General features: G+C 42.2%; 1 protein-coding gene and 1 long non-coding RNA gene across 2 annotated transcripts; both read right to left on the bottom strand.

Annotated features, from left to right (window-relative positions):
- Positions 1-19,601: 19,601 nt before the first annotated feature.
- Positions 19,602-21,702, bottom strand: LOC139070811 (uncharacterized). The gene is made up of 4 exons (XR_011521262.1): positions 21,495-21,702; positions 20,985-21,155; positions 20,641-20,679; positions 19,602-20,069 (listed from the first exon to the last, which is right to left on the bottom strand). It is a non-coding gene; the product is annotated as an uncharacterized lncRNA (long non-coding RNA).
- A 25,629-nt stretch (positions 21,703-47,331) lies between these two features.
- Positions 47,332-52,813, bottom strand: phlda1 (pleckstrin homology-like domain, family A, member 1). The gene is made up of 2 exons (XM_015955466.3): positions 52,120-52,813; positions 47,332-47,488 (listed from the first exon to the last, which is right to left on the bottom strand). The coding sequence occupies exon 1, from the start codon at positions 52,621-52,623 to the stop codon at positions 52,159-52,161; it is 465 nt and encodes a 154-aa protein (XP_015810952.1). The 5' UTR covers positions 52,624-52,813; the 3' UTR covers positions 47,332-47,488; positions 52,120-52,158.
- Positions 52,814-55,512: the final 2,699 nt, after the last annotated feature.

Here is a 55,512-nt window from a genome sequence, read left to right as displayed (position 1 = left end):
ACTAACAAAATCTTAGAAAAAATAGATCTAATGTTCAATAACCCACATTTAAGTTTCCTAATTTTCTGCTCAGTTGAATTTGTTCTAATATTTATGAGATTTCCATGATTTGCTTTATAAAGCCTGATATTTAATCTGTGTGATTTTGGCCGTGGGCAGGACACTGTCTCTATGGGGTAGTGGGTGGGTAACAGTACAGAAGCTGCAGAGGGGTGTGTTAAGCTACGACTCTGCTTCCTGGTCTGAACCCTGGGTTGTCATGGAGGACTAATAAAACTGGCCATGTTTCTAGAAAGAAGAGCTGCTCCATCCAAAGAGGGATGAATGCCATCTCTTCGCATCAGACCAGGTTTTCCCCAAAAAGTTTTCCAATTATCAATGTAGCCCACATTGTTTTCAGGACACCACCTAGACAACCAGCAGTTGAAGGACAGCATGCGGCTAAACATGCCGTCACTGGTCCGATCAGGCAGGGGGCCAGAGAAAATTATGGAGTCCGACATTGTTTTGGCAAACTTACACACCGAAGCAACATTAATTTTAGTGACCTCCGATTGGCATAACCGGGTGTCGTTACCGCCAGCGTGAATAACAATCTTACTTTATTTACGCTTACCCTTAGCCAGCAGTTTCAGGTAAGATTTAATGCCGCCCGCTCTGGCCCCAGGTACACATTTAACTATGGTTGTTGGAGTCTCTAATGCCACATTTCTGACTATGGAGCTGCCAATGATCAGAGTCGGCTTGTCAGTGGGTGCGTCACTGAGCGGCATAGGCGTCATTTTAACCGGGGACGCCGGGGACATGTCCCTGGCAAAATTTGTGATTGGCAGCTGTGTCCCCCCCCACACTTTCAAAAACGCCTGCTGATGAGGATTTTTGTTTTACCAGCTCAGATCTTATCCAGGGGTCGGCAACCTATTCCCATCAAAGAGCCATTATTACCCATTTCCCACAGTAATTCTGGACGGACCTTAATAAGCAGTGACTTAAGTGAAGCAGGCAGGTCGCGCTAGAAAATTTTGTTTAAAAAGACATCATAAATGTTTTCCCCCGTCATTTTTATTTATAAAATATGAAGTAAAAACTCACAATTTAATTTTCATTCATTTGTCATTAATATGTAGTCTACACCCGTGCGTTAAGTGGACCATCTTCCAGTAAACGCACAGCATCCAGCCCACTTCTCCAAATGCGTAAAATGTGCATCAGCCGCTAGTTAGGCGCATCAGCTGATCAGCCCAGACAAGAGCAGAGCAAATAGAGACAGAATAGAGGATGATTCTGTCTGGATGTGGATTGAGATTACATTTTACAGCAGCCTGATCATCATTTAAATATGTAAACCATCACCTGTCTTCTAGTCCATGCTATCAGCATATATTTTAATTGGTGTGTATGTGTGTGTGTGTTTTCCACTTCAAACACTGGTCTAACCAACCAGACCAGCGTGTCCAGTAAAGTATTAATGTTACAATTAAACAGTTTCCCTTCATGTAGGCTAGGAACATTTCACCTGCCGTAGCCCGACCGCTTCTGCTCCACACGAACTTTGTGCGTGATCAAATGTCTCTACGCATCATGCGTCTCCATATTAGAGACGGGAACAAGCGCTGTTCAGCCAGTTTCATAATTTCATAAAAAGAACATTTTTCCAAGTGACACATCCCTCAGAGAGACCGGGTTTCCAGACCGCTTCAGTGGGAGGAAATCAATGCATGCACCATGGTTCTGCGCTGCGCTGCGAACCCCTCAGATCTTCAGCTCACTGTCCACCGTGGGCGCTCCGAGCCACGCTGAACACAGTGTCCAGTATAAAGCTCTGATGTTCTGATGGGAATCTTTTACCTCCGCGATGTGCGTTAACAATTAAAATGTCAGCTCATCCATGTGCATCAGTGTGCGTGGGGGTAATTCTTTCAAACCAAGCAACATCCTTGAGTTCATCTGTCAAAATAAACAGTCAAATGGAAATATCTGTAACCTGCCGTGTAACTGTTTTGCCTTCTTGTGAAGATTGTTGCAAAGAGAAACAATTAAACTTGATTAACCCCAGAGCCACCCAGAGCGCATGTGGGAAGGTTCCTCCCACTGAAGCGAGTGTTTTCCAAACCCGGTCTCTCAGAGAGACTTGTCACTTAGAAAATGTTCCCTGATGATGAAACTTTGGCTGAATAGCGCTTGTTCCCGTCTCCAATGTGGCGACACATCCAGGAGCCTGTCTGAGGAGAATCCCAGAATCTCACATCCTCTTCAGCTCATAAAGCGCCTATGATTACGCACAAGCGTGACGCGTCAACCCGGTCTCACAGTAAGACCGGGTTGGACCTGTTCAGGTTTACGCAGACAATCTTTACATTTAGAATTGGCATACAGATGTAAAATTAATGCAGTAAAATATAAAGCATTTTATTTAAATATCCATTCATTATTTTACAAACACAGAGCCGCATCAGATGGATGGAAGAGCCGCATGCGGCTCCAGAGCCGCCGACCCCTGTGCTAGCCTACTTTATTGTCCCCAGCAATTTTTAAACCCCACTCAAGTGTATGGTTATTGTCCCCAGAAATTCTGGAAACAAACTGACGCCCTTGCTGAGCGGGGAAAATCTGTTAGAAACGTGGACGGGTTGGTGGTGGCCCACAGGCTGGGTTCTATGCTTCCTGCGTACCGTCACCCAGCCGGCCTGAGTCCCCGGCTGCTCGGGTTCTGCTGGAGGGTCGCTACGGGGTGGTTCTAAGCTAGTTAGCCCCGCGCTAGCTAAGTAGCTACGGCTGTTTATGGGCTTTTCAACAGCGCGGAGCCGGGCTTCCAATTCCGACACCCTTGCCTCCAAAGTTACAAAAATGCTACATTTATTACACGTACCATTATCACTAAAGGAGGCAGAGGAGTAACTAAACATCTGACACAGAGAGCAAGAGATAGGGGACGGAGAAGCAAAGACAGAAGTAGCCATAGCCGTGCTGAGGCTAAGCTTACTGGAGAGCAAACTATTCAACACCAAATAAACTGAGTGCAAACTCAAATGGTTCCCTAAAAGCTAGGTGGAACAACAGAAAATGGGTGTTTTAGCATGCTTATGTGCTACAATAACTCAGAGATATCCTAGTACAGAGAAATTAAATCTGTTTTCGCGAGCCCCAAACACCAAACAGCTACACGTAGTGCAACACTGAAAACAGGAAATTCCTTACCGCCAGGAAGGAGCAATCTGGCCAGCCTCCGATGTATATTGGCAAGTATCTGGTGATATATACGATATAATATGTTGTGATACTAAATGCCAGACAATGTCTACAATTTTAAGACTGAATTTAATTAAAGGAAAACTAACAACAATAGTCCAAAGTGGTACATGCTTAACATGAGCTCTCTCACCTAAAACAAGTGTCAACATTTTAATACAGGAAATGAAAATTCCCTTGTGTTGTTCTGTCAGAATGAAGGCAGTAAATACTGATGCCAACAAGTGGTTGGCGTTTGAACTGCACCACATAAAAGAAATTTTTTACTCGTAAATTATAATTTTAAACTTATGGAAGCCCAAAAAAACGCCTCAAACATATAAGCACGAACATCAACAGTTCACAACATGAGACACGAGAGGAAGGCGGGGGGGGGGCTGGGATCCTGTTTCCCCAGAGAGAGCAGCCCTGTATGGCGCTCAGCCACTGTAGCCACAGGTGGGAGGGAGATCTTGGGAGGAGCGCAGAGCACATTGACACCTGCAGGTTGATGACCTCGCCAGGCTGAAGTCCACCAATCCGAAGGCGGGGTGGTGGTGGTGGTGGTGTGTGTGTGGGGGGGGGGGGGGGGGGGGGTTGTCGTTGGCATTCACAAGGCTGCCATGGCGTCAGATTCAGATAACAAGACTTTGCTTGGGTCAGGCAGAGATAATTTTCCTCTCTGCCTTGAAGTCTGTAACTGATCATTCAAGTCCTCCAGTGAAGCCAATTCAGGTTTTTAAACATCTCCACACTGTCCAGTAACCCTCTCCGAGATGACATCCATTTTGCGTACTGATACCGGTAACGCAGCTAGGACATTGTCCAGCTTACGATTCACCTCGAGTAACGTCCCAGTCTCTAAGGTCCCCACATGAACTGTGCTTTCCGTGGGTGTGGGTCGCCCTCCAATCGCACCCGTCTTCCCAAATTTCCAGAAAACCAGATATCCTCCCACTCCATTCAGAAGAAATCCAGTGATCATCAGGCCAAATTTCCACACATCTTCGACATCCTCAATGGACAACTGAGAGAGGCATACGATCTTCCACTCCCTCCAGGAATCGAGCATATATCCCGCTGCGTGTGTCCCTTGCAGGCAAGTGGGAGCCCCCTCCTCCTGTTCTCATCGTAGAAAAAATTTTATCAATCGCATTGAATGACCAATTAATTAAATCCATTCTAAAAAATAGGGTTTCTCAGAAGAAATGCAGAGAAGCGCTCTGTGGGCAGACAGGACGAAGAGCCTTGGGAAAAAAAGATAAGGGAGCAAAAGCAGAAGCGTCTGTACTCTGCGAGTGCCGGAATTATGAGACATTATCTCACAATTATGACTTAGTATCTCATAATTAGGACTTAGTTATCTCATAATAACTAAGTAATAATTATGAGGTAGATAACTCATTACTATGTCTTAGTATCTCATAATTAGGATTTAGTTATCTCATAACAACTAAGTAATAATTATGAGATAGCTAAGTCATAATTATGTCTTAGTATCTCATAATTAGGACTTCGTTATCTCATAATAACTAAGTCAAAATTATGAGGTAGATAACTCATTACTATGTCTTAGTATCCATAATTAGGATTTAGTTATCTCATAACAACTAAGTCATAATTATGAGACAGCTAAGTCGTAATTATGCCTTAGTATCTCATTTGTAAGTGATACTATTTCATAGTTATGACTTTGATATCTCATAATTATGACTTAGTTATCTCAAAATTATGATTTAGTATTTTATAATTATGAGATAGCTAATTATGAGACATTATATCATAATTATGATTTAGTTATCTCATAATTAGGAATTAGTATTTCATAATTAGGATTTAGTTATCTCATAACAACTAAGTCATAATTATGAGATGGCTAAGTCGTGATTATGTCTCAGTATCTCATTTTAAGAGATACTATCTCATAGTTATGACTTTGATTTCTAATAATTATGACTTAGTTATCTCACAATTATGACTTAGTTATCTCATAAATATGACTTACTATCTCATAATTATGACTTAGTATCTCATAATTATGATTTAGTATCTTATAAATATGAGATAGCTAATTATGAGACATTATCTCATAATTATGACTTAGTTATCTCATAATAATGATTTAATATCTTATGATTATGAGATAGCTAATTATGAGACATTATCTCATAATTATGACTTAGTTTCTCATAATTAGGACTCTCTCATAATTAGGACTCAGTTATCTCATAATATTTAAGAAATAATTATGAGGTAGCTAAGTCATAATTATGTCTTAGTATCTTGTTTTAAGAGATACTATCTCATAATTATGACTTAGTTATCTGATAATTATGAGATAGCTAAAAATGAGACATTATCTCATAATTATGAGATATTTTTTATCTGAGTGGCAGGAATGGGCTTCCATAAAAACTCCATAAACAGCTTTTAAATATTGAATCAGCATTATAACAGGAAATATGGTGAAATTTCAGTTTGTCATTATATTCTTACATCACTATAAATAAATAGACAGATGGATAATTTTGTACACATGTATAAGTATATTAATTTATCCACTTTAGATTTTTGAATTTCTAGCTGTCGTTTTGTTAATATCTAGTGAGGGGGTGTATGGAGTTCGTTCCAAATTTGGAGAGGTCTCCGTGGATCATTTTGGCCTTGAGCACCTGCAGCTGATACTAGGAAAATGTTAATTATCTCTCCAGCCACATTCAACATTCACAGTCCTGTCACATTCACACTTTCAGTTATGTCTCTGCGCTTCCTTCTTTCTGCTCCAATTGGGAATTTTGGACTCAAAGATACACAATCTCCACACAGAATCGCCCATGCCTTTGACAGAAAGTCCTCCAGGTACTTGCACACACACTCACTGGGCCTTCTACAGTGTGGTACTAAAAATGTGTTTTGTTAACACAGAAGAATTCCTTTGAATTCCTATTGGCATATCTTCTGACGGGATTTTATTTTTTTTTTAAGATTTGGGAATCCGAGCGCTGCTTAAAACATTACATATGATCTCCAGAATGCCTTCCTTTACCTACCCTGGCCTTTAACCTGGAGTAGGATACCACAGCTCTAATAGCTCTTCAGTCTAGACCTGCAACTGGTTAGAAATCCTCACTGTTGCTCACTTCAGCTGAAATTATTAGAGACGTACCTTACTGACCACATCCTCATAACTCAGCATCCTCCCGGTAATTCTGCTCTGGATTTAGTATCACTGTGTGCGCGATAAGAAGTTAATGAGGGTGATAAAGAAACTAAAGGCCTTCATACTTCCTGAGTGATCAAGGGAGCCACTCAGATTTGTCACAAGGAGCAGGCTTCCTCACAACGCAGCACCGTCAGCCTCCTGCACCTCTGACAGCCCGGCTCTTTGTGTTTTAGAGGAATTTTCCTGTTTACAACAGGAGTCAGGAACAAAGAGTGTTTGCCCCAGTGCTTCAACTAAATTCCTGATTTGATTCAACAACTATGATTCATTTTTGCCGCATCACAAATAAAGCACACAGGATGTGGCAGCCAGTCATCAGCCTCCTGTGATGTGTGGCTGAGAGTGTATGAACACCTGCTGTCCACATGCTTTATGGCTTTGGCTCAAACTCATAAATACTTGTTGGTTTTCTAGTGGAGACAAACTGATTGACCAAAGCTTGAAGTTTCTCTTTGATGTGGTATTTTTTTGGGAAATATTTCACATTTGTTAACGTCTTTGAGACTTAAGGAATGACAGAACTGCCACCACACTGCTTCTGAGAAGATAAGCCTGTGACAATGATATGGAAAGGTTCTAATTAGGGGCAGTCTTCGTTCTCACTGAACAGTAGCACAAAGATTTCAGAGAAGTGTCTGCTAGAAAGGACACAGATTCTGACAAAGTTCCACAAACAGGGAGAGGAGATTTTAGTTTTTTATCTATCCAGGTGAACTGACGGAGAACCAACTGTCATTGACAAATAAGGCTGTAGTAGGTAAAGGAAAACAAAACAATCTAATATAGAAATGGGTGCTGCATTTGCAGAACGTTTGGGAACCTAAGTGTGAAACACAACAACATAATTTTGTATAATTTTCAAAACAGCTTTAAATGAGGATGTTAGATTTCCCAAAAGGCAACAAATTTCTATGAACCAACACAGACAGGCTGACTTTAAAGATCTAAATGTTGAATCTCAAGTCCTTTTTCTAATAAATATCAAGGATTTCTTGAATTTCGTACATCGTGAAAGCCTTAAAGAAAGAAACTTCCGATGTACTGAAAATAAATCCAACCTCTTTCTAAATGCTTTTGGGACCAATTCTGATTAGATTTCACCAAAGCAAAGACAGAAAACAACATTTAGTCTGAAACTTCAACAAAGGGATGGATTGCTCAGCAGGGTCCCAGAAGTGGGCCTTTAAAACCAAACGCTGGCATCTTCCAGCCAGAACTGAGTGCTGGCATGGCCTAAGGGAATGTTAACTCTCACCTGTGATGTATTAAGCTGTATTCCTGACTGCTAGCAAAATAGTAAAGCTCGCGTTTTTACCCTTAGGTTATATTCTCATGGAGTGTTTGAGTTGCAGCCCGTGTTTAGATCTTTTTCTTCTTCTATTTCCTGCTTCTCCCTTTCTGTCAAAGCCCCTGCACAGCCAACATACACGCCTGGTTGATATTGATGGATAGAGACAGCTGCAGTGCAAATACGAGAAATATTAACACACACACATACAGCAGAGGCTCTGTAGAGGGTGCAACCAGAGCTAGGAGCAGATTAATGACTTTACTTCCCAATTAGCCCAGGATGTAGGAGAGGAAATGACTCGGCCTGGCCTTCTGCTTCCTTTCCTTGTGTGTGTGTGTGTGTGTGTGTGTGTGTGTGTGTGTGTGTGTGTGTGTGTGTGTGTGTGTGTGTGTGTGTGTGTGTGTGTGTGTGTGTGTGTGTGTGTGTGTGTGTGATCTAATCCTGAAGTTTTTGTGGCTGTTTGCAGACAGCTGCCGGTGGCCAGTAGCTGTCACATGTTTCCTTTAATTCTTGTTCATGTGGTTTATGCAGATCTGGAGGCTCAGAAGCAGGGTGGTGTGTGTTTGGACCCTTTAACACACACACACACACACACACACACACACACACACACACACACACACACACACACACACACGTACAGCTACATTGTGTAAATCCATACAATAATTATGGGTTTATCTTTTGTTTCACTGCGAGTTTTTCAGAATGACGTTAGAGTTGTTTTTCCACTGAAATTCATGCACCCTCGCCCTTTCTGTCTCCGATAATGATGCACAATCACCAATGACCAGAATAACAGAAATATTCCAGGAAATGATTAGGCAGTGACCCAGCAACTTGGAATCATAGCCCAGATAAATGGAATGCAGATCCTCATTAGAGTCCTGAATAAAAGTGTGTGCTTGCTTTGCTATGACAACACAAAACCACTGGCATGAGCAGACGAAGCTGAGGCGTTGTGCGGGTGTCGCGGTAAATCAGACCCCCATGTACACAATGCTCGCTTGTTAGGGGATCATAAATATGCAGCACCTGTTGAGGCAGCTGGTCTGACTGATATTGGTCCTTTGGAATATGTAACAACAAAGCCTTCATCATTGTTAAGAGAAAAGCATTCTGGGAGCTCAACATATGTTCATGTTATGTTGCTGCACACAACCAGGCTTCGATACACACGTCGTGTTGTCTTTTTGGGGTTTCTGACCCAGACTGGAAATGATGTGAAGACATGTGTGGTACAGGAATGGCATGTTGCATCAATAATGTTTAATTACTTTAATTAGCAGCCAATCCAGTGACATCACAACACATTCTCACACCCAAAGCGTCAAAATATGACGCTTGTGACCAAACCTCAATATATGACGAGTCGGCATGCCCCAGCGTGTCAGGAGACGACGATCAGGGACACGCGGCCCCGCTGGTGTCATTGTTTGACGCCCGCGGTCACACGGACATTATTCGACTATTTAACCTTCCCCTCACCCCAATCCTAACCTTAAGGTCAGTAACTGTGACCTTAAGGTTAGGATTGGGGTGAGGGGAAGGTTAAGTAGTTCACAAGTCGTTCTAATGTCCATCTCACCACCGGCGTAGAATGCCGACACTCAGGGACGGCGCGTCATCAGCGTGTCCCTGATCGTTGTCTCCTGATGCGCTGGGCATCCCGAATCATCATATATTGAGGCTTGGTCGCACGTGTCATATTTTGACGTTTTGGGTGTGAGAATGTGTTGGAATTCTATAATCAGAATCGGTGCATTTCATATTTAAAAACAAAAAATAATAAAATAAAATAAAAACATGAATAATATAACAGATATACATTAACCATTTTGTGTGGGTGTTGAGCAAAGAAAGTGAAGGTTAATATCTGGCATGTTGTAGGTTAGATTGATGAGCTAACGGCTAGTCTAAGGCGTTCTGCCATTTTAAAACAACTCTAATAATTTATTAATCAATTATTAATAATACTTATTATTATTTTTATTCATTAAACATTATATTTACACCACCACAAAATATTCTTTGATCAGAATACTCTGATGTCATGTTACCCACAATGCACAATGTGAATCTTTGCCACATTATCAATAATGCAAACAATACATTTCACTCGTCTGAGAGAAGTCCTGAAAAGTCGTTATTAGGAGGCATATTTAATATATTTGACAAAAATAAAACAGTCTACTGATTGTCTGTTGTGTTTATTGTGATCTGAGAAGTTGAAAATCATTTACTTCAATAAAAAATCTAAAAGTAACTATTTATTTATTTAGTTCAAAGTTCTTTTTCTGAGTTTTAAAGAGTACTCTGGTTTGTAGATTTTAACTGTGCTTTGAAATTCAAATGCACCATGAAGATGACCTGAATCTGATTTTTGAATAACATAAAAATGTTTTTATTTTCATGTAACTCATTTACATTAAATACTTGGATGAGTGGGTTGATCAACTATGTATCTATTTACACAGAGTTTTGTGTTTATTTGCAGTAAACCTTAACTGCAGAACTAATATTTCTGACAAATCCATAATATTGGATCTCAGTAATCATCAAGGCAATGGAAACAATTGCACTGAAAATGCACTTAGGCCCATTCTAATACCATAAACTTTTGGCATTTAAGTTGTTTTAACATGTTTTGTAACTGGCCTCATTGTGACCAGATGTCACCTTGTTTGATCAAAGCTACCGTATTTTCACGACCATAGGGCGCACCGTGTTATAGGGCGCAGCTTCAGTTACGGGTGTCTTTTTGGTATTTAACACATACAAAAGGCGCACCGGGTCATAGGGCGCGGGCGCGGTAAAACGTACAGGTAAAACGGATCTGTGCGGGCTCGGGACTGGGATCATATCAGTGCAAACCAGACATTGTGAAAATTGTAAACAGCCATAAGCATGTTTCACTTTACTGGTCTAGTCCTGGTTCAGACCTGGTTTAGAGCGCACGTGCATTTCCTCATTGCGTGCGCTGACGGCTCGTGCTCTTCTTATGCGCTGATGCGCTGTGTTGAAGTTCAGAATGTGTTTACTGGTAGTTGGTGGATTTAACCACATAAACTTTCCACATGAACAAAATCATATGTGTGTTATTAATAGGCCTAAGAAAATAGTGTGTTTTGAATTGTGTTTCATAAAAAAAAGGCAGCGGGAGCAAATATGAGTTTGGTTGTGCTTTATTTGAGTGCTATTAATTAATCAGCAAATCCATCAAAGTCCTCATCTTCTGTATCTGATAAGAACAACTGGGCTAGAGTACAGTCAAACACGCCAGGTTCTCTCTCGTCACAGTCAGAGTCTGTCTCGTTGCTGTCCGCCTCCTCGTGAATGATGCCGGCTTTTGCAAAAGCCCGAACAACAGTACAAGTAGACACATTAGCCCAAGCATTTACAATCCATTCACAAATTGTGGCGTAACTCGCCCGGCGTTGCCTCCCAGTCTTCGTAAACGTGTGTTCGCCATCTGTCATCCATCGCTGCGCCACCGTAGTCCTTGCTCGGATGGAAAGATGACGGCGCTTCATAAAACGAAAGCACCAAGACGGACCTCCTTGAAAATGTTCAATGTTCATTTCTTGTGCGAGCGTCACTGCTCTCAGACGAATGGTGATGGTAGAGACGCTTCTCCCAGCTGTCCTCTGCTCGTTAACCCATTGCTCGAGGCGGTCTTCCAGCTCAGGCCACCTGGCTTTGTACCCGCGGAAACACAGCTGCGTCTTCTTTACTTGTCGGACTTTATTTTCCAACTTCCTCCACTTGCGAACCATGGACTCAATGCTGAATTCTCTCACCGCTGCTCTATTCCCGTGTAGCTCCGCATAGCTGATTGCTTGCAGTTTAAACTGTGCTTCATAGGCGTGTCTCTTAGCAGGTACCATTCTCAGGGTGGTCAGAACAATGTTCAGCGTAGTGCGCATACCTGCCCATTTGAACTATTCGGGGTCTGTCTTCGCTCACGTCCGCACGTTCACGCCACGCCCCTTGTCTTCTACTACGTTCACGTCTCACAGCAACACAATAGGCGCACCGCACCATAGGGCGCGGCGTACATTTTGGAGAACATTTAAGACTTTTAGGTGCACCTTATGGTCGTGAAAATACGGTAATCGGTTTCTTCAAACTGAGGTTGTTCAGTAACCTGTCGACGTCAATAACAGAACAATTCTTCTTAGGTTCTCAGTTATCCAGGTCATGGAAATCCAAAAGGGTTTCTACCACCTGTTTCCAACACGACTGGATTCACCGGCAGCACCATGGATGCACCATGGGCTCCCCGGTATCACCTATCATTGCCATCATTTACCTGGAGGAAGTGGAAACCAGAGCACTGAACTCCTACACTGGAACAACACAAAGCCACTGGTTTGGGTATGTGGACGACACATGGGTTCAAAATTCTCATGCAGGAAGTAGAAGACTTTACCAAGCACATTAATGCCGTGGGCAAGAACATCAAGTTCACCAGGGAGGTTGCCCACAGCATTGAAGTCTACAGGAAATCAACTCACACAGACCAGTATCACCCACTGGAGCACAGGACTTTCCACCATCAGGCTGAGAACATTCCCACAAAGACTGAAGGAAAGCAAAAGGAACAGAAACTGCAGATACCCTGACCGGGTCTTTGTGACATCGACCACAAGTCTGGAAAGAAATCCAAAATAGTAAAGAAAAGGACAACAGGCCCAAAGGCACCATCATCCCATACGTGACAGGAGTCTCAGAGAAACCAAACACAACATCCCAGTAAACTTTAGACCCAACAACACCCTCAGACAGAAACAGGTCCATCCAAAAGAAAAAACACCCAAGCAGATGCTCAACACAACGACTCCCTCTCAATAGAGGCTAACGACTCATCAGGGGATGGAGAGGCAGGGTATTCAGAGTGAGTTTCTGCTCAATAAAATAAAGACAGCTACAGCTTATAAGCTTGACTCTCCCTTATTCCATTTAGAATTGACGAAGCTCCTCGGATGAAAAGCAAAACGTCTCCAAGAAACCAAAGACGTCCAGTTACCTTCATTTGAACCCTTTTGGATCACTCTTAAAGCTCATTAAATATCATCAAACTTAGTCAATAAAACTCCATACAACAAGTTAGAAATTATTCAATAGAAAAAATATTTATTTGTTCCCTTTTTGTCAAATATTATTAGATAAAAATAAGCATTCATGCAGCTATGAAAACAAACCATGTCTGAATAAAATGAGTCTAAAAACGAATTTTAGTCTGAATCAAAACACATCAGTCAGCTGGCTGCCAGCTCTCTGGGTGTTCCTGCCTCCAGACAAACCATTCTTACAGCATATTTCATTCAATTAAAGGAATGACTAATATGAGGTTCCTGCACTCTTTTTGAATATGAAAAGTATTAATTTGGGGAAACAAATCGCTGCTTAGAGCATGGCAGTTATTTAAACCCTTGATACCTGTTGGACGCTGGAGCTTCAGTCTGCTTTGGTTTGACATTTAATCAAACAAAAGCTATATTAAAATATCAGTGTGCCAAGAAGGTTTTTTCAATGACATCTTATGAAAAAAGCTCAAAGACAAAACTAATTTATGACTATTTATCAGATAACGTAGAGTTTAGGGTGAGCCTCCGTCCTCGTGTCACTTCCTTCCCTGTGTTTTCTTTTCTCCCACCCCCCTGCAGGCCTTCTCCAAACTGCCAAGGATCCCAGTCACCCATGTGCTGTCTGCTTGACAGCGCTCTATCTTCCTTTCCTCCGGTTGCCATAGATACCGACACTAGTGGAAAAATACAAGAGAGTGGATTGTCTGGGAAAAGGACAATGCTGATAGAACTGGTGGCTTGTGTGAAAATATGTTGTTTCACTATGATGATGTTCGTTTAAAATTAACTGGAGTAAAAAATGAAACAAAGACATTCATGAATTAGCAAATTTCTAAAACCCAGATATTTGAAGGTATTTTCTGTGTCAGAGTTATAAAAAAATCACAATCTCACCTTCTCAGTGGCTTGGTGGTAGAGTGTCTGCTCTGGGAGTAGGAGATTGTGGTTCAAATCCCAGTTGGGTCATATCAAGACTTTAAAAATGCCTCCCTGCTTGACACTCAGCTTTGAGGGGTTGGACTGGGGGGTTAAACCACCAAATAGTTCCTGAGCACAGCCACTGCTGCAGCTCACTGCTCCCCACAGGGATGGGTCAAAGGCGGAGATGAATTTCACCAGTGAGTGATGGTGAGTGGGATTTTAACTGTATTATGTTCTCCAGCTAACGGCTAGTCCGAACGCAAAAAAAAAGTATGGTTGTTTGAATTTCATAAAATGTTTGTATAAACAGTGATGTTTGACGAGCAGAAACCTCCATCTTCACCCATTTTCATGTTAAAAAAAAGCTACAACTTCCAAAATTTCACCAGTTTATACAAACATAATGGTAAAAACTGTTCTGTGACCTTCATCATTTACAAGCATGCTTTCCAACGGTCATTACCATTAAATATATTGATTTTTGGCTTGTTGCTGTGGTTTGTTTGTTTTTTCATTAAATTTTTCAAATTTAATTAGATGAATGTGTAACGCATTATTTGACCGTTAACATCTGTGTGTTGCATTGATCAAGTCTTTACTATTTTGAAAGGTGAATGTCTGACTGTGTGTGCATGGGACTGATTGTGTTGTAAAGCACCTTGGGGGGTTGTAGAACCCTAGAAGGTGCCAAATAAATGAAGTCAGTTTATCATGTATTATTTTACTGTGGTTGGTCTGTCTTTCTGCCAAAGGTACTTTGATGACCTAACAGTAGAAATGATCTGGTAAATATAAAAGATTCTAGCTGCAGGTTTATCATACGTTCCTTACCCATTCATCTCAACCTCTAACTGTTTTCCTTTTTGTTTGCAGGAACATTTCTCATCATTCCAGAACTTTCCCTCCATCCTGGCTACGTCTCTGTCCCATAGAGCCTTCCTAACTGCTGCTCCTGAAATATTAGATTCTGTCACTCCCTCTTGTTTTGATTGCACGTAACATATCTTTTAGATTCAAGGGTGTGTGTGTGTGTGTGTGTGTGTGTGTGTGTGTGTGTGTGTGTGTGTGTGTGTGTGTGTGTGTGTGTGTCAGCAGATCCCTGAACCCCACATGGATGCTGACTGCTGTCAGGCAGTGTTGTCCCATTACATCGGGCAATGGCAGGTCATAACTTTCCTTTCCACTACCTTCACCGACACGAGAAATGAGCACGGGCTTTGAACTGCTGATTGTAGCATTTAATTCTGTGACAGAAACAAAATTGGTGCAGGCTAATCCCTGTGATCTCTCACCGCTGCTTTGACTGGAGGAACAGTTTGAAACAAACTTAGCATGCTGCTAGAAACACATAATCATGTTGTGTTGACTTTCGCTGCTAAAGACCAACTAACGCATTTGCAACACAACTAAACCATCAAAGAATTCTCACGTTTATGCAGTTATCTTTTCTCTCCAGGTAGCAACGTGTTGCAGTACTATTCAGGCTAAAGCCCTGAGCAGCGAGTAAGCAACAGTAAAGCAAACATGAAACAAAAGGCAAAGGAGAAAACCTTCTTCAAGTTTATTCAGATGATATGTTTTTTAGTATTTGCTCAAAATGCTAATTTCACAGGGATTATCCCAACAATGAGTGAATCTGATTTAAATACACTGGCTCCTTTGTTGCATCTGGTCGGATTATCAGATAACAGAGTGACACTTGGTTTCAACCATGAAAGCTATTGAGTAATGGGATGCTGATTGCAAAGTGAAATACCTGCATTTTCTCACGCTTCGCTTTCTGTATTTTGAATTTTTTTAAAGGCATTATTTACCACGGGCGTTTAGGAAATTAAAACATTTCAAGCAAATGTCAAATTTCAGGTCTGAATAACTAATTTAAATCATTTCTAAATAACACGTTAAATATCAAGTCAAAATATATAAAGTTACATCAAACTGTTGAAATCTTGTAATAATTATGAAAATTTAGACTCAGAACTGAAGAAATGTCTTCTGTTGTGTGAGGTTAGAATTATGTATCAGTGTTCCAGTCTGAGTTCCTGCAGAATATTTATGAAGGCTTCCTGTTTAAAGGTGTAGTTCACTGAAAAGACATGTTTTAATGATTATTTTTATTATAATCAGTCATTCTGAGTTTTTCATGCAGAAAATTGTCTTCTACACCTATCTCCTGCATTAGCTTCTGATAGAAAATAGATGAGGAAAATCTAGGATTTGAAAAGTCTGATCACTCTATGTCACACTGTCACATAACATTTGTGGACTCACGATGAGGAAGGCTGTTGTTGTTTTAGCATTCAGGAAACAGCAGAGAATGTCTTGACTAGTAAAAGCTAACCGTTAGCATTAGCAACTCCACCACACAGCCGAACTCCCTTAGGCTTGTGTTATTTGTGGAGATAAAACATCAACTTTGCAGAGGAAATGGAGTCAGTGGTAGAGTCGTGTTGCTGTTAGCCAATGAGCAGTGAGATCTCAAACTTTTGTGTTAATTGGCTACTTCAGTGTTACTGCAGTCCTAAGTTAATTTGCAACATTTATGTTTAGATTTGGATACTGAAATGACTTTACTAATTAAAATCTCATAAAAGTAATTTTTGACATTGTTACTCATAGTAGTAAAATGTTGTTAGTTAAGCCTACCAAAATAAAAGGTTTGAGTGAAGTGACCTCTATAGCTAGGTTTCCTTTGATTAGCTTGAGTGAGTTTGTTTCACCATGGATCATTCATCAATAGAAAGCCAGAACCAGGATAGACTTTATGACAGAACTTTTTCACCAAAGGTCATCTGAGAATTTACATAGGAGATCTCTTTATTTTGCTATTAATTTGAAATATTACTTCTGTTTTCAGGCAGTCTGTCTTAGCAAAAAAAAATTTCTGAGATTGTAATATTAATATTCTTATTTCAACATTCAGATTTAACTTAATATTTTTGAATTTGATTTAAGTGTGGTGGCGCAGTGGTTAGAGCTGTTACCTTGCTGTGAGAAGGTCCTGGGTTCACATCCAAGCCTGGGATCTTTCTGCATGGAGTTTGCATGTTCTCCCTGTGCAGGCGTGGGTTCTCTACGGGTACTTAGGCTTCCTGCCACAGTCCAAAACATGACAGTTAGGTTAATTGGCCTGTCTAAATTGTCCTTAGGTGTGAGTGTGCATGGTTGTTTGTCCTGTGTGTCTCTGTGTTGCCCTGCGATGGAATAGCTCTCTGTCCAGAAGAAGAAAATATAATTTCTATAGCGCCTCTCAAGATAAAAATCACGAGGCGCTTCACAAAAACAAAAACAAAAAATATAAAAATTGTAAAAATATAAAAAAGCATTTCGAAAATGTTTAAAAATATATTTAAAATGAGCAAGAATAGGCAATTGCGATTTAAAAGAAACAATGTTAAGAAAGAGAGAGAGTGAATAGGAAAGAGGGAAATCAGTGGATCCTGAGGAAGGGTGTGCCCTGCCTAATTGCCCGTTGATTGCTGGAGATAGCAATCCCACCCCACCCCCACCCCCCCGCGACCCTACTGGACAAAGCGGCTTCAGAGGATGGATGGATGGATGGATTTAAGTGTTACAGATTTAATTTAATTTCATATTTTTTAGATTTCCATTTAAAGCTGCTTTCCAGAGTTTTCCTCCTTCGGACATAAGGTATGATTTGTCAGAAATCCGTAAAAGTGATTATCTTATCATGCACTGTGATATAATATAAGCAATTTGTTTTATTTTTATTTTTGCTAAGCACGCCCCCTGCCCGGCAGAGCTCCGTGCAATAGGAAACTGAGCGCCGACCAGAACTAACCAATAGCATTAGACTACCGCTTAGACGCTTCAAATTTAAGGAGTACCTCGGCTGATGCAGAGTTGATGAACTTTTCATGGACAAGAAACTCTTTAAAATATAAATATATGAAAACACAACATGACATGAGAATAATACTCGTAAAACTACGTGTTTTAGCTGTGTTTGTCGGCTACAGAAGCACATTTATAAACAGAAAGGTGAAGTCGCCATCTTAAAAAAACAGAGGAACAGCGTTTTTGTGTGATACGCTTGTCAACCACTAGATGGTGCCATTGGATAAGAGAAATACTCCATAAGAAAGCTTTACAGTTAAATTTATAGATTCTTCTATGTTGGTTTAACTTTGTAGATTGTATTCTAAATATTGACTTTCAACAAAGTTTCAAGCTAAATATTGTGAAATACTTATGTTCATTTTTAAAACAAATAGTTTTACAGTCAGCGCCCCATACTAAAATGTCTCATTAGCTTCTCAAGCTGCTTATTTGTGATGTAACCACATAAGTGTATTTAGGGCATCTTCTGAGGGATTTGATCATCAATAATGAATGGCTTGGCTCTGTTTGAAAGTGAGCTGGTTTAGTTTTGATGTCACTTCCAGTCAGGAAGCTCCAGTTGTACAGCTCTATTTACAATGTGTGAAACCATGATGAAACGTACTTGTCCCATTTCTGGGTCCCTGTTTTACCCCACTGTTAGAAAGCTGAACATATTACATACATACACTCCCACCAGCAATCTGAAAAAGGAAAGTAAATGATGCAACAATCTGGAATAATTTAACATCAAGCTTTGGTATCTGTCTCCTGATAGAAGCTTAATGACCTCATGCAAAAAACGGTTCTGTTTTTACTTGGTTTCATGTAGAAAATACTTCAGAGGAGAAAATAAATTATACATTCTGGGTATTTGTGCCAACTGCATTACTGGGTACATGGTGTGTTGGGTTCCCAGATGTTCCATATTAAGTGAAAAATACCATTGCCACTTAAAATGTGCACTGCATGGTGGCGCAGTTGTTAGCACTGTTGCCTCGCAGCACGAAGGTTGCAAGTTCGAAACTCAGCTGGACTTTCTGTGGCCAAGCATGCGTGGGTTTCCTCCGGGTACTCCGGTTTCCCCCACAGATCACAACATGCCCTATGGGTTTTAAATTGTAAGCCTCTTTGGATAAAAGCGTCTGCCAAGTAAATAAGCATAACATGTGTGCAGTTCATGGAGGTTACAGTAGTTGAAGGATAAAGAATAATAACATGGTTTTAGACTTATTCAATAAAGCTGAGTATCTTAGTTTAAAGCAGCGTGAAGTGAATTCATGTTGACACTTTTAGAGTGGCAATGATGCAAATGAGTGCTTTGGATGGATTTAGGACACATTTACTTCTGCACACGTTCATAAAGATTATTGATTTTTTTCAGCAGTGATTATTCCCATGAAATTCAACTATTGATTTATTTCTAGGATTGGTTAAGCATATGGCAGATTAGAGTTTATCTAATGATTTGTTTTAAAACTGGTTGTTTATTTGTTCAGATGTTGTTGTTATTGTAGTGAATAATGTATGGCCCACTTCTGTATGCTCCACTGCTCAAGTGCAAATTATATGGAGTGGTGTATTTTTCTACTGCTCTGCTAGTTTTGGATGTTAAATAGCTACAGAAGGATCTTTAAAGTTTAATCTTGTGTTTAGCCAAAGTTTGTTATTTTAAAAAGGTAGAAAAATACAGAGAAGTTTGAGCAAAGAACTCAGGTTTGTGTGGCAGCCATGGTACAGATTTTTTAAAGTGTGTGTGTGTGTGGGGGGGGGGGGGGGTGCAGGAAACAGGATTTGGAGTCTAATTTCCAGACATTTGGACCTCTCGTCTCTGATTGGCTTACAACAACATGATTCTACCACTGACTCCATCTGCCTTGCAACATTGATGATTTATCTAAAAAAATAACACAAGCTGTTACGTCCCCGACAGGAGATGTTAAAATGTGAAGGAGGGGGTAACATAAGAAATACGACAGTGGCGTTTAAAATGGGTTTAATTGGCAGCCGTGACACCCTCACACAAACAAAAGAAAAAGGATAAAAGTTAGTAAAGGACACAATAGTAACTTTTAAAACTTTTTCTTTAACAGCTAAGATCACATCAAAACAAGAGAGACCCCTGACAAAATAAACAGGCTATCTACTCCCTACTCTTCATGCACTTCGCAGGCGGGCAGATTAAGCACATGTGCTGTTGCACATTCCAACTAGCAAAGGGAGGGGGTTAGCCACTGCCCTTCCTGGGGTGCTCCCGAGATGGTGGAGTAAACAACCAACGCTAATCCGCTAGGTGAAACACCTGAGCCTGCCTGTGGGGGTCATCTCTGGATCCAACGTTTTTCCCTTCTCCACTCATGCTTGGCTGGATCAGGCTCGTGGACTCCGAGAACCCATCCAGCAGTGGATCCTCTGGCGGGAGCGGGGCCTCCAGAAGCACCCGCCAGTCATCCACAAGTCATCTGTTGCTTAAAACCTTGAAACAAATAAAACACCATTAAAATACCACCACCAGGGATTGTACATTCCTTCACGGTCTGTTGTTATTAAAGATCCCGGACGAGCCCCAATTTATGTTATGTCCCCGACAGGAGATGTTAAAATGTGAAGGAGCGGGTAACATAAGAAATACGACAGTGGCGTTTTATATAGTTGATCATTTGTCTTTTAACTGTTAACCTTATAGTGAATTTTTTCATTTTACATTATTTTAATAATGCTCGCCATCTGTTTGCTCTTGTTTTTAGAACCTTTTATCACAATTAAACCCATTTTAAACGCCACTGTCGTATTTCTTATGTTACCCCCTCCTTCACATTTTAACATCTCCTGTCGGGGACGTAACATAAATGGGGGCTCGTCCGTCTGCTGTTAAAATAAAAGATTCCGGACCTGGAGGACAGCAGAACCCCTGCACTGCTGCCTCTCAGACTGCTGAAGGCACAGCCTTTTTATCCTAGGTGTGGCTCATCAGGAGGATTCAGTTAAGCTGTGCTCCTCAGCAGCCTGGAAGAGAGGAGGAGGAGGGGCGGTGTCCAGTCACTCACCAGAGCTGGGTGATCCTGGCTGCTTTTTCCCTCTTCAGGCTGGCAGCCATGACACCCCCACACATAAACAAAAGAAAAAGGATAAAAGTTAGTAAAGGACACAATAGTAACTTTTAAAACTTTTTCTTTAAAAGCGAGGATCACATCAAAACAAGAGAGACCCCTGACAAAATAAACAGGCTATCTACTCCCTACTCTTCATGCACTTCGCAGGCGGGCAGATTAAGCACATGTGCTGTTGCACATTCTGACCAGCAAAGGGAGGGGATTTAGCCCCTGCCCTTCCTGGGGTGCTCCCGAGATGGTGGAGTAAACCACCAACGCTAACCCGCTAGGTGCAACACCTGAGCCTGCCTGTGGGGGTCATCTCTGGATCCACGTCTTTTATCCTCCTCTCCTTGGGCTGCATCAGGCTCGAAGCTTCTGAGAGCCCATCCAGCAGTGGATCCTCCAGTGGGAGCTGGGCCTCCAGAAGCACCCGCCAGTCATCCACGAAGCCATCTGTTGCTTAAAACCTTGAAACAAATAAAACACCATTAAAATTACCACCACCAGGGGATTTGTACATTCCTTCATGGTCTGCTGTTAAAATAAAAGATCCCGGACAAGCCCCCATTTATGTTACGTACCCGACAGGAGATGTTAAAATGTGAAGGAGGGGGTAACATAAGAAATACGACAGTGGCGTTTAAAATGGGTTTAATTGTGATAAAAGGTTCTAAAAACAAGAGCAAACAGATGGCAAGCATTATTAAAATAATGTAAAATGAAAAAATTCACTATAAGGTTAACAGTTAAAAGACAAATTATCAACTATATAAGACACCTGGTTAAAACTTTATTAAAAGTTTTACCTAAACTGAAGGTGTTTTAAAAACACAACGACGTTGATAAAAGTCTAAAAACTAAATCCGAGTTAACCTTAAAACACAGTCAACACTAGGTGACATGCACAAAAGATCCATGTGGATCACTCAGAGTTAAAACTATAAGTTAAAACTCATCACAACGACGACGTTAAACCAAACAAGACCTGGAGGACAGCAGAACCCCTGCACTGCTGCCTCTCAGACTGCTGAAGGCACAGCCTTTTTATCCTAGGTGTGGGTCATCAGGAGGATTCAGTTCAGCTGTGCTCCTCAGCAGCCTGGAAGAGAGGAGGAGGAGGGGCGGTGTCCAGTCACTCACCAGAGCTGGGTGATCCTGGCTGCTTTTTCCCTCTTCAGGCTGGCAGCCGTGACACAAGCCAAAAGCAGTTCTGTCATGTTGTGGTGTTGCTAATGCTAATGCTTAGCTTCTACTAGGCAAGGCACACTCTGCTCTCTCCTGGATGCTAAACAGCCTTCCACATCACAAGCCAAGATGGGTGAGTTAATGAATGTTAACTTTCGGTGTAATGTTGAATTGGCTGGCTTTTCTAATCTGAGGGTTTCTCCGTCTGTTTTATATTGAGTGACCTATGCAGGAAATAAGGGTAGAATACTTTTTTATGTTAAACTCAGAGTGACAATCGTCTTTCAACAACAAGTAGACAACAATTTCTCAGTCAACAAAGGCAACATATTATGGCTTTTCGTCTCGAGTTATAACAGTTCTATGGTCAATACAAAACACGTTCATGACATTGTTTGCACTAAACCCCTCTAATTTAAAGCAATTTCAGCAGTTTTATTCTTGACAGTTTAAGTACCTTTCAAAATGAGTAATTTCAAAGCTCTGTTCCTTTAAGGAAACAAGCTGTTTTTGGCCACGCCCACCCATATCCATTCAGGTTGCTAAAGACTGAGAAGCTTTGATATCTGGGAGGAGTACAGCCGCTGCTCCTCCAGCAGTTCTTTTTCTTTCTTTTTTTTTTTTGCACGAGAGAAGTGGATCTAACTCCACCATTTGTGACATCATAAACAGGAACTTTTTGAAACAGCTTGTTTTAGAGCAGATAATTCCTAAAGTCAAACAGACAAGAAATGGAGGGACAGGCTATTTTCACAATTGCAGTGTTTATAGAGGCAGTATAGCAAATGGTGAGTTTTCCATAAGAAGTCCCCTTTAAGACTCCAGCCTTTTCTACAAGACACACCGTGCCAGCAAATTTGCATAGTATTACCGCAACGGTGTGTCATATAAACACGCCATGCCGGCATGGCAATGCGCGAATTTTGCGGCATTCATTCCGCCTTGTTTGGTAGCTGTAAACGGAGATTGCACCTTGGCGCAACAGAGGGAGGTGTCATGTTCATGTGGGAAGTTCCCGCTGAGCTCTGGCCTGCAATCACATAATCTTTTGCGCCACATTACCGCCACGATCTGACCACTTATGAATGACCTAAGGTTCCCTGAAGCCACCACAGCGTTGCAGCAAAGTGACAGCATTGTTTTGTAAAAACAGATTTTCTTCAGGGGGTGCTCAGGTTTTTTCTGCAACCAGCAAATATGAATTTCTTTTCATCAAATCCAGAAAATGACATACCTTGCATTCCTGTGCATTATTGCAAGATTTTGTGCAATCTTTCAACACTCAAAGTACAAAGAAATGTTGCATTTGCAAACTTTAATTATCTGTGATGGCTTTTCTGTATTGACTTGACTCCTAAATGGGATCAGTAGCAGACAAACATTCAGTAATGAAAATCCAAGGGGCAAAAACATGAGAACTAAAAAAGTGCTATGCAAAAACAGTAGTTTAACCTATTACTACTATTAAATCCTGTGCAGTGCGGCTTTAAATGACTCCACTCAGATTGATAGTCAGCTCTAATGTTCTGCTCAGGTGGTTTTAATTTGCTGTCATCTATCCTTTCTTTGGTGCAACCTTCTGACAATCCAGCTCTCCACCCAACCATTCACTGCAATTAGGAATGTAATGACACGCTCTGGTTTAAAACAAGCAAAATAAAACTATTCAGGGTTTACGGAGTTGACATCTCTGAGATGTAAGTCGGGCTGGAGTGGCAGCAGCCCTTGCAGTGACGATCACATTAAAATTCACTCAGTCAGGCTGTTTCTCACTCCCAAACCCAACACTGCAGACTCTGGAACATTCATAAAAGTGACAGTACCATTCCGTGGAGAAAAATGCATGTACTTGTCTGCAGGAGGGAACAAAGGAATATTAAGAGGTTTGAGGTGAGAGAGTAGAAATAGGGAAGTGCAGAGGGGAGGAGGGGGATGATGACAGAGAGGGGAAGTGATGAAGTGTGTTAGATTACACTGTGACATTGAAAGAAACCTCTCCATCTCTTTTGTCCCTTCCCTCTCTTCCACCATTTATTCTCACTGTGCTTTTCCCCTCCCACACATCATCCACATTCACCCCCTCCCACCTCAATAATCTCCTTCATCTGTGAGGGTCCCGTGGCTGTCCAGTGGCATCACTCGAGTACCCGTCAACACTCTGGGGGACTACAAACATACATGAATGAGATCTTTGTCCTTCACAACGCAGCACAGGAGGGTTCAGGTGGGAGGGAGGGGAGAGTAGAGGGAGAGAGGGAGGGAGGAAGAAGGTGGGATGAAAATGACAAAAGAGCTGGCAGACGATGAAAGGAGAGTAAAAACAAGCAAAGAAATAAGAGGACAGAATAGAGCAGAGTGGAATAGAAAACAGGTCAAATAGAAAAGAAAAGAGTTATTGGGAAGAGGGCAGGATCTAGAAACATGCAGAGGAAGAGCTGGCAATGCCAAAATGCATGATCGCTTTCATTTGTGACTGGCTAATCTAAAACTCAAAAGTCAGATTTTTATTTACTTTGTTTTTTTATTCCAGGATGAAAATCAGCTCCTCTAAATCCAAGACCATGGTCTTGAGTCGGAAAAAGGTAGTGTGACTTATCCAGGTCTCCTGCCTCAAGTGGAGAAGTTTAGGTATGTTGGGGTCTTGTTCACAAGCGAGGGAAAGCTGGAGCGTGAGATCGATAGGTGGATTGGTGCTGCGTCTGCAGGATGTTGTCCTGGTTGTCACGCTCTGGGTTGCTTCTGCCATCGGTGGCCAAGCTGCAGACTATCTGCTCATCAGCTGGCCAGGGAGTATTTAAGCAGCTGAGAGACACCTTCACTTCGCTGGATGATTACTCTACCTGGGTACCTTCTAACAGCCACTTTGCGTATTAGATTTGAGCTCTTAGACCTTTTGAGATTTTGACGTGTTTTTGAATATTGGATTTTAGCATTTTTACCTTCTTGTTCCCAGACAAACCTCCACCCTCATCTCAGACTGGCAGCATTCTGGAACTCCAACCCTGCCTGTCCCTCAGTCTCTCCCTGGCCAGAACCACCTCCAGTAGCCCACCTATGCCCTCCTGGATTTACACGTCTTCAAGCTCAGCTCCCTCCACGTCTCACTTTCTGGATCTCAGCCTCAGGATAACCCCTTCAACCCAGACCAGACCACTCCCCCTTCGAGCGATTCCCTCTCTCCAGACTGTAAGTCCTCCACATAATTCTGATTCCCTGTTCCCACCCTCGAGTTGGATCTAACTCCTATCTGTCCGCAGACCCCCGCACCGGGTTCCTGTTTGAAGATCTCAGCTACGTTTATGCTGTTCCCTTGGTTCCCCTTTTAATAAATTATTATTTAAACCTTTTACCCAAGTCTCTGTGTTGATTCTGTATGTTGTGGGTTAGATATTTACACCACAACATGGCACTGGTCTGTTGTGCTGAAGAGAGAGCTGAGAGAGCTCTTGATTTACCATTCGGTCTACATTCTTATACCCTCAACTGTGTCATGAGCTGTGGGTAGTGACCAAAAGAATGAGGGTGTGGATACAATCAGTCGAAATGAGTTTTCTCTGTCTAAGGAAAGACCCAGGACACGCTGGAGAAACTGTGTGTTTTCACCTGCCCAGAGAACACCTTGGAATTCCCCCAGAAGAGCTGGCCCAAGTGGCTGGAGAGAGGGAAGTCTGGGCCTCTCTGCTAAGGCTGCTGCCCCCACCACCAGATTCCAGATAAGCGGAGGAGAATGGATGGACGAATGCCCTGTGATTGTAGGTGAGGGTTGGGATGCAGGAGAGCTTTCCCCTTCAGCTCAGCTTCTTTAACGCAGACTGGAGCAAGGTTTGTGTTACTGCAGCCGAAGCCCTGATCTGTAAATCTATCTCTGCCTCCCTAACCAACCCAACTGCAGCCTGCTCCTGTTCCATTGCAGAGCCACCGCCTCAGACTTGGAGAAGCAAATGCTCAGCCCGCTTGTTGTTGGTCTCTAAAAGTGACCTTGTTACTGCGTTCTCTTGCAGCACCTTCACACATTGCAATCGTCAATAACAACCTTACACCACCAGGTTTTCACACACTGATACTCAAGCATCAATTATATTGTGTGTGAACTTCCTGAATTCCTCACAGCAATCATAACAACTTATTACCAACTGTACAGATGAAAGGTTCCCATGCACACGTCCACCTCCACTCACAGGACTGATAATGGAAAGCCCCTTAGAATAAAAACGTGTTGAGTTTGTTTTTGAATGTGGACGTGGTTGTGTTTGACCTCAGGTTAGCAGGAGGCTTGTTCTGAGAGCTGGACCACGGCAACTGAAAGCAACTCGATCTAATTCTTAAAAGAGATAAAAGCTTGAACCTGAAGGCCTGAGAGACAGCTTAGAGGAGAGGAGACTGTAAGAGAAGTAAGACGGGGCTGAACTACTGCTGAGAGGATTTCAGAGTTCATTCTATACTGACCCGGGAGCCACTGAAGTACTTGAGAGATGGATAAATGTTGCTTCTGCTGCAAATCTATCCAAGTATGATAACAGTGGCATGGCCGATGTCCACTAATAGTCAAGGTTGACATTTATTCATCTTAGGGACATAAAAAGAGATTTTCATGTTTGTGACAATTGTGCAGCATCACCATTGTTTCTGAGCTGAGTAATTTGCTCAGATTTATTTCATGTCTGTGGAGTCAGGCTGGATCCATTCAGGCAAACCGTCATGAGTGATCAGAGCATCTGGATGAATTCTGCTGGGTTTCCGGTGGTATGATGGCTCTAAAAGAAACTCTTTGATTTTTGAGTTTTAAAAACAAGAAGAAAAGAAATCTGAGAAATTTGTCACCAGGGCCCTCATTTATCAACCGGACTTTACAAATGGATCCGTGCGTGTTTCACGTGTAGGACCGATTTTACACATTGTGTGGAATATATCAATTAGTTTTTGTGCGTAGAAATGTTCCTAAACATGAGAACAGCTCTGACTATGTGTAAGAACTGTATCTAGTGGTTTAGTGATCTAGGGGTCTGGGGTGGTGGGTTCCTTTGCGTGGCATTGGGCGAGGGAGCCTGCTCATCAGCACCCCAGCAGAAAGGGGCAAACTCTGGGAACTGGTGATGGTTGTACCCATTTTGCAGCAGTACCGGGACCAGAGTGAATAGGGTGTGTATGGGGAGCATGAGTGGGTGTCTAGCGTTCATTTATGTAAGTCTTAGGTTGTATGTGTTTGTGTGAGCATGAGGGAGGGAGTGTGTGACTGTGTCTGTGTATGACTGTATGTGTGAGGTGGGGTCTTGGACTCCTCCCCTCTCCTCGGACTTCTTGTGCTGCTACACATCTTTGCCTCCCCTCCCCCTGCCACATTTGGTGTGGAGTGTGGTGCCTTGGTACGCCTGAGTGTTCACAGCTCCCAGGTCATGGGGTTTAAGACTTTTGGAGTCTGCCTGATCAATCCCGGTGGCTGCCTGGTGGGATCTGAGTCGCTGGGCTCTGTTGGGTCCCCGGCGGGGCTGGTCGCCCCAGGGTCCTGGGTCACTGGGTTCCAGGCTCGGCCGGCTTGGGGGTGGGAGGCTGCGTACGGGCCTGTGGGCTTGCCGCTGACATCTCCCGGGACTCTGCCGCCTGCTGGTTGTAGCCCCCCGGGACAATCCTCTGCGCCTCTCTGGCTATCAGGCTGGGGGCTTTTCTGGTTGCAGTCCCCCTGGGGTCCCTGTGCTCTGGGGCAGCTCCTGGATCTCTGAGACTTGGAGCTCCTTCCATCTCCTACACATATTTGGGGGGCAAATCTGTGGCCCTTCACACTCTCTATTGGATGCTCCTATAGAGAAATCTTACATAAACAAGCGTGTGTACACACACAGGTGTTCACATAGTGCTCTCATAAGTATGGACTTGGACATTTTCAACACATGTCTTAAGGCTATGGTCGGCACTAAATGCACTGTGATTTATTATCATGTGATTGTTCAGTAAAACATTTGATTTTATATTTCCTCATCAGGCTGACTCAGTGATTGCTTGCTCTAGTTGTATTATTGTGTCCCTTTTTTGTTTCTTTATTTTTCTCTTTCTGTAGGTCTAGAAACAGACTCTTGTTCATCATTGATAGTTTATTTTGTGGACCCTAACCAAATATGGTTATTTGAGAGTGTTTCTGTATGTAAATGACTGAGAATGGACACGAGCACCTGGGCACGCACAGGTGGGATTTATCATCAGACAATTGGGAGGAACGTGCATACGAGAGGTCACCGCATGTTTCGTAGCTCAGGATTTGGACTGTTCGTACAAACATTCAACATTTCATTTGTAAGAACGAATATAGGACCGTTTTTTTATGAACGTTTGATAACTGAGGGCCCAGGAATTCCTCGTCACCCCTGAGTGATAAATGATCCTAATGTGAGTTAGAATGAATCAATCTGTGTTGGAGGAACACAGAAAGGAAATGAGACACAGTAACTAATGTAGATTTTTATGATTTTAATGAAAGATCTTACTGTCACTGCATGACAATGCAATGAAATTAGGAAGAACTCGAATGGTGTATTTGGCATATTCACTTAATTTTATTTTATTATTGATTATGTAAAAGAATGGGGTCTTCCTAAACTCAAATAGCTGTAAATCCATAACCACACAAAACTAAATAGTTTTTAAAATGTTAAAACTATGATTCATGTTTAAACGTATAACATTGTTGTCTGCAAATAAACATGGTGAATGAACAACATAGTTGTAAAAGTACATGTGTTTTGCTATTTCACTTTACAGTCAGCACCTCATAACTTAAAAAGTCAGTTTTACTGCATTAGATTATGTTTATGACTGTTCTGAAAGGAAATCCAAAGAAAAGATCACCAAGACATGACCCCTGTGGAACTCCACATGATTATGTTACATAATAAAGTATTTTGAGCTATGTTGTTCATAAATTCTAAGTCACAAAATAATAATAAGTTCTTGGTCTAGTGATAAACATTACTGTTACATCAATTGCAGATTTATTTTATCAGCGTGCTTGAAGGTTTTAAGCAATAGACTTAGCCGGGGGCTTGCTTTTCCTCCTCACATTGGTCCTCCTTAAAACAGACGCATGCTATTGTGAAAAGAAGCCGTCTCATTTTCAGCTAACATGAAGCCTATAAGCACGCCCATATTACAGGCATAAAAGCCTTACTACTGTTACATCAGCTCAGGTCCTGACTCCCGCCGACTTTGTTAAATCACATTCCAGCAGATGGAACAATGGCCATGTGTATCCAAAAAAAAAAAACGAATTAAAATAGAGAAAAGCTCGCTGCTGGGAAAGGCAATAAAGATTAGCTGTAATTGGAGAGAATCGAGTGGAAAATGTCAGGTGTGCCTCTCAGGGATCAAAGGCTGTGCATTTATGGAGTTTGTGCAAATGTCAGGTTAGCTGCTGTTGTCATGGGGCCAGAACTGCATAAAAGCATAGATTCTTATTTTTTATAAACAACAAAGGTCTGCATGTAGTTCCGACAAGAGTCACAACGCACAACTCTTGAGTCAATCCATGTATAATGATATTTTTACATGTTAACGGGAATAGGACACGCTCTTGTGACCCTGAACAAATTCTGGTTTTCTTCTCTGGAGTTGAGTCATGGCAACAGTCTAAGCTGAGATCCCCAGACCCCCTCTCCCCTGTGCATGGCTAGCTATGAGGAATACTCTCTCCAGCGAGTCTTGGTTTTACCCTGAGATCGCTGCCATGTCATGTTTCATGTCTTAAACTTGACAGCATCTGAAGGACATCCTCACCAGATGCCCAAAACCACATCAGCTGGCTGTCGAGGGGCAGCGACTCCTCGCCCTGTCCCCAAGGGTGAATCCGCCACTTCTGCTCACTTCGTGCCTCAAAATTCAGCAATGCATCAAACATCTGTCTAGCAAACTAACATGGTGGGGGTTGTGCTGTTCAGATAGATGACTGATACAGTGACATTACAGTTATGTAGTGATCCTACTGTAACAGATACAAAGATCCGACTGAGTGGTCTGGGAATGGGGGGGACCACTGGTTTAGAGTGTATCGACCTTTCCACTGGATGCGTAAGCAGCGCGCAACGTACAAGCCCCCGTCCCAAAGGAAGAGTTTCGGATATGAAACAGCAGGAAAAGAGTTCCTCACAATAGATCCTGTGAGGTCATGAAATCACTGGAGAATTATACCACCACCAAATTATTTCAGCATTTCACAAGAAAAAAGCAAGGTGAAAGATGACAACATGTATAAAAAAATCTCTGTGGTTTATTTCCTGTTCTGCTTACCTTGGCTACGGAGGTTTCACAGGAAATGGCGAACGTTTGTAATAGTTAACAGTGAGAAAAAGAACAAGTCATTATAAACTGTCTCCCTACACTGTGATCCTCAACAGAAACTCACATGCATTGGTTTTAAGTACTTTAAAGGACTTCTGGTGTGTGATTTGCAGGTCTGTGCAGTTGGAGGGAAAAGGAAGAATAATGCACGTATTAACATAGACCATGAGCAGATACCTAACCTCAAATTTCCTGGACTGGTGTCAGGAACCAAAAAAGTTTGACCCTAAGGGCAAATTAAAACCATCACATGAATCTGACTTAGTATTTGCAGAAATGTGTACTTGTGCCAATTGTCAGTTTGTTACTATGTGTGGTGATGTTTTGGTTTTTACCTGAGCAGCTGAGTGACCACGGTACAAAGTTTAACCATAAGCCTTTCTTGTGTAAACAGTATCACAGCTGCTGCTCTCTCACCGACAGCTCCTCAAACACACACAGGAGTCGTAACGTAGTCGTGAGCTTGTAGGAACGTAACAACACAGTCTATAAGTCTGTCCTGTTGTTTGATTTACAAAGAAGTGCTGCAGTTCACCTCAGCAAACAACTTTTCCTCTGTTTACAGAAACTTAAGGTCAATGGAAGACGCATGGGACAGAGCTCCAATCGTCTCTATAAACCTAAAATAAAACATTTTAGGTTTGTGCCTTTCCTGGTAGCTACCACTGTTAGACCAACGTTAAAAACCCTCCATTGTTCAGGTACCAGGTGGGTTTTGACAGATGCTCTGATTTACAGGACAATTTGCCTGCGAAAAGGTTCAACGTCTCCATTTACATTGTTTGTAACTGTTGTTGGCTCCTGGGAGAAGATAATCTGTGTGAAACATCGGCATTATCTCATGCAAAAGAGGAACTGTGCCTTACACACAAACAAAGGAGAGGGTGATGATTGGCTGAGAGACACGTGTACCTGCTGCTGCAGCCTATCACTGGCTTTGAGGGGGGCATCAAGGAAGTTGAGTCATCCCAGACTGCTGTGTGTGTGTGTGTGTGTGTGTGTGTGTGTGTGTGTGTGTGTGTGTGTGTGTGTGTGTGTGTGTGTGTGTGTGTGTGTGTGTGTGTGTGTGTGTGTGTGTGTGTGTGTGTGTGTGCGTGCGTGCGTGTGTGTGTGTGTGTGTGTGTATGAGAGAGAGAGCAGGTGAGGATGCAGATAAGGTGTGTGTGTCTGTGTTAGAAAGACACAGACAGCCTTTCTGTATACCCAGGAGTTTCCAGCCTCCACTAGCAGCATATTGATAGCAGTACGGGAGAGGGTGTGTGTGTGTGTGTGTGTGTGTGTGTGTGTGTGTGTGTGTGTGTGTGTGTGTGTGTGTGTGTGTGTGTGTGTGTGTGTGTGTGTGTGTGTGTGTGTGTGTGTGTGTGTGTGTGTGTGTGTGTGTGTGTGTGTTAAACATATGGGACTGCATGAGACAGCGTGGTGAAAAAGTGTTCTGGTGTGTCCCACTGTCTCAGAGAAGTAGTTCAGTGTAAGAAAGTCATGAAACAAACCTGCTTCTTTGTGACAGTGTTTTTTCTTTCTTCTATTTGATATAAACTCTTTAAAATTATTACAGTTCAATATAAGTTTATTTATGTAGCTCCAAATCACAACAAGAGTCGTCTCAAGGCACTTCACATAGTAAACATTCCAATACAGGTCAGTTCATTAAGCCAACCAGTAAAAAGTTTCATAAGGGATCTAGCAGATTGCATCAAGTCACTGACTAGTGTCAGAGTCTTTACAGCAATCCTCATACTAAGCAAGCATGTAGCGACAGTGGAGAGGAAAACTCTCTTTTAACAGGAAGAAACCTCCAGAGGATCCTTGCTCAGTATAAGCAGCCATCCTCCATGACTCACTGAAGAAGAAGGGAGTGAAATTAGGGTTTAAAAAAATCACCAACATAAAATAAATATATCATTTATTTTCTTATTGTAAACAAGTTAAACCCCATGAAAAAGATTTATAAATTTAGAATTTTGACCACAGGTAGCGAAGGTGACTCTAGTCCAAAACAGTGCAGTGATTTCTCCACTTCACCTGCTGTGTCTCCACCTCATGAAGGGAGATCATTCAATATATTCTCATAAAGCAGGAGTTGTATGGCTGGCACTTCTCTGTGTGTGAGCCCTCAGTCAGGACTTTACTGAGTTTGTCACCTGCAGCGCAGACCAAGGTGACACTCCTTCTCGGCTCTGATCTCTGAGGAGCCAGCCAACCGGCACTGCCTTGGCAAGACAGTCTGACAACAAGTGCCGCCTGTGTGTTTGTGTGTGTGTGTGTTTGTTTGTTTTAAAAAAGAGAGGTGAATGAGAAAAAAAGTCTGTATCTACAGAGTAGGTCAAAGGACCGAAAATATAGGAGCGCTAAACCAACTGATGGTGCAGACTTTTTACACACACACACACACACACACACACACACACACACACACACACACACACACACACACACACACACACACACACACACACACACACACACACAAACACACACACACACACACACCAAACCTTTATTCCAGCAGCACTGCAGGAGTTTACTGATGGATGAATGACTCGTGTATTTTCTGATCTGATGTTATTTATTTGACTGCAGAATGAAAACAAGCTTTGAAAAATCATTGCTGGTCATTTGTAGCAGAAATCTATTTTTGTAAAATCTGAAGTGTTGATTGTTTAGAGGAGAAAGTCCTTCTGTACATCTGAAATGACTGTTGTTGTTTTCATAGAAAAAATGAAAATACTCATTTCTGACACACTTATCCGGTCTACCCAATAGGAAACATTCTGTTAACTTCTTTTAGGGTTTTCGGGTGAATCTTTAAAAATGTAAACCCTTTTGAATATTTCTCACCACTATTCACAAACTTTGCAAAGAGAATAAGGACAAACAGCTTCAAAATGACTCTGTGCTTATCTAGTTCTGTCTGATGAAGACATCCCAGCAGGTAAAGAGGAATAACAGAAATCTAACAAGCACAAAATCTGTTAAGTTGCTGTCTCAGAACCATGACAGTAATGCCAGGTTTTGGGATTTCCATCAAATGGAATTACAACTAGGGCTGGGCGATATGGCAAAAATAGAATATCACGATTTTTCCAATATTTTTTCACGATTTCGATTTTATCACGATTTTTTATCCATGAATAGCATAACTTCAATTGCGTATTAAAGAAGAGAAACATTGAATAAATAAACATTTATTCATATTAGGGATAATCAACACAGTGCTAACACACATATTTTAAACTCACACCAGAGATGATAAAAGCCCTGAGAGAAACAATTACAAAAATCAGTTTTTCTCGTTTTTCAAGTAACTTAACATAAATTAAAATCGTAAACATATTTAAAGTGCAAACATGTCAATTGCAAACGTATTGTGCAAACATTAACTTGTTCAAAATACTATGTAGCTCCCAGTTGCTCATGTAGTGGATAGTTAAGCTCAAATACGGCTCTGATGTGCGGCTGGACCAGAGATCGCTTATGGTAGCAAATAACTACGCATTCTGAATATTTTCTGCAACTCTCACTTTGAATTCAGCGTACATGCGTGGAATGGCGGTGTTCGAAAAATACTTGCGGCTGGAAAACTCGTAGCGCGGATACAATGATTTTATCATTTTCTTAAATCCCACTTCTACTGTTCGCACGGGACACAAATCTTTAACCAAGTGGTACGTCACTGCATCTGTCACGCTGTTCCATCGTCTGCTGTCTCTGTCGTAGGGAGTGAGTTTTGTGAGTGTTTCTTTTAGCGTTTGCTGCCTGGAAGAAGCACTAGCCGCTGCCGCTGCAGCCGCAGGCTTTTTAGCTTTAGCTGCCAGCTGGCTCTCATTGTATTGTTTGGGATGCCTTCTTTTCAAGTGATTAAACAAGTTTGTGGTGTTGCCATCACTTGCCTTGACGCTCTCCTTGCAAATGACGTTTCGCTGCTCTTTGTCATCTGGTGAAAAACCAAACCAGTTCCATATAACGGACGAGGCGTTCCTCTTCGGAACAAAAACCTCGCTGTTGCTCTCAGCCGCGGCCGAAGCCATGTTTGTTCACACACAGGTGAAATCAAGTGGGGCACTAATATTTTAGTATGACTCACTCTGATTGGTTAAGGGGTCAAACAAAGGCGTGTCATTCGCCTGGGGTAAGTTCCCTTTTCATTCAAAGGCAGAAATTCAACAGCGGAGCTGTGAATCGTGATAAAAAGGTCTCTCAAAAATGGCAGACTGTCAGATGTGTAGATCGTAAAACGGTCTAAAATCGTCATATCGCCCAGCCCTATTTACAACTAAATCAAGGAATCATGGATAGGTTGATCCTTCAGACTAACACCATCTCCTCGCACACGGAGAGGATGCTACAGCCAGCTTGTAACGCTCATCTTCATTAGCTATTGTTCGTTCTTTAACATTTGGATTGTTTACACTGAATGCATAAAACAGAGTTTATAACTGCACAGATGGGTCTTTTGTCTATGTCCACAGCAGAAGTGACAGCCTGATTGGTCATTATGGTTTAACAGTAAGGGGAATTGAGCAGATCGGAAGTGTGGACTTGTTTCTGTACAATCCTCACAGCTGCGTCTGTAGAGCAGGACTGCAGCAGACTCAAGAGGCGCTAAACGTCTAAACAAAGCATCAGAAAACAATCCAACAGTTCCTCCCACCTACGGAGCAGGGAGAAGACAAAACAGCCAGTATGTAAACCATCTGTTCCGTTTTTGGTGTTGGTGAGCGGTTTCATCGTCTGACGAAGCCTATTGAGTTGTCCCAGTGCAGGTGTCCCAGCATAATGGGCTTTTCTTTGCCTACCTGTTATCTCTTTGGATAAGGAAGTGATCTGAGGGCCGGCTGCATTCACATCTCTGAGAGATCAGTGATTGGAGACGGGAGGGAAGTGAAGCTGCTGGAAACCCTGTTGTCTCCATGGTGAACATGCTGAACATGATTATGGCTTTTAGGGAATTAACGTCTCTTGTGTTTGAACCACCTTCTCAACTTTTACTGTATGACTGAAACAAGCAGATTTCCTGAAAATCACAACGGCAGAAGAGCCAGAGTCACTAGCCTGGCCATCCTAAAGGGAACCTTGTCCTTTTGGTCACAATCCAAACCTTATGACCAAGAATGAGGACTAGAATAAAGACCAAGTGTCGCACCCTGTCCTGTCTCCCATTCTGTTCAGTCATGTGTCTCTGTTAACTGCTCCCACCTGCCTCTCGTTTTCCAATCACCCAAGCTCCCGGCCCTCATGTATTGAAACCCTCTCAGTTCTGTGTGTTTTGTCGGTTTGTTGTTTCCAGTTCCTGCGTGCGTTTATCATTAAAAACCTTTTACGTTCTCCAGTTTGTCTGCCTGCCTACTTCCTCCCCAGCATTTGGATCCTCACCTCGGCTTCACTCACCAGCACGCGTGACACCAAGGGTCTGTAACCTGTGGCTCTTTGGACCTTTCACAACGGCTCCTGATAACTTAGGCTGAAAATGACTTATTAAACGTGTGTTTTAAAATATAAACTAAAAACTGCAGGTTTGAACAGCTTTTTTGACTTTTTTTTTAACAGAAGGACTAGTGTTCATTTTAAATGTAATTTTTTTGTTTTGTTTTTTGTATTATTTTCTGCAAATGTCAACATCACAAAGAAAAAAAAATTGAGAAACTAAATTGTGTTGTCAGAGTTCTCAAGCAATTTCTCAAATCATAATTTTTCTTTTTTTCAAAAGAAGGATTGTGGCTCCAAGCAGGTTTCATTCAGGTTGACTGAGGAGGACAAAAGCTCTTTGGGTTGTAAAGGTTGCAGAGTACTGGTGTAGACAGACCAGTAAACCAAACGCTTCTCCTTACGGCTGAACTCCCTCTCTGCGCTACGGGCTGAAACTGAGTCCCAACAGGAACCGTGACCTTGGAACTGGAATAGGTGACTCTCTTCCTGGAAACGCTCAACGCCCAGCTTTAACCATCCCAGTGAGAACGCTAACAGAACCATCATCTGCAAAAACCAGAGATGAGATTGTGAGGTTCCCGATCCAGACACTAGAGCTCCTGCCTATGAACACCATAAACAGGATTGGAGGTAAGAGAATGGATGTAAAGCCTAGTTAAAGCTTCTGCATCAGCTCTACAAGGGATAGACGTACACACACTGGCAGAGACATTTTGCTCTTGGACTTCTCCGTCTCCTGGGGAGTGTTAATAATAATAATAATACATTTTATTTCAACAGCGCCTTTCTGAACACTCAAGGACACTTTACAGAGATAAAATACACAACAATAAAAGATAAAACAGCATAAAACAAACAGACAGATTGGAGCAAAGAGAGTAATTATTGGAATGCCAGACGGAACAGGTGAGTTTTGAGTCTGGTTTTAAAGAGAGTGAGGGAATCAATGTTACGGAGGTCAGGAGGAAGTGAGTTCCAGAGCTGGGGAGCAGAGCGGCTGAAGGCCCTGCTCCCCATAGTGACCAGACGGAAAGGTGGGACTGAGAGGTGGATGGAGGAGGAGGACCTGAGGGAACGGGTGGAGGTTGAAGGATGAAGGAGGTCTGAGAGGTACGGTGGAGCTAGGTTATGGATGGCTTTGAATGTATATAGCAGAATTTTGAATTGGATTCTGGAAGTGACAGGGAGCCAGTGGAGCTGCTGAAGAACAGGTGTGATGTGGTGGAAGGAGGGAGTTCTGGAAATGATGCGGGCTGCCGAGTTCTGGAGAAGTTGGAGTTTATGGAGGGATTTGTGAGGAAGACCAAAGAGAAGAGCGTTGCAGTAGTCAATACGGGAAGTGATGAGGCTGTGGACAAGAATGGCGACCGAGTGAGTAGTGAGGGAGGGGCGTAGGCGGTTAATGTTACGTAGATGGAAGTAGGCAGACCGGGTAATATTGTTTATGTGGGACTGGAAGGATAGTGAGGAGTCGAGGATGACACCCAGACTCTTGTTGCAAAGCAATTCCCCTCCAGGACAATAGAGGGCATAGCGCTGTTTTGTGGTATCCTGTCATGTATCCGGTCCAAACTAGTGCATTTACTACTGTGTTTATATTGTGTTTTTTTTTTGTATGTCAGAGACTTTTTAAACACGGACAAACTTGTCCCTCATTCTCCTCCACCTTCTCCATTCGCTCGCCACCTCTAAACCCACGTTTGTCGTCATTTCCATCCACAAATAAAACACTTGCCGTGTATCTTTTTACTCCATGAGTGAATTAAATGTTCATATTTTTAGAGTTTTTCTGCGAGGTCTTGTTCTAGCTGCTCCCCTGTCTGCCAATAGATATCTTCAGCTTGCTTTATGTTTTTGAGGGTGTAATGGCGAAAGCGGCGTCCTGACTAATCACAAGCTTGCGCTCTCCGTCTCACTTGACGAATGTTTAGAAAAGTGTGCTCGACTCCATCTGTCCTTGCGAGCCTACTGGAGAGCCCTCGCAACAACAGATAATGGCGTTGCGTGTCTCCGCACTAACGCAGACACATAAACTAGGCAAATCTCTTGTTTTGGTTGTAAACGGCCTGGTTGGCTCATGAAAATGGTGACACACACACGCTTAACACCCTTGCCTCTTCTCTTTGGAGTTCCTTTGGCAATATGGCTGTAAGTATTTACCAGGTCCTATTGCTGTTAGGCAAAAGTACAAAATACAAGATAAAGAATCTCAAAACCTCCCATGAGATGAGCTGATTTGTTTTTCTCATTGGAATTTCATGCCAGATACACAAATAAAGACTAAACAACTTTGATGAAGGTTCTAAATCTGTACATTTGCTCAGATTCCATTAATTTAAGAGATTAAAAATATATGGGATTAATTCAAGGTTAAAAGAAAATCCCAAACAACTGTTTGATGTACAAATGTTGACAGTGCAGCGTCTTAATGGAGGTCAACAAGTTTAAATGAGCTGAAGTTGTGTGATGAAGTAAGGCTGGATTTGACGCTCCTCCTATTCCCTCACAGTCACATGTTTCCCGCTGTCACATCTAACCGACTGTCCAGATCAAAGACAGCTGGATGTGGTGAGAAATTAGTTGGCGGTCATCCTGCGGGCCAAGTCGTAGCAGCGGGCTCTTAAGTCATGTTTGAAGGGCAGCTGCTGCGGCTGGTTCAAAAGGAGCTCCGCCATCAGCAGCAGGGCTGGCGGTAACCATCATCCTTCTGCTGACCCCTGCTTGGTGCTGCAATCTCAACAGAACGTCACAAAGAAAAACTAATGTCTCTATAAGTTAACTTGTTTTCTCTGTTTGATTAAATTCAAGTAACCCAATGTTGAATATGAAACATGGGCACTATAGCGACATCTGGTGTTTAGAGGTGGTAGTGCAACAACAGTACACATTTTCCAGCCATATGGGTGTTGGTCATCGACATATAAATATTGGACAATGGGTTTCTGTAGACTCCAATAACACATTTTTGAAGATAAATGGGAGGTGGCCACCACCTCCTTTTTGACCGTGTCACAGGTTCCGTCAAGCCCAGACAATTCCACAAAAGGGAAGAGAGGTGGAGCTGAGGGTGGGGCTGTAAGGCTGGGATCAACTGACGACACCCGGTCGAACTAGCTACAAGCTAACCCAAAGCTAACGCGGAGGTGGGAGCTAAGCTAACGGAGGTAGCAACCTAGCTACAACTGGAGTTAACTGTGCACAACACCAGAGCTTCTGAGTCAGAGATACGCCGGGCTGACCACTGGGTAAAACCGGGTGGAACACAGAGGTCTCCCGAAAGCTGCTGAAAGCCGGCAGCCCGCGCAGCAGACAGAAGACGCGATCAGACAGAGATGCGCCGAGCTGCGGGGAGGGGAGAACGGGTGGAAAACATTGGTCTCCCGCAAGCCGATAGTCGGAACCCAGCTCCACCAACATGTTATATTTCAACCCATTTTATAAAATGCAGCATTATGTTAAATGCACTGGGTTTTACCCTATTACATTTAGATTTCATGGTTAAACAGTACATGTTAAAATCTAAGCTCAGCACGGCAGTGGCCTAAAATACATAAATATAATTTTACTTACCGAAAAAAATGAAGTGGAGACTCCTTGGACGCTCTATTAGTGCAATTAATGCCACAGCAAGTCATTTTGTCCAACAATTGCACAAATAATATGCAAAAAAGAATACACAAACACAGAGAGACTCAAAATCCCGGAACAGTTTCCAAGCCAGACCGAGGCTCTACTGAGGCCTTTCCACGGAGCTAGCTCTGTGGTCACGTGTGTCTGATGCTCGTTAATTATACAGAATTTTAGGCTTTTAATACACTTAAACAGAAGAGTGAGAAAAAAATTCCAGGAACCAGGCTGTAAACATGTTTATTTCTGCTGTGAAATTGGTATTTTTAACATGGGAGTCAATGAGGATTTGCTCGCTCCTGACACCAGCCCCCAGCGGATGAGGGTGGAACTGTAATTTTTAGTACTTCCAGTATTGCTTTTCAATTTTTGAGCCGCATTGTGGGGGCTTGGTGTTGGTTCACAACTGACACGTGAAGTGACCGGCAGCCAGCACCATGTCCAGTGATGAATCGTGCCGCGAAAGGACTCATTTCAACTAATATGTTTATTTTACAACAGTATCTACTGTTAGAGCATCATCTGGGCTCTGAAACAGCTGCTTGACTTAACGAGTCTTTCATTTTACACGCCTTGCCAAGCGGACTTTTTATCGCAACAGTGCCCCCTACTGGCTGATAGATGTAAAACAGAAACCCAGCGTTGTGCCCAGCAAAATAAAGTTTTGACATGTTTTTTTTAATAGCTTTTATAGGAGAAACTGCACATTCATTCTGCACACCTCTAAACACCCTGTGGAGATGTTATTATTTTTATAATTTTGCTTTTTATTAAAATGTTCCATATTCCACCTTTTAGTCCACATCGTTACTAAGTGTGAATTGCAAAATAGATTTCTCCACATGGAGATGAAAATCGTGTCTGTGGTTCAGAAGGTTCCTTCCTTCTGGCAGGTGGTTGAGGAGCCTGAAAGCTTAGACAGCAAGGTTAATGAACTCTGACCCGTAATCTGCTCTTGCATTCCTCCGGAAGGATTTTAGATGGTTGTTAATGACTTTAAGTTATTTGTTTATTATAGGTTAACTTGTGACGTGCCATTTTCTTAAATGTCTGGTTTTAACGTGACCTTCTCAAGGACATTTTTGATTTCTGAGCCATGTTGTCACTGTGCTGCTAAAGCTTACAGATGTTCTCACACCCCCATTGAGTTGTAACAGATGGCTGCTCATACTGAGCCGGATCCTCTGGAGGTTTCTTCCTGTTAAAGAAGAGTTTTCATGCTTGCCTAGTATGAGGTTTGCTGTAAAGACACTGACACCAGTCAGTGACTCGATGCCACCTGCTGGGATCCTTATATAGGAAACTTTTAACTAATTGGAATAATGAACTGAACTGAATGTCTACTTCGTGCAGTGCCTTGAGACCACTCTTGTTGTGATTTGACGCTATATAAATTGAACTGAATTTCTACTATAGGACATTCCAGGTAATTTTACTGGATCTTCACAACACACGGCTGCCAACTCTCACTCACTGAGCTTGAGGCAACATGTGTATGTCTCCATTTCACCATGCTGGATTGAAAGGACCACTTTCTGTGCCAAACAAGTACCTGCCTTGGGGTGTGTACTCGGAAATGATCGGTTAGAGTCGCTGGGCGAGACTTGTGGATAACTACTATCATGTAAAAAAACAGCATTTATAAAATGAAGCAGAATAGAAGGAAACTAAAATAAAATATTTCCTTTATCAAAGCCATCTCTGTGAATAACGACACAGCAAACAGAAATGCAGCAGCCATCCCTGCTTGTATTGTTATCCTCTGCGGTGTGGGGAACCTTTTGGCACTGATCAGCGACGTCACTCACTTCTAAAATGTACGCAGTATGTTAAAGTTTTTGCTAAGTCATAGAGTTAAAACTCCTGCAGAAGCTTAGCAGAAAGAACCCTTTTGTTCTGTTCTGGACATGCCATGACCAGAATGCTCAGGTTCTGAGGGGCTTAATGGCCCCACTGTTGTGTCACCCTGATTAGCACGCTCCATTACCACAGGATCATTTCATTCATGTCATCAGATAAACGTTTTTCTGAGATGCCTCTTTTTTAAAACAGTCCATCTCTTGATTATTCTCAAATTTTACTTGAGGACAAACAAACTTTTACGTCTAACTAGTCAAACAGCAGAAGTAAACTATTAACTTACAGTGCTTTGTGATTTATATCTGTGAAAGGCGCTATATCAATAAACTTTACTTACTTACTAACTTACTTCTCAAACACTAGTTAGCTAAAAAAATTCATTGACATGTAAGCAAATTTGCTAAAAGACACGTTTTCTGAACCAAATAGGCATGGACATAGTTTTGGGGGAGCACAGGGGACACCCCTCCCTTCCAAAGCCAGTTTTTGTCCCCTCCACTTTTTACCGTCCAAAACCAACATTACGCCATATTAAACAGACACTGGTTGAGCACTAGGACCAAGCAGAAAACAACAGCTTGTGTTGAAACCAGTTTCCCATTAGAACTCTCCATAAGCTCATCTATTGTCTCTGCTGATACTTGCTAACGTGTTATTGGCCGTTCCTGCTGTCACCCCACGTTGTAAACAGGACAAGCTTACTTTAATCTAGTTTGCCAGCTGCCAGGAGGGTGTTCCAGAAAGCAAGTTTAGAACGTCGGGTATCTCCTGATAAATCCCGGCTTGACAAAGCTCTCCACTCCACTCGCCGGCTTCACGGACGATTCACAGGTGGATTCCGCAGGGATTCCCAAAGTGTGGTGCGCACACCCCCAGGGGTGCGCGAGCTGCCGCTAGGGGGTGTGCGAGGTGAAAAGTGTAATGGCTGCGGAGCTCAGAGAAGTCAGTCATATGTCACCATTAGCGTAGCCAGAAACTCATTTGTGGGTGGGCCGAAGAAAAAGTAAGTGGGCCCAATAAATGTAATTGAAAACAAGTATATTTTTGCGCGCGTGTCCTCCACATGTGCCCTAGCTTCATAATAACAATGCGCCGAGCTTCAGCACTCTGGCCTGCGCACGCCGATATGTTCCGTATTTGATCATTTTTAACGATGTTGGAGGAATCTGAAGGTGGTGAGTCATTCTGGCAGATTGTAATTAACACCTGTCTCATGCAGGTGTTCTGACATTGTAAACCTCACACACAGAACATTGTGGATGTAACTAAATAAATCAAGAAATGATTCCCATTCAGGCTTTTAACAGCGCGCTGAAGATCTGAAGTTCAGAGTGCGTCTGTCAGAGGTCAGACGCGTTCCAGCGGAACCATGGCTCACGGGTGCACAAGTGAGCACATCTGGGCTGGGCAGAAGTTATTTTACAACATTGGTTTAAATAATGCCAATAACGAGACGTGGTGACTTGAGCGGCTCATGGAACACACACACACACACACAGATTCAATAAGCGCGCACGCTGCGCAAACTCCGGCGCGCCGTCTGACTGAAGGCAGAAATGAGCTCTGCCTCCTCTGTGATAAAAACTTTTAAGAGGTTTTACAACATTTTTCATTCCAGGTCAAATTAAGATATTAGCTTCTATTTTGGGATGACGTATTAAAGTCGGGTCCGCTCCAGCCAGTGACTCCGAACCTGACTACAACTCATGTTACTGCAGCATTTGTTATTCCAGTCCGCGTGGCAGCTGATCGCAGATTCAGCCACACCATAAAACAGCAATAAGTCGATCTGAGGCAAAAGTGAACCTCATGGGTATATCTTTTCCATATTTTCCCCTATAGACATTTGATTACGCACAAGTAGGTGATCAGCTCAGGTTTACGCAGAGCAGAAGGAAGGAGAGCGCTCTGGCCGCACAGGTTAAACGTTCCTACTTTAAGAAAACCGTTAAATTGCATTTATTATGTGCTACCTGGGCACTCTAAATATTTATTTAAAATTAAATCAAAGGAAATTGTAATGGTATCTAATGTTTATTAATTACTATTTAAAAAATGAAAGTGATGGGGAAAAAGGTCGATCATATTGTTTTAACCCTGTCTATTTAGCTTGACGTCAGATATATATATATATATATATATATATATATATATATATATATATATATATATATATATATATATATATATATGGCATGGCTATATATATATATATATATATATATATATATAGCCATGCCCTGATGTGGGGGCTGGGGGGTGCGTCAACATGGTCGGGACATAGAAGGGGGTGCGCGGCTAAATAAGTTTGGGAACCACTGCTCTATGGGCAATCAAGACTGGCGCACGTTCGTAGGCAGCCCCTGATGATCGATGCTAGATAAATGGGAATGAAAGGAAAGGACAGAGCCTCGTTCTTCATCCAGACGGACCAACATTCATTCATGCCTATGAGGATTACAAAGATATCAGAACTAAAACAGAGACCATGTGCTGTTTAAAAAAGCTGTGTAGCTCGTGCCATTTAGTTAGAACGCGCAGCTTCCATGGCAACGCCGGAAGTTCGCTTCAGCTCTTGTTTCTCCACAAAGTTTATTAAAGTTTTCATCATTTATGTGTCGTTTTCATGTTCTGCTCCAGAGCTTGGATGCTTAGAGCCTTGAGGACTTGCCGTCGGTGTGTAATATACGTGCTAAATGTATATTTGTGACAAACAATTATACTTCCTGTAAAGATCCCCTGGTCCTCATGCCAGTTGTGCCCCCCCGTAAAGTCAAAACCACATCCATACAAACTGGCTTCCTAATGATAACAGCTGTGAATGGTTAGATTTTCCATGTTGGTATTCTTGTATTTGCTGGCTGCTAACGGTGACGTGTATTGCATTCACTTTAATGACTCGGTTTTCTCTCTAATCAGCTTCCAACGGTCTGATATCAAAGGCTTTAAAATTATAACACTGATGTTTAGAGTCGTTCACAGAACTGCATCCCAGCACTTCAACAAGAGAAGATGTTGTCATGAGACTTTCATTTAATTAGCTGGATTTTAGACAACAAAGTAGCCGCTGTCACATGTACTTTTCACATTACACTCTGGAAGTTTATTTAAGCGGCAGCAACAGGCAGTGAAATCCAACACTCTGTGTGACTTCTGCATTTAGACCAGGAAACACCGAGAGAGACGTTTACTGGCTGTAAAAGACACAGGTCGTCACTTAGTGACCCCGCCGAACCATATGGGTCCTGACGGCAATCTGCTGATGAGGAGAGAGAGAGAGAGAGACAACACATTGCTGGTTTTGTCCGACATTTTAATGGAATGTATCTTTTTGAGGTATGAAAATAGATCTCACATCAAAATAAGAAATTGGACAGTGGCTACAAAGGGCACAGCTATAATTGTGTGAGGAATGATGAAAACAGGAAGGCATGTCAGAGTCAGATCGCACTGGCGCATTAGATAAAGGGCAGAGCTATGACCCTGTGTGGGAGATGACAGCAGCACAGAGGCATGTGTCAGGCTGGCTGGGATGCACTGGTGAGCCGTGGGAGACGGTCCGAGGAAACAGGAAGCAACGTGAGCCACATGTGTCTGAATGTGCCACGAGGCTGCATCACAGGAGATTTCTGAGCCTGTTGCAGGATAAGTTCCTCTGAATGTTTCTGTCCAACCACCTTTACAAGTACATTCTCATTCCCCCCCCCCCCCCCACACACACACACACACACACACACACACCCGCCCCATTCCTTCATTATGTAATGCAGATCAGATATTTGCTTTGAAGATATCTGATTGGCTGCGCTGCTGCTGTGCAAGATTCGCTGGTTGTCTGTTTTACAAATACAGGGAGTCATTTTCTAAACCTCATAAACATCCTCTAGATCTGGTCATAGAGTGAGATTATAATCATTAGTCAGCAAAAACTAACAGTTCAGATCTTTAGAATTGTCAGACTCTAAACGGGTTGCGAAAAATGATTATTTCACATGTTGAACAACCTCAGTTCTGGAGAAATGGATGATTTTTACTGAATTTACAGGCTAGCAGTGGCATATTTTACACCTCCGCTCTAATCTCATAAATAGAGATGCACCTATGCAGGGTTTGAGGGCTGATACAGAAATCTAAACCCTGATTTGGGCTTTTCCCCATTTTATCAAAAACAAAATAATCCTAAAAACATACCCCCATCCCCCAACGCCACAGACAAAGTCCAATTTTTAGGTTTCGAGTTGGAATATCACACTATAATAATCATGCTGAATACGCTAGAGGCAGCAGTAGCTCAGGAGGTAGAGCGGGTTATGCAGTAATCAGAAGGTTGTAGGTTTGATACCGGCTCTCACAAGAGAATGCTGCTGTTGTGTCCTTGGGCAAGACACCCACCTTGCCTGGTGGTCGAAGGGACCGGTGGTGCCAGTGTTCGGCAGGCCTCGCCTAAGTCTGTGCACTGCAGGGCAGCTGTGGCTACATTGTAGCTCATCCCCACCAGCGTGTGAATGTGTGTGACTGGGTGAATGACCGACTGTGTTGTTGGGGGGTTGTAGAACCTTAAGAAGTTGCTATACAATTACAGGCTGTTTGCCAATATACAATTTCAACATTGTAGACATTTGATTCTGAAAATGGCAGAATTCCACCATTTAACCAGCCACACTGTGACTAGCTGTTAGCTCATCAATCTGGTCAGAACTGCTCTACATTTGTCCAAACTGAGGTCATTCTAAGAGCCATCTCAAGCAGGTAAGATGATGACTGTTAATAACACAGAGAACTATTTATCAATATGGGAACTGTTATTTTATGGAAGAAAAGAATCTGAAAGTTGGATTTTTTTCCTAACCACAGAACCAGACGAACATTTTAGCACCACAGTAAGTCCCTTTGATGATAACGTGCTCATTTGCAATGTGACATCAGAGGATGCCACGGGAAAATGCTTTAAAATATCCGCATTTAGCACTTGTTGCCACCTCTTATGTAGACAAACACAACAGTTTACCCGTGATCCTTTTATAGTAATGACCCAGAAACAAAACAATTAGATCTGCTGTTTGGGAGCACAATCAGGTGATCTAATGTTATAAATTCTGAAGCTCCCATTGTTTAAGGTTTGTTTTTAATTCCAACAAACATGTTACTGAGCTGGTGAAATCGTGTCTGAAGCAGCTCAGCTTCTGAAACTTTCTAGAGGCGCACCAACAAATTGGCTCGATATCAAAACTGGCCAATTTTCAACCTTTTCGTCTTCATCTGAAACTCAGAAATCTGAAGGGTGTGTTTGTCATTATTCGTCAGGGATCACAGCATTGCCCAGTGGAAGAATCTGACATTCTTCCTGGACACATAACTCACCGTTGCTAATAGCTAACGCGTGCTAGCAAAAGCATATCTTGTTTTCAAGAATTGTAATTTTCAAGTTAATCAGAAAGTGAAAAAAATCTGGTAGTTATAATCCTTTTAAATAAATTGAAATTGACTAAAATGAGTGTCGGCAAAATCATAAATTCATATCGGTTCTCAAATTAGAATCGGTGCATCTCTGAGAGTTTGAGTGAACCGGTGAGGATGAAAAGCTTTTTGTGCAACCACTGAAGAGATTAATCACTTAAACACTTCCTCCTACTTAGGATGAACATCACACCGTGAGACGTCTCTACAAACACAGCCAGATGAAAGGACGGAGGATGGCTAATTCACATGATGGAAACACTAAGGGACACTGGAGCTAAACAACATTTTAGATGAGGGAAAGGTATTTCATCATGTGCTGAAAATGTGAAACATTATAAAAAAGAGAAATGTATCAAATGAGTCTTTGGCTCTGTTGAACAATGGAACCACGGTCAATAATGAACTGGTCTGACTAACCTACAGCAACCATCCGAAGGGTTTCCTCCTCCCAGCAAACAGGGGAGTGTTTGCCAAAGGTCACAGGAAGGACCGCCGTGTCGCTGACATTTCTCCAAGGCTTCGTAACCTTTAGGGAAATGTTCCTTTGAGGTTCCAGTTTACTGGATGTTTCCAGCCGAGAACATCCTGAATACTTCAGAAACAGCCACTCTGACCATTCATCAGAACTTTTTTTATAAAAAATATATACACATCTAATAAATACAAGACGAACCCATTGTGCGGCTGAATACAGATGTTTTCTCACATGCTTTTAGTCTGTCAGTCTTTTGTGAAGTAAGTCTCTGTATTGATAAGAGTAAGGGGTCTGGGGGGGGGGGGGGGTGACACGGATGGATGCTGGATCTGGGGAGTCCACGTGAGGGAGATGTTCTCCTGGAGGATGGAGCTTAGTGGATCAGCAGCTGGGAGAGATGAAGAATCGGGTTCATGTTCTTCCTCGGCTGAGTGTCAGATTCACCTGCAGGAAGAATGAATTGGTTTAATAAAAGAAAAGCTGATATGCACCAAAATGATCAGCTGGTGAACGGAACGGGCCTTTGTTCAGTCTGAATGCTCCATCAACAAGCAGCACCGCACAACTCAGAGTTCATTTGCAAAAACAGATAGAAGCCACATTAATCAAAGTCACTTTACTTTGACTGAAATAACCTGAAGTAAATAATAATAATAATAATAATAATAAGCATTTTTTAAAATACAATTAACAAAACTCTATTTGAACGGCCTGACAGATCTATGTCACACTGTCACTTAACATTCATGGATTCACACATGCTGGCTCACGACGGGGAGGGCTGTTGTTGGTTTAACATCCAGGAAACAGTAGAGAACATTTCGACTATTAGAAGCTAACTGTTACCATTAGCTACTCCACCACACATCAGAACTCCTCCAGGCTCCTGGTATTTATGGAGATAAAATATTCATGTTATAGAGCAAACAGTCAGTTGTAGAGTCGCGTTTTTGTTAGCCAGTCCAAGGCGAGATGTCCAAACATCAGGAAAAATGGTGTCAAATCCTGCCGTCTGAAGCTCCTCTCTGATTTGGCATTTTTCTAGTTCCTGAAGCTGGTGCACCGGAGCTTTGTTCCCTAGAGTATGACTTACAAGGCATTCATTCCTACAAGAGACCACTGCAGATGTGTTCAAGTGATCCACACCTTTAATGTTTCCTGTCCATAAAGTCAGTTTTTTTCCCTTGGGGGGGGGGGGGGGGCATCTAAATTCTGCTAGATCTAAATAAATCAGGATCATCGTGCTGACACAAATCAGTATCACCCTTAAAGTTTAAATTGTTGCTTCTCTAACAACCAGTCAGAGCTCTGAAATAGAACCACAAATAGCTTTTTGCCTGTTCTGTAGCAATAGTTAGTCGTGTTTTATGCTGACAGATTTGTGTGTATCCCTTAAATAAATCTAGGATTGCATATTTTTGTAAACTCAAAATAATCTGAAATTATTCCCAAACTGCTAAATGAGTGGAAGTCAAAACAAAGCCTTGGCTGGATCTGAAATGTTCACCAGTTTTGATGACAATTAGAAAACCTGACCTAACTAAATGTGATTGTTTATTTATCAGAGATGTGACCAAGTCACTGCTTTGCAAGTCACGAGTAAGTCACAAGTCTTTCCAGTCAAGCCTCAAGTCAAGTCCAAGTCAAAGACAATGTCCAAGTCGAGTCCAAAGTCAGTGATGTGGAAGTCCAAGTCTTTAATTAGAAATGTTCAAGTCATAATCAAGTCATCTGTCCAATTTAATGATGATGATGATAAATAAATTCCAGAAATAAATCTTCTTAAAGCTTCATTTATTTGCTCAAACAAGCAGGAAGTGCAACTGAAACTGATTATAAACAACGTGCTGCTGCATTTAGCTGTACAAGATCAAACCCAGAACCAAGAATGATTTATGATTTCTGTCCATGTCGTGCCACTTTTGTGCTAAAATATCAAATATGCTCAAGTCCTCACCAAGTCAACAGATGCAAGTCGATTCAAGTCGCAAGTCATTGGCATTCAAGTCCGAGTCGAGTCGTAAGTCTTCATAGATTTTATCAAGTCAAGTCAGAAGCCATTAAAATAATGACTCAAGTCTGGCTCTAGTCCAAGTCATGTGACTCAAGTACACACCTCTGTTATTTATTCACACTATGTGTTAAACCCTGGCACCAGAGCTGCAGCCACAGCCACGTGTGTGGAAATCTGAGAGTGAGTGGACTGTAAAACGACCAGGGCTCATGTAGCTTCATCACATCATAGAGCAAACTTAGAAAGTTATCTATGTGCACGAACATCAGTATCTGGGTGACTCTGATATTTAAATCCTTGCGTCTTTATACTTTATTAGATTCAAATGTCAGTTTCATAAGTTGAAAAGGTGTAACCCTTGTTTATAAAAGGGTTCCACAGATGTTTGTGGGGGGAAAGTTTGGTTACAAGTAGAAAAATGCTGGTAAAATCATGTTTTATGTCATCTTTCTGACACAAGCTATCAAACCTGCCCTACAGCATGTCTACTTGTGCAGGATTTAGTTATATGAGTCCCTGATTGTAAAGTAGTAGATTTAAAATGTGCAATTTTTAATCACATTTAGGCTCAAAATAATGTGAAAAATTAACTTTCAGAATCAAATCTAGTTCTACCAAGTTAAACCTAAATATTTAGCTAACTCAGAAATTCATTCAGAATAAAAGCAGCATTACAAAATAGAGTGGAGAGATCCCCAATCTAACATCGGAGTTTCTCTGATGGTAAGACGTGCGTTCATCAATGTGCTGAGAGAACCTGGACAGGAATGTTGATGAATGATCAATGATAGAAAAGACTCACAAAGGGGATCTCCTCACACCTCTGTTTTAGGTGAACTACTTCTAATTTATGACCATCTACACCAGCATATATCTAAATGTATGGTTTTAAAACACTACAATTATGTTTACATTTCAATTCAGTTCACTTTATTTATATAGCGCCAAATCACGACAAGAGTCATTTCAAGGCGCTTCACAAAGTAAACATTCCAACTGAGTCTGGGTCATTAAGGCAATCAGTAAAAAGTTTCCTATATAAGGAACCCAGAAATTTGCATCAAGTCACTGACTGGTGTCAGAGTATTTACAGCAATCCTCATACTAAGCAAGCATTTAGCGACAGTGGAGAGGAAAACTCCCTTTTAACAGGAAGAAACCTCCAGAGGATCCTGGCTCAGTATAAGCAGCCATCCTCCACGACTCACTGGGGATCGAGAAGACATAAGCAACACACACACCATTTCATTATTTAGATAATGAATTATATTTATAACACTTTTCTAGACTCTCAAAGCACATTCCATTAGTCACGCACTCTCACGTTCACACACTGCTGGTGATGGTACGCTAATGTGTAGCCACATCCGCACTGGGGCGGTCTGACGGAGGCAAGGCTGCAATTTGCGCCGGCACACTGAATTTGGGTGAAGTGTTTTACCCAAGGACAAAACAGCAGAATACCCTGGAGGGAGCTGGGACTGACCCCACAATCCTCCGATCACTAGGCAACTCACTCCTGAGCTACTGCTGCACCAGTGTAACTTTAAAATGGACTTTATTGGGCTCCATGTTTAAACATTTAGACATTAACATTACTTGTCCTTGAATGATTATATTTGGTTGAATAAATACAGCTAAATGTAACTGTTCAAATTTTAAATATCAAGTAATGTTGTTGAACTTTAAGAGTGGAATATTGATACATGTAGCTGCTAACAATGGGAAATGTAGCTAATAACATGTTAGAGAACAAGTTCAACTGTTTATCTCAGTACATTTGCAGTGGTCTTTGAATCGTGCCTTGTGAGTCTATCTCTGTGGGGGGAAAAAAAGCTCTGGCGCTCCCATTTCAGGAATTAGAAGTTAGTCAGCGCAGAGGTGAGCAGAACATGGCATGATTTAGAGTCTTATTTTCTGATATTCAGACATCTTGCCTCTGATTGGCTAACAACGACGTGAGTTATTTAGCTTTGCATCGATGATATTTTATCTCCACAAGTACCACAAGCCTGAATGAGTTCTGTCATGCTGTGGATTTGCTGATGCTGTTAGCTTCAAAAAGCCAAGATGAACTCTGATCTCGCCTGAACACTAAATCAACAAAAGCCTTCCACAGTCGCGAGCCTGGATGTGTGAGTCCGTGGATGCTAATATTTAACGTGATTGCTTGCAGTTGTCAGGATTTTCTAATCCCGAGTGTTTTCCTGCCTATGTTCTATTGGCGGCTAATGTAGGAAATGGGGTAGAACACGTTCACGTTTGGCCTGAATGTTTAAATCAGAGTAACTGACCGATCATAAAAAAAAAAATACGTAAACTGGTTATAGCCCATTGTAGCCAAATACAGTTTAGTGGTAAATACAACTAAATGTAGCCTAGCTGTCAAAATGTTAAATCTAAAAAATATTTAATCCTGGTTAAAAAAATAAACAAATAAATACATGGCAAATATCTACTTAACAGTGATGAATAAATAATAAATAAAAGTTGCTGTTAAAATAGATAAATGTGGCTAACAAAGATTTAAAGGTTGACTATGGAATTCGGACAATCTGGCGAACTCTGGTGTTCAGAGGTGGTATTGCAACAACAGGACAAATGAGCAAATTTAGTAAATAGTTAATCTTTTTTTTATTAAAATAGCTTTTAAAAGAAATACTGTACCTTTACACACCTCTAAACTCCCTGCAGAAGTATTTTGTTTTAAATATAGCTTTTTATTTATTCCACAAAGCACATTCAGCTGTTAAAATGTCAAATAGGCTGAAACCCGTCTGTAGCTACAGCTAAATGTAGCCAATAATGTTAATTATAGAAAATGTGGCTAATAATGTAGCAACATGCAGATGATGCATTTAATATTTTAGTTGTTAGACGCCCCATACCATAGGCTTCTGAACTTTTTGTGTTAAACCAAATTTAATCAGAAATGATTTGAACCAACAGTTAAACCAGCCCTTCTTCTACAAACATAAAAAAATTATAACTTGATATTGATCAGCAGGGGTCCCCGGGTGATCCCCGGACCCGGACACCCCATCAGTCCCTCCCTGCTTACCGCTAATCTCGCGCTCGTGTCTGCGGGGCTCGCCGCAGGTCACGCCACGTTCGGTGAGCTGCGGACGGTCTTCTGCCCGGGCATCTGCACGACGAGCAGCTGCTGCTTCTGCCGGGTGGACTTAACGGCCAGGATCGCCTGTCGGTTCTTGTACTGGACCATCTGCAAGGTGATCTCCGCGTTCCAGCCCTCGTCCTGCGGGCACCTGAAGTCGATCTCCTTCCCTTCCGTCATCACCACGGTGAAGTAGACGTACTTGCCCTTCCGCTCCACGCAGTCCACCGTCTTCATGTTAGCGAAGTGCAGCTCCTTGACTTTGCCCGAGTCCCCGCCGCCTACTCCGTGGTGCTGCTGCTGCTGCGGGTGATCGAGCTGCTTGGGCGGCAGCAGCAGCACACCGTCCTCGGTCAGGACGCAGCGCTTCTTCTTCCACAGCTGCAGCAGCCCGTCGCTGCGCTTCTCCAGTAGACCCTCCTTGAACACCTTCCTCCCGTTTTCCAGCATGTTCAGCCGAATGCTGCAGACTCCCCGTCTGCTGGGCGTCTCGCTGAACGGACGGACGGCTGGTAGACGGTGCGCTGTCCCGGAGAAACTGAGGGCATGGGATGCAGCTGAGCTGCCTGCGCGGTGCTGATGTGGAGCAGCGCCGGTCGGCTGGCTGGTCAGTGTATGTGAAGGGGGCTGCTGGGGGCGGGAGGGGTCTGGAGGACTGCACCGCCCCCCCGGAAGCGTACTGCCCTCACGGAGGACGGAAACGCCACCAGTCTTCAGCACTGGCCATCAGCACCTGGACTTAGTTTTGTAGACGACCTCTAAACGCACTGGAAAATACATTCGGTGTTTGTACTTTATCTTTTTAAAAAATGCCAAATTGCTATTCTAATAAATATTAAATTATTTTTTTTAAGTTTTTAATTTATTCTGTGCGGTCAAACACCAGATTGTCCCCCTACTATAAAAGACCATAAAAAACAGGACAAGCTTTAAAAGTTACATTTATTGATTAAAGCTTCTGAATTAAATTCATATTCACTATATTTCCATATTTGTGGCAAATTTATGTTTGGATTAGTTTAACACCGAGGAATGTTTTATAACTCAAGTTTAATTTTCAATTTAATTTGCAAACCACATTTTTGTCTCTGGGACGGTTTCCAAAACCTGCACTATGGCGCCCTCTGCTGATAGAAAAAAGTCCCTACACAAATGTTGTGCAGCAGTTGCCTATCCGAGGTATGTTTACGTCTGAAATTCTCATTAATAAGACGGTTCTTGCATCTTTACGATCAAAGCAAACTCCTATGGTACGTTTAAGAAATTGAACCCCTTACTGTTGTGATACATAAACATGCTTAAAATAACTTTACTTCCATGTCCAGATGTTTATATACATACATATATATATAACCGATCAACGGTCGATGACTTTAATTGGTTCCTTTGTAGAACCAGGTAGAACTTCCATTTGCTTTAACAATCTTTAAATAATTAGATTCCAAAACCAGTTGGAAACATTCCTCAGAGGTGGCCCATGATGACATAACAGCATCACACAGGTACATCCATGCCTCACCTCGGTCAGTGTGCCTCAGGGCAGCTGTGGCTACATTGTAGCTCATCACCACCAGGGAGTGAATGTATATACGTGCATGGCTGAATGACTGCTTTGTAAAGCACCTTGAGTTGTTCTTGGACTCATTTACCATGATGCGAATCTCCCAATCCGTCACATCTTAGAGGTTCTGGACTGGTAGCTGGAGTCCAGTGAACTAATTTTCAAGTTCAAAGAAAACCAGTTAGAGATGATCAGTCAGCTTTATTTGAAAAACACATTTATAAACATTTTTAAACACTCAAAAGCTAAAGAAAATAAATGTGTTTTCAAATTTGATTTAAAAATGACTGTGAAAGGGTAGCTTGTAACAGGTTTCTGACAGCTTGTCAAGAGATGCGATGGGAGCAGAGTTTCCCTCCGATAGCCAGTCAGAGTTAGCTCAACTAACAGAATGCTGAATCACTCCGCAAGTGATCCTGTTTTAATATTCTCATAATATGATTTACTTGGCCAATCGGGACGTGCCATGTTAAGAGGTGTTAACAAACAACCGTCAGAACATCATGCCTTCTCAGATACAGGATGCTCTGATTTGTGGGTAAGAAAATATCTATGTGCAGTGATGTTACTTTAACTTCCTAAACTAACTTTAACTTTAAGTTCCTTTTTCATGAGTGAGCAATCCTGTGCATTATCTAAAGAAGGCTTTGTTTGGGAACACAGGCTGACATCTTGTTCCTCCTGAAATGTCAACAAGGTTTGCAGAATCTTGTGACTTGTTGGAAGATGGAATGTAAAATCCACCTTAGAGGATGGAATTAGGTCTGTAGATGACCGGTGGCATGTAGGTCAATATGTAGGTGAAAAATGACCATTCCTGGATGTTACAGCAGCTTCAGACCCACCTCTAAACTTCCGTTGATCACCAAGATCTTGGAAAAGGTTTTGGCTAAACAACTCACAGCTGCTCTTGAACACAACATCTATGATAGCTTCCAGTCAGGTTATCGTAGAGCTCATTCTACTGAAACAGCTCTTCTTAGGGTCTCAAATGACCTTCTGACCCACAGTGATGTAGGGGACTGTTCTGTTCTGGTCCTGCTGGACCTGACTGCAGCCTTTGACACCGTTGACCATCACCTGCTACTGGAGAGACTGAGAGACTGGGTAGGCCTATCAGGATCTGCTCTTCTCTTCTTATCTGAGTGTTCCTTCTCTGTGGCTGTCTCCAAGTTTCAGTCCTCCACCACCTTCCTAACCAGTGGTGTCCCACAAGGTTTTGTGTTGGGCCCCTACTCTTCCTCCTCTATCTGCTTCATTTTCAGCACATGCTGAGCTCCTTTAAAGGAATCTCCTACCATCTTTATGCAGATGACATCAAACTGTACATCCCTTTAAGCCCCATGAGATGTCTAAGCTGCAGCTGTTACACACCTGCTTAGACTATCAAAACCTGGATGGCTGGGAGCTTTCTACAGCTGAATGAAGATAAGACTGAGATCCTCATCTGTGCCCCAGACAAGCTGGTTCCCAAAGTCAGAGACTCTCTTGGTCAGCTTGCTTCTCACACCAAACCTTCTGTCAGGAACCTTGGTGACCTTTGACCCAGCTCTCACCCTGGACTCTCATGTCAGTTCTCTTGTTCGCTCTTCCTTCTTCCATCTCAAGAACATTGCTGAGTCCCATTCTGTCCTGCTCTGAACATGATAGTTATTCACACCTTCATCTCACGCCTTGCTGCTGTGGCACCCAGACTCTGGAATTCTCTTCCCCTGAGCCTGAGATCAGTGGATTCCTTTCAAAAGCAGCTAAAAACTCACTTGTTCAAGCTGGCTTTT

This window comes from Nothobranchius furzeri, chromosome 1 (assembly GCF_043380555.1).
Source record: "Nothobranchius furzeri strain GRZ-AD chromosome 1, NfurGRZ-RIMD1, whole genome shotgun sequence".
In the NCBI taxonomy this organism is placed as follows: Eukaryota; Metazoa; Chordata; class Actinopteri; order Cyprinodontiformes; family Nothobranchiidae; genus Nothobranchius; species Nothobranchius furzeri.
This window is presented reverse-complemented; position numbering and strand designations above follow the sequence as displayed.

What these genes read in the sequence shown, in the direction of transcription:
- phlda1 (XM_015955466.3), bottom strand. Translation starts at nt 52,623, where the DNA reads ATGCTGGAAAACGGGAGGAAGGTGTTCAAGGAGGGTCTACTGGAGAAG.